The sequence below is a fragment of the Centroberyx affinis genome, unplaced genomic scaffold (assembly GCF_046629955.1).
Source record: "Centroberyx affinis isolate AG114_WGS23_722 - 3 ecotype Tasmania unplaced genomic scaffold, CSIRO-AGI_Caff_v1 ptg003607l_1, whole genome shotgun sequence".
NCBI classification, from domain to species: Eukaryota; Metazoa; Chordata; class Actinopteri; order Beryciformes; family Berycidae; genus Centroberyx; species Centroberyx affinis.
The window spans coordinates 65,050-128,276 of record NW_027281525.1 but is presented as its reverse complement, the minus strand read 5'-3'; the positions used below and the strand labels follow the sequence as shown (position 1 = coordinate 128,276).

The 63,227-nt window shown below is 43.3% G+C and overlaps 1 protein-coding gene across 1 annotated transcript; it reads right to left on the bottom strand.

Moving 5' to 3' along the window:
• Positions 1-2,492: 2,492 nt before the first annotated feature.
• Positions 2,493-42,796, bottom strand: kcnn1a (potassium intermediate/small conductance calcium-activated channel, subfamily N, member 1a; the record flags this gene model as incomplete). Its single annotated transcript, XM_071540320.1, has 10 exons — positions 41,498-42,796; positions 23,091-23,573; positions 20,169-20,264; positions 18,199-18,617; positions 16,352-16,360; positions 6,894-7,035; positions 5,725-5,835; positions 5,278-5,405; positions 4,712-4,720; positions 2,493-2,562 (listed from the first exon to the last, which is right to left on the bottom strand). Coding segments are annotated over exons 1-10 (2,766 nt in total), but the record flags the coding sequence as incomplete, so codon positions are not given.
• Positions 42,797-63,227: the final 20,431 nt, after the last annotated feature.

The following is a 63,227-nucleotide window of genomic DNA, read 5'->3' as shown; positions in this document are numbered from 1 at the left end:
TAATTAAATAACCCTCTACCATTTATGCATTTAGGCAATGAAAACATATGTCAAAGTGGATCCAAAATTGTTAGAAAATAATACTTAAGACAATGCGCAATCATTCAGAATTTTAAGGATATATATATGTGTGTAAAACTGTAAGGTGGAATTTCCTGGATCAGTCCACATACTATCTACAGCCTCTGACCTGTCATACTCTCATCCCACTTGCCACATTTGATGTCATATTATCTGATGACGCAGATATGTCATAACATCTAACATTAACTTAAAATATTGTCGTTAAAAATCTGACATGCATCACACAATTTTTTTAGGCCAATACTTTAAACCAGCTGAGATAATGGTATGGAAAAACCAAAACATGAATGATGTCATGTTAGAACAGTGATTAATTACAAACGGACTTTAGATTTAAATGACCAGGCGGACCACTTACTCAAACTAATTGGTCATTTTTCAACATTAACATCAAATAACAGCCATGTCATTATCTCAGGCTGTTCAAACTGGGTGGAGAAACTACAACTGGCCTCACAGACCTGCTCTACTCAATAGCATGACTCACTGATCAGACTCATTACAACTGAAATGATTAACTATATAGTATCTGATACTAACAATACACTGGATCTAGTACTGAGTCTTCAAGTGAGATTCAAGTGTCAGTTGTCTTGATACTTAGTGGAGTTATCTGCCTTATTCTGCCTAGACATTAACACTTGTTTAAAACTCCTCAAACAAGTGAAACTGCATCAGACATAGTTGAATTATCTCACTGCATTGGTAGAATTTTTCACCTGTTTCAAGAAAAATAAGGTTATAGGACTAAATAACTTGTTAAGATGGACATTTTTTACAGTATACGTTACCTCCACTATTACAACTTTTTCTAAAAAGGACGTTTCTTCATTCCTTCCCTTATGAAACAGATTTAACACTTACAAGGTTTTTACTGCCCCACAGCATAAAATGACATGAATATTTCTGTGGGGGTCGTTGGTCAATACCGATGACTCAGCGATTACTTCACCTGAGATTTCTGACTTTCAGAACTCACTTGTGTACTCTCTGCTTTGGAGCAAAAAATTCCCTGCCCATTGGTATTCAAGACTCTCCCAGTCCCCTCCACACACACCCACCTACTCGCATTTTCAACGATGGAGGACGGTGCTGTGAGTGAGTGACAAGATATTTCAGCTACAAAGGCTAAAAAGCCTCGCTCGCAAGCCAAAAAAAGCAAATGACAAAGCAGTATTGTTATTACAGTATTTACCTCTTCACTAGATGTTTCTGTTGGATCTCTGTTGTAATTAGCTATAGCTCACTCATCTCTACTGCGAAAATGTAAATTTCATCTGCAATGCAATTCCATACTGGTCGCTGATAGAGCTCAATAGAGGTCATAGCTTACGTAATGCTCCTTTAAGCTGTTTCCCAGAAATTTGTGCACTTCATGCACAATTTTGAAATCAATCACACTTTCCTTTTCTGTGTTTCAGACAGAAATCAAAGAGTTGCATCACTATAGACATAGGTAAGCAGCCTCAAGCTGAACTGCTGTAGGATGTACACAGAGGGATCTGACCAGCGAGCAGAGGAAGGGCAAGTAAACACACATTAAAGGTGCCGGCCTTAGAACCTTTTAAAATAGACAACGGGAGTGCAAATGCCATCCACATCAAATGAGGCTGCAGCCTCCACCTCCCTTTGAACCCCCTCTCTGCTCCGGTGGTCAGCTGGATTCTATGAAGCAGGACAGAGGCTGTTGAGGCGGTGGACAGGCCGCATTCAGCTTCTTGCAATCAGATACTGTTTATGGTGTATTTTCAGGGAGTTCTCCTAGGGCCCAAACTGAGAAGATTTAGTCTTGCCATGGGACACAGGCTCATTAAAATGTAGCCTGCTAGATTTAGGGATGGGACGATGTATAGAAATTCAATATATCGCAATACAGAAATGGGACAATTGGGGCAGAAAGATGAATCGGGATATTCGTAAATTTTATTCTGCTGTAGTAATCACAAGTGAGATGGCTTGCCCATCACAGTTTCACAAACTCTCCACTGAAAATATATTATTTGCATTTTCTAACAACAGTTTTAAATTGTTTACATTGTAGCAAGCCTATGCAATTGCAGGAAAGATTTGTGGCAGAAACATAATTCTGCACAGTCATACTTTGTTGTCATTGGATGTATTGAGTCATGAACCCCATATCGTGTATACGATAAGCATATTGTTCCATCCCTACTAGTTTTACCATGTAGGGAGCCACCAGAAACAGGCAATCCATCTTGGGTCTTGCCTGTAGTTTAAGATATACATGCTTATACCATGATCCACGTCAAATCCTGCAACATATCTTTTGGACTGCTAGTTATTTACATCTTGTCAGTCACGGCACTAATTTTGCTACTCGACTGACTAACCTGTGTGAAAGATTTAAGATCTCATACCCTAGCAGTTACATGAGAAGGGAGCCTCACCTTTGCCAGGTCCACCAAGGTGTTGGCCTGATCGTTGAGTTTCCTCTGCTCCATCTTCACACTGCGCAGTCTGGGTGGAGCACAGGGAGGTTGGAGAGGGAAGAAGAGGGGAGGAGGAAGAGGACAAAAGAAAGAGGGGAGGAGGAGAAGAAGAAGAAGAAGAAGGAGAAGAAGAAGAAGAAGAAGGGGAGGAGGGAAAAGAGGGGAGGAGGATGGTTTGGGACAGTGGAGCGCAGGGAGACAGGTTGTTCGGGGGTCATGGAGGGGCAGAAAGGGCCAATTGGGTAGAGAGAGGGAGGAGGAGGAAGAGCGACACATCTTTTATCAGGAGAGCTCTCTCACTGATGACATTGAAGAGAGAGAGGGCAGCCTGCATGCATAATAAATATATAGATACAAGCATTCCCAGTCTTGGTCAATGCAGTACCAACCAAAACATGCAAAATTACGGAAGCATACTACGCTCATTGTGAAAAAAACAAAAACAAAACAAAACCTCTGTGTTTATCATGTGTTATCATGGTCTTTTTCTCATTATAACAAGATCTTTTTCTCATAATACTGTGATGCTTTAAGTTATGATGAAAGCCTTGTCTTTTAATAAAGAAGCCATTTGCCATAATGAGAAGCAGCCCTGATACCGAGAGAGGATCTTGTTACAACACAAAAAGAATCTCCATTTCCTGAGAAAAAAAATCTCAATATAATGTGAAAAAATATCTTTTTTTTTTCCAGCAAGAATGCAATATGCTTCCATACAAGTAAAAACCCCAAATATATGTTTGAAATCAAAACATTCCCAACCCCTTCCCAGCCAAAATGGAGAGAAAAAGACATTAAAAAAAAGGAAAACGATGACATGCCCTCTGTCAGTGCTACACACAGCTCAGTGGTCGGACTTCAAATATACACACTGGTCATTCAGTAAGCGTGCAGTGACTGTGAGCAACTCGGTGCACTTGCGATGAAATGTGAGTCTCTGAGTGTGGTGTTTTGTGTGTGTGTGGGTGTGTGTGTGCGTGCGTGCGTGTGGATGCCACAGATATAAGATGACGCTCGTCTAATTGACACTGCTGAACATGCAGCAACATAGACATTTAAAATAACTTGTACAATGTGATATTGGACATGTATTGTGAATGCCTTCAACATTGTGCCTCCTTTTCTATGACCCAATACGTTATGGCACTGTTATCATTTATGTGCATAATGTGTCATTGTTAGTGGTGGCAACACACAGCTAATGTCTGGATGTGTGAGAGGAAGAATTTCCCTGTTCGGCAAATTATGAGACAGGATGACATTCAAGGGCATTTATTCATGTGCAAATCAGTATATCAGAGCGGAGTGAGACTGCTCGCTCACGGCTCTATCTCTGTGGGAAACCGTTTCAGCTCATATGTGTCTGTTTGCATGGCTTTGTTATGCCTTATGGCTGTTGAGGAAAAGGGGCTAAAAGCTCTAACAGTGACCCCTCATTAAAGCAGCACATAAAGGCTACTTTAATAATACCACTTAAAGAATCTTTCCTTAAAAAACCCTGAGCCACTTGTTGTGCTGCGTCTCATCGTGTCATGTCATCGATGCCATTTTTATCTCACATAAGAGACGATGGCCTTTCACACGAAAGAAGAAAAAGAAAGAAAAAACACGTAAAAGTAAACAAAATCAATATGGAAAACAACAGCAAACATTTCAACCTTTGTAGAACTACAGTACAGTACAGTACAGTGTGTGTGTTCATATCATCACAACATCATCAGGAGTATAGGATGAGTTCTGTTGATGCAGGTTAATATAGCCCCCAGAGCAGCTATATTAATCATGGGCAACATTATACAGTACATGGCAACTTCATAGATGATTATGAACCGCTGGCCAGGCCAACAAGCTCCAAGCTCATACTGTGCAAGATGCCTTTCTCTCACACGTTCTCTCCAGACAACCCACCACTTTCGACATTGGTGGCAAAATGTTGATGCTTATTTTTGTGTCATTCCATTCGGGGGGATGGGGGGGGAGGAGGGAGTAAAATGGAACACTGAAGTAAAGGAAAAACCAAAAACGATTCAGCATCCAGCATTTTTTTTTGTTGATAACAAACGCTTTTTTTTGTTTTTTTGTTTTCATGCATGTCAAACGCAGACATGGAGAGAGAAAAGGAGGAGGAGGATGTCGAGGAAACAGAAGGAGGAGGATACATAGAAGACTCAACTTACTTCTGAGCTCTGCAGTGATAGAGCAAAACAAAGACAGAACACAGTACAGAGTTTTAACCCACGACATTCACGAAACGAGTGAAACCATTACACTTCTCACTGTAAGCACAGGGTAAAGGGGGTCGGAGGGAGAGGGGGACAGGGAAGGGAATAGGAAGGACCATTACAGTACATTGTGGTGTGTGTGTGTGTGTGTGTGTGTGTGTGTATGTGTGTGTGTGTGTGTGTGTGTGTGTGTATGTGTGAGCATATAACAATCACAGGTAATGGTACACTAGGAGAGGACATTGTAACGAACACTAGAGGTGATGCTACCGAATATTCACAACTACAGCTACATTCCAGTAGTTTAATAGCAATACAACTATTAAAATACCACCTACATATTCTCTAACACGGATAACATTAAAGACAATAACATGAATCTTATAACAAGTACTTTTCCGTAACAGTTCTAGTTTCTGGGCATGCAGAGTGGCTCCCTTGATGGCTTGGCGGTGTATATTTCAGTCAAACTTTTCATTACAAAGCAGATTTCATAAAACAAGAGGCAATGCAGGACTTACTGGTGAATGGCTTGGAGAAACTTGCGCTGGTGTTTCCGCACCTTGGCATGATCTATCTTCTTGACCAACTTGGTGTGTTTGTAGATGAGCCATGTTTCCCTGAGTACATTGGCAGCTGTGTTCTTTACCTGTGAAACGAGGATGGGAATAATCGCACATTTAAGGAGAGCGCAACATGCACAGTGACTGTTCCAAGGGTCATGCCAGTTTGACATGCTACAATATGTAATTACAAACTCAGAAACCCGTCATTAACGTTATTCTCTGACAACAAGACTACAAAACATGATTCAGAACAAGTGGCGAGTTCACAATCTTGCCACTGTTTCATATGATTAGCATCAAAGTAGCACATTTGCTTTGACAGTATAATGAGAACACGCTGAAAACAACAGCGATATTCCGTTGCAATTACTCTGCAAAACAGAGCAACACACAGTGACTCACTCGTTTGCAGAGTTGTGTGTCCATCATGAAGTTGTGGACATGCTTCTCAGCCTTGGTCAGCTCCAGCTTCCTGGCCACCACTGCAACCACCAGCGCAGTGCAGCCAGCTCCCTGTTGCACAAACACACGGTCAGGCCCCAAACACCTCAGTCAAGACAGGGCCGTTTTGTTTATGCTGTATGTCTATGCTGGTACAAAATGACTAAACGTGTTGTGTCTGAGGGTGCAGACAGAGGTTTTCAAGGGGAAACGCATTGGGATTCTTTTGGTTTCCATCAGGAAAGTCAGAGCAGGTAAAAAAAACAACAACAAAGAAAGGACTGGGTGAAAAACTTAAAGCGAGAAGAGAGAAGTTTGCTGAAGTGGCTGTTTCATGCTGGAACTGGGAAAGACTGACAGCCATCAAATAATAACTGAGTTCACAGAAAACACTTTGTCACAAGTAAGTAGATGATTTACTTATTTGTCTCACAGATTGTAGCTAGGAGGAACCTAGCTACGTTACGTCAGCTAAATCTGCTTTAGCCATCCTATCAGTGTTAAGCTGAATGTCACTTAATCTGACCTAAATGGATGGCTACATATTAATAAGTTTAGTCAGCTATATACTATACAGTATATATTTATATAACTGACTTATATAGTTAGGTGTCATTCAGTTAACATGGTAGCTAATGCGAGTTGTAGCTAACATTGCTAACACCAATAGAAAGGTTCACCTAGGCTTCTAGTTTTTTTTGGGTTTTTCTGTTTTCTTGCCTGCTTTCCTGATGAAAACCAAAAGAATCCCAATCTATTTATCCTCAAAAACTCAAAAACCTCCAAACACAACATTTTCTTAGTGGTCAAAAGAAGTGCCTGATGCGTAGTTGTTTACACTAAGTGAATATCACATATATCTTCAATACATCTTTGATTTTCAATCAATAATAATTATATAACATATTTATCTTTCACTAAGCATTATAGTTGCTAATATAAGGTTACGTTGATGATTTACATATTTGAATTAACTGTTCAATGCATTTATCGGGTATTTCATAGTGGCTTCAAACATGACTCAGCCAATCAGAACTGGGGATCAGTTTTATAAATACTAACCAATCAGTGCCCTTGTCCAGTGAGAATGTTGTGAATAATATCTCTGCGTGACGGAGAAGGGAACCTACCATAATCCCTGTAAGCAGACACACGCCTTTCCCACAGTACGTGTGTGGTACCATGTCCCCATAGCCAATGGAGAGGAAGGTAATCGAGATGAGCCACATGGCTCCCAGGAAGTTACTGGTCACTTCCTGTTTGTCATGATACCTGAGGTAATGAAGATAAGAAGAAGCGGGAGACACCCAATCAGTGAAACTGGACACCGCGACTGGAATGTGAGCATGCCAGAGGATGGAGTGGTGCTGTGTGAACCAAACAGGGGTGGCAGGTGGAGGAGGTGTAGGTGGTGGGGAGAGAGGAGGAGGAACAAAACACGGTGCAGGGTGATTGACCTGTTTTGTCAAGCCTGTATCTAAAAAAGCACCCCGACCCATTCTGGGGAACAAAAATGGTAAGGTAAAAATATATACTCAATTTGCAAAGGAATGCTGTCATACATTCCTGTCTTTCTTTGCTTTGAAGTCAATTCTCTCTGAGGTAGTTTAATGGAGATACATGTTTAATGGGTGGGGAAATTAAAATGACATATTGGCAGGAAAAAATAAATTTAAATCGTTTCAGTTCTTTAAAAGAATCCGATGAAATCTCCGGGTAAAAAACACTGAACATGTGTGTCAGTTTCAGTGTCTGTCAATAAAAATCAACTTGGTAAGATGAATGATATGAAGGAGCGTTTAAAAATGGGTATGAAGCCAAATAATTTACTCTCGCTGTGAATTAGCATAGAAATTACAATTTTGACAATGGAATGACAAAGAGACAAGCCATGTTGCTGTAAGTGACTGGATAAAGAGCATAGTGCGGGTCAAACTTGATTTGAATATGACCACCCAACAAATATAATATATGCATCCAAAAATGCATGTACTGCGCCGTTCAGTAAAAATAACAATTGGCCTATCGGTCACATTTTGCTGCAAATCTTCCTCCATAGAGTTGATGCTGCCCAAAAAAGGTTTGGCAATGCAAATCATCACTTCAAACATGTTGTCTGCTGAAAATAGCTGACAGCCATGCTTGAATTGTCAGTCCAAAGGCCCACAACACATATACAAAGATATTTCTATAAAAAGCATTGTAAAAGTCTGCATTGATGATGACATTTCCATACCTTTTGCAGCATGACAAAGTCCATCACAGAGGCAAACCTGCCTGATCCACCCACCCTCATTCAACTTTACTTTCCTGATTATTCCCAATGGGCTGTCTAGGAGGAGATCAGATAAGACTTAATTTTGGAGTTAAAATCAAATATTCATTCAACACTATGGGACAACCTCTCACTAACATCCTTACTGAGAAGACAATGTAGATGGAGTCTAATTTCTAAAGGGGATTCTGGTTAGGCCAGAATATCATCATCATGAATAGCTAATGGCTTAAAACTATCCAGCAGTGACCCAGCATGTGGAATCAAAATGGCCGGAACAATCACCTCTAATTAGTGCACAAGTACAGTTTGGAGCACCTGGGGCCAGACTCTGAACTTCTTAAGTTTTTCTTTCCACAAAAAGACAAAGAGCTGAGTTGGTTTTGCAGAAATGCCCACTCCTCCTTCTCCTCCAAGACAGTTCACTGCTATCAAATGTCATAAATGAACTAATCATGCCTTCTGCAGTTTAAAACTCCCACTCTCAAGTTTCTACTCATGCTCAAAAGTCAGGGGGAAAAAATAACTCTTAGCACTTTTTTCCCTCAGAATGACAAAAAAGTGTGTGGTCTGTGGGATTCAAGCTTCTTAAATGACATGCAGAGAAGCAGTCGGTACAATACCATGCAGGAATAAAAAAGATGTCCGCATCCTGCATGCTGAAAAGCCAGTATATTGAGAGCAGGGGAACGATGGGAAAACCTGGGGTCCATCTAGAGATGAAAACCATCTCTGACAAATATTGCAGTATTACAAAGTGGAAGGGGAGCATACATCTTCTGGAATGGACTTTCATTTGTAAACAGAGGGGTAGGATTGGACGAGTAACAAAGGAAGAAGCTCATTGAATTTGACACCCCTGTCTCTTTTACCTGCATCCCAACACTTGATAGCTGCCAGGGGGCTAAACTTGATCAGCTGGCTAAATATTGTAATTACAAGTGACTAATATGTTAATTTCATTCAACTTGTCATCAAAGCGGGCAGAAAGTGAGTCATGCCTTCAAGACAGGCAGTGGTATGACGGAAATGTCTAGAAGTGCTGTACCTTTTAGTATGGTGAACAATGTGTTGCAGCGTAATACAGTGGCTTCCTCTCTGTACCAAATATAACCCATCAATGAGCGTGACAAAAAATGACATTATACAACGTCTTTTTTTAGCAACAGAGTAAATTTCTAGAGAAAGTCTCCCGCTACAATATCTTTTTTTCTAAAGGAGGGTATGGCAATATCTTTTTAGCGCAAATATTTCCATAATTCTGTCCTCTGAAAAGGAGAGGAGGACAGCAATACGGGAACAGAGACAGAGGCTGGGGAACTAATCAATAGCATTTTGAAGCTCTCAATATACTGTGTCAAGTTTTGGAATAGCATGGAGAAGAGCTGGCACCACTTTCAACCTATTCCGGGACGAGATGTATAATGTCTACAGAATACAGTTGTCTCCCACCCTTTTAAATTCCCCCTGACGGGATACTCTACATTGAAAGCGTTTTTCTGGGATCAATTACTCAAATATTTCAGAAATTACATTATTTATCCAATATTGTATGAAAGAATACTGTAATTTACCTCCAAATGAGATCTGAAACCTTGGACTTTAGCATGTGATTTAGTGGTGGGTGAGGGTTAGAGGAGGGAGTACAGCATGATTCACACGCTTAACAACACAGGTGTCAATTTCTAAAGTTCATACAGCTAACAGCTAACAAAAGTCTTACAATGATATTAATCAACACAAAACAGTACATACTATCATCAGCATCTGGCATTTCAACATAAATTCAGCTTAAATTCAAATTATCACCGATGTATCGACTAGTGACCTCTAAGGATCAGGTTCAAACCAGTGGCAGGACGCTATGACTTTGTGGGACTTTCTATTTACTTGCCCTCGTAAAGTCATCCCAGTGTTTTAACCCGGACCATCTCCTCTGGCATTTTTCATCTCCCTCTGCCATGGCAGGGGGATGAGCTCACACCAGAGACAGATGGCCAGTCCTGAGGACATACAGTGGCAATAGCTGACAATACATCCTCTGAACGACTAGAGGGAGGAACAAGAGTGAGGGGTCAAATCAAAAGAACCGCCCCCCCCAACCCAACACACACACACACACACTCACACGCACACACACACACACACACACACACACACACACACACACATGCATGCACTCCACCAGGAATATCTGAAGGGTTTATTCAAAAACACTATATTTCCATTTTGAAAACAAAAAAGGTTAGCTCACGTCCATCGCTCAGTATTTCAAAAAAAAATATAGATGAATGCAGCCTAAATAGCTGCTAATTTCAGCGGTTTTCCATAATAAGTTTTCCTTTCATGTCAACAATCATTTTGCAAGCGTAGGTGTCACTTTTTTGAAATGGTGGGGGCATCTCGCTGAATGAATCACTTTATTTGAAACCTGTCAAACCCACATGACAGAGATACAATACTTTAATATAAGGATTATAATGCATAATCTTTTTCCTAAGAAGAGAGAGTTGTTGGAGATATCACACAGGTGACTGTTACTACTGTGCTTAAAAAATGCACATCCAGCAGAAAGAAATAACTGTATTATGTATCTACTGATATAGACAAGACAACTAAAAGCATTAATTTGAACTTCTTCCGCACAAGCGATCACATCCTTGCTTCTACTTCCATCCTCATGCGCTGGCCAACCACTACAGCAAAGCAAATGAGTTTCTCTAAGTATTCACATGTAGGGTATCATATTAAAAAGACTCTGCTTAACATTCTGCAGCTATAGCCTGTGTACAATAACAGCATAACCAGCACTTTCCCTCTTTCGCCTGTATTTTGGTTTCACATCAACAAAAACAAATTAAAAAGATTTTTCGACGAGCGTAAGTCTTGTTGATATAAATGAATTTGAGCACTGACTGAGATTACTTGGGGACAAATATGTTGGGATGCTCCTTGGGGAGTGTGTTACTTGCAGTAAACATGAGCAGATAGGATTAAACTCAAACTGATGATGACCTAATTAAAAAACTGCAAACCTAATAGTGTTTTCGCAGCACAGCCAAAATGCAAAGCAAGCAAGCAGCAGCAGCAGCAGCACACTGCAAATGGACTCTAGCATGTTTCTGCATGTTGTGCTATGTTTGTAAGATGAAAAAAAAAAACATTGTAGTTGTTACACTGAAAAAACCACGATTGTCTGTTGAAACCATGAAAAGCAGTCCAACCAAACTAAGAGCTGATGTCTGAAGGGGGACTGGAGGCAGACCTCGTTATAAGTGTTTCGATACATTAAATGTAATTTCATTCAAGATTTCTGAAAACCAGCAAACTAGTTAAATCTGAATTTAAATGTTTTCGATGCAGTGCATGCAATACCAATTTAGGTCAAATCCACACCAGAATTGCAACATCTAAACTTTAGATTTTAATTTGTATTAAATTTGAATCAATTGGAATTAATTTAATATTATAACAATTTATGTTGCCTTCTTTCATGTATGTGTCACAGCATTATGTCAGGCAAAAGAGCTGATTCAGCTACAAAGATCTACAAAGTTGTTTGATTACTGAGTGGACAAACGCATTCCTACCTGGGAACATCTTTGTGAACTCCGCTTACATGAATTTGAGTCTAGCTCATCCTACTCTTTTACATCTGTCCTATGCAGACTTCCAGAGAGTCTGCCAGTAAAATTTCCCACAGTTTATTGCACTGCGGATATGATGATATAAAAGACATCGGGCGACATTGGCTCGTCCCATTAGCCCCTTTTATTAAGTCTCGCAGCCCTGCACCCTTGTGAACTCACGTTGAGCACTACGTCAGAGAAAAACATAGTCCATCATTGGAGTCGGGACAGTTGGGTTCAGTAAGTGGCTTGTGGTTAGAGAATCCACCTCTCCATACACTATGTAGACACATCGCAAAGAAAACTGTCTCCTGTTTGAAATATCAGACTTCTTAAATCTCCGATGAGTCTTTCAAAACACTCAAAGCCGTTCTCGATTTGTCTGTTTTACAAAACATTTACCAATACACAGGATGTGATATCGCAATTCCTTAAGCCATAATCCAGGGCAAACATTCATACAGAGAACCAATTAAGATGTCAAAGGAATGATGTACTAACACAGCAATGGCGACTATGGAAGACATCAGGCTCTGGCGTCATAAATCTACAGGACCATTAGACAGGCAGCACCATTCACCTAATGTAAATGTTAGAATGTGAATGTGAGTATGTCACTGGGTTTTTCAAGTGGGCTCCTCCCATCACAGATGTTTTATTAAATTAGACCCTAGACACCCCAATAGGCTCAACAGTGAGTTCTGACATCCGCTAGAGCCACTCTCAACTCTAAACAGAACTACAGACTACTACTACTGTACTTGCCAGCTACACTACCCTGCACTTATACTTAGGCTTATACCTGGTTCACAACATTAACTAATCATTTTTAAACACACCATTGCTCTCCACAACAATAGGCTAAAGGGACGGCTGAACCTTGTGGTTTGAAATGGCCTTCTCAGCACTTCAGAAACTGAATTGTATCAGCACAGAGTAAGCGTATTTATGTATCAAAGGCTAGCAAACCAAAATATCAAAATGCTAACAAACCAATATACCAGCAAGCCTGCTACTAACACACCAGTTTACCAACCTACTGACAATACACCAGCAAACCTTCCCTACCCTTTAACACTTACAGGTACCTATTTTAGCAACTTTTGCCCCAGTCAGAGTGCTTTCTCCTCAGCCACAGACACTCACTGGTTTCCTCAGATATATCCTTCACTGTCCGCTTTAAGCTCCGCCCATGAAGTAGTAGTAGTGTTAAAGTTGACTTTGCTACAAGCCCTCGGCATCCAACCTTCATGGGGTGCACACTAGCTTTCCAACCCTGCCACGCCACCTCCACTGCTGACTCAGCATTTTCCTTTAATATGCCTCATCCCCAAAATACACAATCTGCTGTGCCTCTGACCACAACAACCAAGTCTGGCCTTAAGGTAGTGCTCACTAGTGCCTGAAGGGTTGTCAGCTGTCTCTTCAATCTCTGCTCACGCTTAGCTGCCCTTCAAAATGCCTGCCCAAAACAAGTTTTAATACTTTCCTATCAGCTGGTGAATCTGTTTGTTCTCAATTGCTGCTGGTCTGAGACACTTGAGCATTTGGTTGTTTCACCAGCTGTTTCATCCTTAGGAGGGACTCATTTAACAACCTGATAAAATATGTCTAAGAGTAGTTATGGTTGAACATAAGGGACAGGCAGAGTCCATCTTTATCTGCCAACTGTGATTTTGGGCAGATGGATGCACATCTAACTCGGTTTGCCTCCATATCCCCCAAAAAATGCAGATACTGCAAATTTTAATCTGGAATCTGTAGACATCAGCTATATAAGAGTTTTGATTCTCTTCAATAGGTAGCACTTGAGTTGCCATGACTATTTGGGTTTCAGAATGCTTTCTTTTAACAGTGTACTCCACCATGGACCAAAAAAAAATGGAAAAAAGAATGGTGGCTGAACCTGAGTTGCAGAATGTGGTGCAAGTGTCAGGTGCATTTCTGCATCCAATGCAAAAACAAAAAAAAAAACTTTGGCAGGACGACATTTGAAAGAACGTAAAATGCTCATTCTTCCACCTGTCTTCGAGCAAAGACCGACATTTGTTCAGCTTATGATCCTCAATGCAGATCATATCTATGCATTATCACTTTCACATTCCCCTCTTATCAAAACATGCTTTGTGGGCACTGTATACTGCTTTACCCATAAGGCTGCAATCATCACTATGCACGGAAACACACATAGTTTAACAACACATGATGTTATCAGATCGAGTCATCAAACCATAGAGAATCCACTCCTCCTCCAGATTGTTATTTTACATCCATTTTAAGCAACCTGTATAGAATCCATGGTCTCCGTGTAAGGAATGAAAATGTAATTTTTAAGGGAATTTTGTGAAAGGTTTAAATGAATGACTCACGCAAAGCTGTATCAGTATTTCAGATAAGCATATTGAGCTGTCCTAATGTCACAATTATTTGTATTATTTCTTTGTTTCTACCTATAGACACTTCACTTGAGAGTGTGTAAGACACTATACAGCCAGTTCACTGTCAGTTGTAGCCTGGAAACTGCAAAGTTGTAAAAATCCACCTGAATATTTCATGTAAACCACACACTTGACGTTGGTGTGAGAAAGTTCAAGTTGCACCGGTGTGCGTATCTCTGATTAGGCGTACGGGCGGCCTGTCCTTGGCTGGCATTGTTTGTACCTGGTGGCTAAGCGATGACACTCTGGATGTCAGACGTTGGGAGTAGGTGTAGTTGACTAGTAACTCAAGCCTGATAATCCGGCGCGGCGCAGTGAGGGAAAGTCTGCTAAACTTTCCGAAAGCTTGTTTGTTACATGGCCTACAGGTCCTCACTGGAGGAACGAGGTGAGAAACAGCAGTCTCACATCGCCTCGAAAAAGAGTGTTTTGTTTCAGAGTAACAGATAGAGTCAGAGTCGGAGCAAGAGAGAATTAGATAACAGTTAAAGAGAGAAAGGAGCGAGGACCAGGGAGGCAGGCAAGGCACGCATGCAAGTGTGTAACTGAGTTCTGGCTGGATTAGGCCTGCTTGTTATGGATAAGGGGAGGCAAGGGGACAGGGAATAAGTAGTGGGGAGAGATGAGGAAGAACTGCAAAGCATGCCACGTTAGATGGGTACAGTCGTAGGAGATCTGCAAAGGATCAGTCAGGAGTAAGAGAGAGAGGGAGGGAGCCTTATGGTAGTGAGGGAGAAGCCAAAAGAGCTTAGTTAAGGAGCTTAGTTGAGGTAGGTTAGCTCTGAAGATGGGCTGTATCAAGAAAGGAGGGAAAGGGGACCAGTGACCAGTGTTAAATCCATCTACTGTAACCATTAGCATTCCTACCAACTCCACCCTCCCTCCACCCTTCCATCCCTCTCTGTCTCCCTGGTTGAGTGTCTTTCATTCCCCCCATCTAGGCATTTTCCAGATAGACTCCGTGCTCGTCCAATCTCACACCGTACTGCCCTTTGATTGGCTCAGGAACGTGGTCAATGTGACAGTGTAACAGCGCATATATATATATATATAACAGAAGATACACTTACAAAACTCACACACAGCACTTTGGGAAACAAGCGCCTCTTTTTTTTCCCCCTTTATTTTCCTTGGAGTGATGGGATTGAGAAGTAAACATGAAAACTCCCATGCTGTTTCGATGTTTACCAGAGGAGGGGACGAGGGGGATGAGAACATTCAATTCATGGATGTAAACTAAAACTGGAGACGCTGCATTCACCACAAAACAACCTCCTCCTGCAAGAGTGTCTCCATTTTAGAAACTGTGCAAGAATGGAAAGCAACACCCTCACTCACCTCCCTAGCATAGGAATGCGTAACACTGACTCATTATATATAGTTGGCAATAGAAATCTTGCTGTGCTGGAGTAGTAAAACACATCCCAAACCAAAATCAAATCTGACATTAACAATTGTGTAGCGCACAAAATGACTTGACATTTCTCCTCTCCTTTGCATACTCGGACATAGTTTTATCAGTATTAATACGTATTGCAGGACTGATACTGTCTTTATTTCTGGAGCAAAATGAATCATCTGGGGGGTCTGAAGCAACAAAAGTCTGTGGAAGACCATTACAACATTGTTCAATTAATTTTGTGAAGGGAGACACATAATGGGATGGTAATGTGTGTGAACACAAAGAACTAAAAAGCTTTTGCTCCTCGACAAATCTTTGGAGTAGCTGATAAAAAGACTCAGTACAATATGGATCTATAACAATTGCATAAGGGAGTAAAAAAAAAAATGAGAAAAGACAAATTGCCCTCTGGCACGCTCGTGAAGGTGACTTGAAGGAGCTGCTCCATTTTAGCACAAACTCCTTCCTCCTCCTCCTCCTCCTCCTCCAGCCCTTACCGACCTAACACAAAACAGTTAACAAAGAGACGCTTGCTTCAAAGTGCTGCTCAAACCGCAGGTCTCCGCTGTGCTCCTATAGCCGCTAAAAGCCTGGATGGATCTTGTGATGAAATCTTGTTTTCTTATCAGAAGGATGGTGCCACATTCATGCCGACTAAAGGGCCTACCTAATCCTCCTTTGCCATACTGAGTTTGGAAAGGATCATAGGTTAATTGTTTTAGGGGGGGCTGCCCCTTCTCCCGCTACCACCCACCCCCTCCCCAACCCCGCTCAGGGCAGCAGTGGCGCCAGCTCGGTGCAAAATGATAGGTTGGTTTTCCACGGCTAGAGAACGAGGACTCACATGGTATCCCTATGGAGCAGCGTAGTGGGGAAATAGAAAGTACAACAGAACATTATACAAACACACACACACACATACACATGCACGCGCACACACGTACACATGCGCCCACAGACACACGCACGTTTGTTTGCACGCACTCACAGTAACACACACACATATAGAGACACACACACACACACACACACACACACACATACACAAAGCCACTCACCTTAACACATACACATGTTATTCTGGAACTGAAACAAAAAGACTAACGGCATGCACTGCTAATGGACAGTGTTTGGCACGGAGTGTGTTGTTGTTGTGTGTGTGTATGAGTGTGTGTGTGTGTGTGTGTGTGTGTGTGTGTGGTGAGCAAACCCACAAAACAATCTATCTTGACCCTACTGGACATTCTGGGTTTCTCATCTAATCATCTACTCAAGTCTTCTATCCCCAAATTAACCATAGCATAGGATTAGGAATGTGCAATGTCAAGTATATTGTATTACTCTAGTATGATCCTATGGAATTCCCGTTGTATTTGTTAAGACACTAGCTCCATAGGCCATCACAAAATATAACAATGCTCTATACTTGAGCCAATCCGGACCGTTTCATGGTTAAATCTAATTCTGAGAGCAAGAGAAAGAGAAAGAGAGAGAGGGAGTAGCGGTGACAATAATATCCTAATAAGCATTATTCCATATCCAAACTGAACAGCGTGTTGTTTTGAACGTGTGCCAACAAAGTCTGGTGAACTTGGATGCCAGCTACACCCCACTGTCCTGCCTCTGTGTTCCAGTGGAGCTGGGGTCAAAGGTCAGCTGCTGCTTTCACTGCTGCTTTCCCTGCATGGTTCAAACCCACCGGCCAAGAGTTTGGGGGTGACGAGGCTCCGAGAAGATCCGGGGATTTGGCGTGCGAGGGGGGGGGGGGGTGGTTAGTGACAGGTGTTAACAGAGGGAGACAGAGGTAGGGGAAGGTAGAGGGGGGAGGGGCTTAGTAAAAGCAGGCAGAGTGAACTGTAGGAGAACAATCACACTAAGCGGTTGTGCTGAGCGGCTGGCTGGCTGACAGACCGATAGCAAAGCCCCATAACTTTTCCAGCGCGGCACGGATGCAGTATCGTAACGGGTCTTACAAGAACTGCTGTTGGATCTTCCACTCTCCACCCACCCTACTCAAGTCCCCCTTCCACTCCAACTAAACAAGATGACTTTAAAACATCAAAGCTGGCATTAACTTCTCATTTCCCTATGCAAATGCAAAACGAGAAAGGAAAAAAAAAAAAAAATGCTTTTCATTTTTCCCTGCCTCTTTCATTTTCAGTGAGAATCCCTGCTGCCCCCTTGAGATGAAGCCTGATGCGCAGTTTTGGGGAGAAAACGGGTTAGGGGATCCTGGGGGCTGCTCCGCATTACCAAAACAAACCATTCAGCAAACAAACAATTAGACACTCATGAATTATGGACAAGCCATCTAAAATAGCAATAAAAACAAGGAGTAGGGAGTCGTGGAGTGATTGCTGAGCTAATGAAACGCAAGTCGGGTTTTTTAACACTCAGGCAGTGGAGTGTGTGTGTGTGTGTGTGTGTGCGTGTGTGTGTGTGTGTGTGTGTGTGTGTGTATGCCTTTGTATGTATATTTGTCTGTGACCTAGGCTGGGGATGAGCGACGGAAAACAAGGTAACACTGAGAAGCGTGGGACAAATAGAGAAGAAAGAGTGAACGAACGAAGGTGTCTAGTATTCCACAACGGGTGATTGTGCATCAGCCATTTTGTTTTTCAGCTTAGCCCCCACGAACATCCACCTTTTTTTTTTTTTTTCTTTTTTTTTTTTTTTACCCCCTGTGTTTACCTCTCACAGACGCGCACGGTCCATGCAGCAATGATCCAGGAGGATATACTGAACACCAGCAGAACAGTTCCCGGACAGATGGTCATGAGGGTCTTCATGACGAAGCGCGTGTTGAAGTTGATCTTGTTGAGCGCGCCGATGCTGCGAGACGAAGCGTCCGTGAACAGCTTGCTGTGGAGTAGCATGACCCTGCCGATCAGGTAGAGCCTCAGGAACATGGGGATGGAGAGGATGATGTCCACGTCGGCATCCGCCACCGACGGCGTGTAGGTGAAGGCCAGCCGCGCCGTCCAGGTGAAGACGTACTGGCCCGGGATGGGATGGATGGCACACACCAGCAGCTCCAGCACGATGAAGAAGATCCGCTCGTACGTCATGGCTATCCTCCAGTCATCCGCACCATTGTCGACCATGAACAGCTGAAGGAGAACAGACACATACCAAGGTTTTTTTTTAGTTTCTTTCAGCATTCCTCTATAGATTATCATCCACATGTTTAGTTTAATGTTTGATATTTCGGCTAATTTTCCTCTTTAAACTCCATAAACCATTAAAGTTATTCATGTCTGTCTGTAAACTCTGTAACAGGAGAGCATGATCTAAGACTTGTGTGATGACTCAGACCAGTAATTACTTATTGTCATTTAGCTAACCATGTGACATGTACTCAGAGCAATTTTAAACCAAGCAGTCACAACAAAATGATAGAAATACACTGAGATGCAAAATAAAAGGCTAGAATTAAGCTTAGCGATATAATATCAGGAATCTGGTGATGTGTATAGGTTGCAGATTTATTTAAGTCAATGCACAGTGACGGTTTTGGACTATATATTGATAATGACTACTTGATTAAAACAACCTTAATCTGTCCAGATACGTTTGGGCAACAGGAAATTGAGGTTCTATATATATGAAGAGGATTAAAGCCCTTTAACTGTTCATCAAATAAGGCTAAAAATACCCTCACATTAAAACTGACAGTCTGCACTGATGTCACTGTCATTGTGTCATTTCACATTCAAAGTGATATATTTACTATATGTGTCCTATACATGTATAATATGCAATATTATGTATATGCAGTAAAAAGTGTAGAATTATTATTAGCACAAAATGATCTCAGTCTCTAAAGAAAGAGGATCTTAGACTTCAGTACAACAAACAACTTGTCAAAAGAGGGGGGTACAGCTTAATTAGAATATGTTCCAGACTAAGTTCCTTCTTATCAAACCGGTTCCAGCTGATTCTTCACATACACTCACAGACTGGTAGCATTTTTAGCAAGCTGACATTTTAACCTTGTGATGCATTTTGTCTGTGACCGATACTGAAACTCTAACTTCCTACTTACACATGTCTGCACACCACCCACGCTTCACATGCTCTATCATTTATGACATGAAAAACACAATACACACAATTTTATTCTATCCTAAAGTTATCTATTTCTACGTTATTTTATTGCCCACAATTAAAACAGTATTCCAGTTACCATTAATTAATTAACAGAAAAGAAAAACGTATTTATGCTCAATTGTTTTCATTTCATTGGTTAACATGCCTCTATAATCATCCCTGCTGACATGTTTTCCTAGCCTGGTATCCAGCCCCTATGAATCGCAGTTTTCAGCACTCTTTGAATTTGCATGGCGATTCATAAGGATATTTGAATCGCCATGCAAATTCGAAGAGTGCTGAAAACTGCGATTCATAGGGGCTGGATACCAGGCTAATGTTTTCCTGCATGCCTCTAAAAAACAGAACAATCCAAATGTGTTAATAGACACCATTTAATCTAATGCAACAAGATAATCAAACTTCATTACACTGCCTGCTTTACTGGAGCCCACGAAATGTCCTATTCCCCCAAATCAGAAATCCTCCTCCTCATCATCATCATCACCACACTGAGTCCAAAAAATGAAGGCATAATGAAATTGTGTTATTTTCCTCTGCAACAGACTCACCTGGATTTCCCGGGCATGGTACATTATTATAAGACCAAGCAATATAACAGTGGAAAGGCTGATAAGGCATTTCAGTGCAAATGAGTACGAAGATTCCTATGGTGAGAGACAAAAACACGGAAGAAATGATTAGAAATAGTCAAATTATTAAACAACACATTTTTCATGACAATATACCATCTATGAGAAAAGCATTAAAGACTGTTCACCTCTGTTCCTCGCACTCTTATTAGCTGCTATAATAGAGAACGTGCACTTTTCCATATTTGCAATGTCTATATTCAACCTCAACAGACAGCAATACAATACAGTTACATTATCACTATATGAGCATTGATTTCTGCATTATATTCTGCAGCTAAGCAACAAGGTGAAATGAGGTAGCTGAGAAAAAAAAAGAAAAGCTAAAGCTGAGCAGCTGCCTTTAACACCTTTTATATCTTCTAGATGGAAGGAAGCAAACATGACTAAAAAAACCCAACTAAAACTATCATTGTGAAACTTAATAACTCCACTGATTTGAAAATCCTCCTGTTGAAGAGACTGCTGTAGTAGTGTGAGGTTGAGAATGTTGGCTTGGGGGAGTAAAATAAATATCCACGCACAAACACATGCATACACTTAAGTACATGCACACAAACAGCACACACACACACACACACACACACACACACATTCACACACACCACTTATTATTAGCTTTAAACTCTAACTGAGAGCAGATAATGGGGGTTTTACACACAAACAGCACCGTCAGGTCACTGTTGCTAAACAATACAGCTGCAGGTGTAGGTGCAGCCTGAGATTATCTATGGACGCTGTTCCCCACCATCTAAACTACCAATTAATCAAACCCCAGCACTAACAGGGGGACTTTCCGTTTAATAGTAGGTGCAGAAAAGGCAAGGCTAGCATTAGCAGGAGGCCACCACAGTGAGCGGTGCCGGTGATAAATAGGCCAAGCGGACGCTGGCGCTGCAGTGGTGTGTGTGTGTATATAGGGGCCATAGATCTTGGAAATGAGAACCTGTACAACTCGAGTCCCCCCTCTCTGTTGGTAAAATGCCATTTGATAAATCAATTTAACAGCCATGGTGTAAAAACGCCGCTCTGCAGTAGGCTAATGATTGGAGGGTTGTTATGATAATCACGGCACCCGACAACAAATGACAAAAACAACAAGTGGAAACATCGCTCATAATCGTCACGGCGATGACAGTGAGAGCTGCCCAATATTACTCTGTCCTTTGGTGGTCCATGTTAGGGAATGTATTTTTAGCTATCAACTAGATTGCTTTGCCCCTCAGGTCCGCGGCACGTTCTCAAGACACTCTAATGTCTGAAATTGTTTTGAGAAGTCCCCAGTGAAATAACATTGAGTAAACCAATTAATCCACCTGCCAGAGGTTCAAGGATTTTTCAGTCCCAGCGCTCGCCGCCCGTTAACGTGTTTCCCTCCTCCAGGGCTCAGAACACCTTGGCTGAGCCTCCACCGTCGGGCGTGTGATGTGACATGTGAGATGGAAAATGGACCATCCGCGGCACACGCTACCCGTCTTAATGTGGGAGGGATGTTGTGCCACTCAGGCACGGGAGGTCATTTCCATTTCAGCTGAGGTCAGCTTGATGAATGGACTGAATGGACCTTCATAGACAAACCTATTGGCTTTCTTAAAACCCTATAAATCTTCCAATAGATTATCTCACATCACAAATTAACCATATCGTACTGACACACACACACACACACACACACACACCTACATGCAATCAAAAAAACATTCAGAAAATAGAAAAATGGGACAGAGCAAACCCTGAAAAAAAAAAATCCATCCCTCACGATTGTTAAGCATTGTTCAATCTTTACTCACATACAGACTGCGGAGTTAAACAGGCTGTATGTTTTGCTTTCCAGAGATGAAGCACTTTGCAAACACCCATGCTTTTGACCTATTACATACTGCTGTGCACCAGTAAACAGCCTAGTAAACACTGTGGTAGAACCTGCTCTGTGTGCGCTGACACTGAGTGAATTATATTCTCCCCAAAATACCCTGACATAACAGAATTGATTGGCTGACACAGGAGGCCAATGGCGGGTCACGGGGTGGCGACCAGGTCAGTGCGTCCCTGAAACCAAACCGCCCTGCTGATGTCCTCGCTCCCTAGTTCCCTTTGTTCCTAGTTTTGTGGCTCCGTCTCGACTCGGATCAGCGGTGAAAGATACCGTCAGACAGTTTGAAGCATCTGACTCTTCTTTCCCATCTTTTATTTCTATTGACCTTTCTCTTCATCTCTACTTGTCTTCATCTCCCTCTCTCTTTTTTCTCCTCCTCTATCTCTCTCCAAACCACTCCATATCTCTCTCTCCCCCCTCTCTCTCTCTCTCTCTCTCTCTCTCTCGCTTCATCCCCTCACCCCCTTATCCCTTTCTCCATCTCTCTCTCCTGCTGTGAGGTAGTGATTTTAGATGTTGGCTTCAAAGGGAATGACAGAGAGCCACAATGCCGCCAGTAGTGGCAGCGGTCCTTTGGTTAAACTCCAACCTGATGCTCAGACTGAGCAAGTGAAGCTTCTGAATGTTTAAGAATAATCTAACTCATAACGATGCCTGCAGGCCTACAATCGAGATTCACCAAATAGAATACTGTATAAGCCATACTTTCAAATTTTATGACAAACTATTTGTCATAGTACAGATCTCGCAAAATCGCTATGAATAAACACTCTTATGTATTTGAATTTGTGCATCATTCCGACCGCCATTTTCAAATAATTTATGTCAGTCTGCTCTAACAATCCCTCCAAATAAATCTGACAGCAACATCAGCCACACAAACCCACACAACTCAAAAATGAACAATAGCAATGACAACACACAATGCTCTCCCTCCCCACACACACACACACACACCGACACACACTACCCACCTTAGTGTAAACCCCCCATGACAGTTCCGTCTCCGTCACCATGACGACAATCCCAAACATCCCGAAGATGAGCGCGTAGTCGCTGAGCCGCTTCCGCTTCTCGAACAGCGCCCTCCGGTGGCCGAGCTTGTAGCCAATGTCCTTGTTCTTCTTCTGCGGCGCCCCGCCCCCGCCGCCCCCGCCGCCCTCCCTGACCAGGCTCTCGTTGGACGCCTTGCTGGGGTCCTCGCCGCCGTTGCCCTTGGACACCACCACCTCCAGGCCGGAGCTGTGCAGCGTCTGCAAGGGCTGCGTCTCCGAGTCGAGCTCCGCGAGGTTGCGGCGCGACGAGGACGCCAGGCTGCCCACTAGTGGTCTCACCACGCCGCCATTGTACTTGCAGGTGTTCATGGCTATCTGAGGGAGTCGGCCGCTGCTCTCGGAGAGGGAGGGCTTGGATCCAGCATGGCTCAGCTTCTTCTGCTCAGTAGTGGCCTGCGCACAGGAAGAGGGAGAGAGAAACACAATACTATCACACCAGAAAGGGTCCAAACTAGCAGTATGTCGAAAAGACAGACAGGTATAGGCTTTAAATAGAGCGCTGATGTGGGAGGTTATATCTCTGTGGCTCTTGAGAGAGCGAAGAGAGGGAGGGATCTTACAAAACAAATTCGGTTATAAAAGCAGGCAGATTTAGTTCTCACCAGGACATGTGTCCAAACAAAAATATCGGTATCCTAACATGGTGTTGCTTTCTGTTGCTCTGGTTTGAAAAGCAAGTACTCTAGGCCTTCTTCCTTAAGCACCATATACTGAGAGCTGGTGATAGGGAAGTGATTTGTTCATTTAGCAGGACTTAGATCTTGGCCCTACAAATGGAAAAGCATTACAGAAGAAGTGAGTTCAGAAAAGAATTCAATTAAAAGAGTCAAAAACACCCCTTGTGTTTTTCCTTTATCATACAGTTGGATGCATATCAGCTTTCCCTCAAGAAAGTGACATGAAGATTGGACGGCTCAAAAAACATATAAATAATGAATGGACCTAGATGTATAAATAAAACCATATAACCAATAGCGGACCCTACAAAGTGCAGAAAATTGAATCTTTGCGCTGCACAAATTTAGATATGAATGATTAATGCTCGGCATGACCCTGTTTCCTGTCAGAGAAACACTCTTCCCTGCAGAGACGAGCAGTGGGCCGTCCAAAAGAGACGAGGAGAGGAGAGGAGAGAGTGGACCTTCTTAAATCAGGCGTACCACAGAGACCAAATGTGAGATTCTGCCTATTTTTAAGAGGAAAAACAAGGGCAACCCTTCCTTTTGCAAAAGACTCAAAGGATACTGTATACTGTACATCTCCTGTCTGTGTGGGGTAAAGGGTAAACTTGGGGGCAAGGACCTTTCAACATGGCACTGAGCCAAAAATGTGTAAGCTGTGAGTTTGATGGCAAAACAAAATGATCCACGCAGTAAAAACGTGGTTACTGGTTCCTACTTAAGGCAAGTGTAAGTTGAAGAACACATGGCGTTGCATGCATATGTTAGCATACAAATATCATGGACTCAGCTTGGAGAAAAAAGTTAAACAGGGTGGAGAAGGCCATAAATTGGAGAATGGAAGATCCATTGTTCCAAGGCAATGTGGACCTGGATCCATTCAACGTTTGTGTGGGTGGTCAGGCTTTTTACTGTCCTCAAAATGGAAGATTCTGATCTAGTAAAGAGACAAAACCTGTGTTGCCATGTGTATGTGACTATTGCCATGTGTAAGAGAACAGGGGAACAGCTTTTGGTGCATCATATTATGCAGTCGATTTAACATGTCGACTTTTAATTCACCTGCAGAAAATATTGTTCCTTCTTTCCCTCTCCAACCTGCTGCCATGTTTTAAGCATGAGCCAAGCCACAGATCGCGCCTACGTGCATGCATGGCACGTATTAGTAAATCAGATGCAGATTTGGAGACAGCTATGTTTGCATGTATTTTAGTAATGGTTCTCAGCAGATTGGGGCCTGTGAGTTCCTCCCCTGGTTATGCAGAGAGAAAATGTACAATCCATGCAAAGGAAGAAGAACAGTCATCCCAGAAGCATCTATCTGCCTGTCTATCCCCTGCCCTTCAGAGACTCAGGCAGATTATCATAATGGGTTATGAAAACTTCACATGGAACAGTGCTTTTTCCGAAACAAGTTGGGGGTGTGTGATAGCACTGCTGGCCCTTTTTATTAGGCTTGACAAAGCATGCCTAATGCCTTTAAATGTGCTGGTGGGAATAAAGAAGGACGGCCCTAATGGAAATTTACTAAGTCCAGTCCTGTGATGCTATCGCCTTGCACATATTGTGGCTCCATGAGAACAGGACTAAAGGTTAAGGATTAGTGCAGCCCATAGTGTTTCTAATCCCCTTTACTGTATTAAATAGCTTTTTAATCGGTGCCATTAGGACCCCTCTACAGTTGTGAAGACTGTGCAGTGAACTTTAAGTTTGAATGACAGGAAATAGAAATAGATGCTGATATGGCAATAATAGTCACGATGGTGTTCTTTATATAGAGGACAAAAAAGAACAGGAAAAAACAAGAGAGCTGGCTAACTAGCTCCCTTGTTACAGCACTAGTTAGTGAAGAAACCAATTCCACTTTTGTCAAACATGCCTAGTCATGCTTTGTGGGAATTATCAGCATGGCTGGAACTACAGTTTGAGGCAACTGGATTGAAAATAGCACTTCCTTCATGTGCTAAATTTTGCAAATGCTGTGGAGACATTTTGTGTTTATCATGCAACCACCAGCTGAAATTTCTAAAGCTTGAAAATGTTTGCAAACTGTCTTAGTCCTTCCTCACATTGCATGTTAGAGTGGGGCTATTACAAAAGTAAATTCTACAAAAGCCAATAGCTTGTTCTCATAAATTATCTTTAATTTCCCCTAAAAACATTTCCATATTGTGGACAGAAACGCTGAAAAATGAGACGTAAAGTGTTGCACCGGTAATTTGCTTTCCGATGAGTAATTACATGACGATACATCAAAGTAATGCGGCCATGTTGTGACTGTCATGGGACCACAGAGGAGCCTGAGAGGTAAATGGAGAACATCCCATGAAAGCTGCTTCCAATAACGTAATTGAACAGGATTGATGGTGGAAACCAAGGGAGGAGGGCTGCTGTTACATCCTTGGCTTTAGTTACCTGTTTCTGGCGATCATTCTTCAGTGAACCATGAGGACTGACCCAAATATGTGCAGTAGCACCATCAGACCGTTTGTGTGAACACTGACTGTGTCGCATGCCTCATATGTTTCAATGTTTCCATACAATACCAGTCAAAAGTTTGGACACACACATTTTTCTTTATTTTTACTAATTTTCCATTTTAGAATAATAGTAAAGACATCAAAACTATGAAATAACACAAATGGAATCCAGTGACCAAAAAAGTGTTAAACAAATCAAAACTATCTTATATTTTAGATTATTTAAAGTAGCCGCCCTTTGCCTTGATGGAAAGGCAAAGGCTTTGGAAAGAAAATCATACATAGGCATCAATCAGTTTCACTGTTTATATTTGTCTAAAAAACACATTTCAAGCATTTAAGCATAAGCCTTTAGATCAAAATGGCTTGAAGATAATGAAAAACATAGTGCATTCAATTAGGTGTGTCCAAACTTTTGACTGGTAGTGGATCACTACCTATAGCTTTTTGTGCGGGTGGAAAATATACCTTTGGCTCATTGTGTGTGTGTGTGTGTGTGTGTGTGTGAGAGAGAGAGAGAGAGAGAGAGAGAGAATGTCTATGCATGCATATTGAAGAGGGAAAAATACTACACATCTCTCAACATACCAAGAGTTGTATAGGTGAAAATCTATGTAAAGAGTGTCGTTTTTCTCTGTAAAAGTTCCTCACAGACTTTGCAACAGGCCTCAGCTCACATTCCACAACCTCAAAGCACTCAATCAGTGCCATACGCTCTCCCACTTAGCCAGCGACACCAGGCCGCTCCGTCCCTTCTCCCGTTTCCCCATCACCCCGACTAAAAAGGTGCGGTGGAAGGGCCACCGCTGCCCTTGCCGTCCAGCGCCGCCCCCCCCACAGGAGACGCGGGGAGGCCGCCTGTCCCCGCCAGCCGACCGACGCTTCAATTTCATTCTGAATGGCACGCAGCATCCAGGCCCTATGAAATGGAGCCTCATAATCAAATTGAAAAGCCTCAGTGCAGAACAGTTTAAATGAAGCACTGCAACTCTCTGCCTATCTCCTCTCTCTCTCTCTCTCTCTCTCTCTCTCTGTCTCCCCCTGTCTCTCTCTTTCCAACCAGCTCAAATCTAATAGAAAATCCTCCTTCTTTAGTATTGTATGGGGCTGCTGCGCTGCAGTTTTGAAGGCATACATACCCCAAAAATGGAATTGTGCATTGTACAACCAAGTGTATGTAAGTCTGTGTGTGTGTGTTTGAGCGTGCGGGTGCCTGTCTGTCTAATTGTGTGTGTTTGTGTGGGTGGGTGGGTGGTTGTGTGTGTGTGTGTGTGTGTGTGTGTGTGTGTGGGTGTGCGTGCGTGTGTGTGTGTGTGGGTGTGTGGGTGGGTGGTTGTGTGTTAGTTGAACAAGCTGTGCCTCAGCCAAGCATTGGATTAGGTCTGATATTGACGCAGACAGTTTGCAGCTACCGAAGAGGCACGAGGAAAAATGTGTGTGCGTTTGTGTGTGTGTGTGTGTGCGCGCATGTGTGTGTGTGCGTGTACAATCTGCGAAAAGCTCACAGAGACTGAAGCGAATGGAAGATCACGAAGGAGGAAGGAGGGTACGACACAAGGTAGAGATCTAGGAATTGAGGGAACAAGAACGAGAGAGAGAGACCGGGATGACAGAGAGAGAGAGAGAGAGAGAGAAGAATGAAAGAGAGGGAAGACAGCCCCCTGTGGGTGTCTGTGCCAGCCCCTGTAGTGATTGAGAGCTGTAGGCTACAGACTCCAGTTTGTCCCTGCACACAAGACGCTGTCACATTTCTGTGACAGGCCAGCGGGCATCAGGCCTTCTCCACCCCGAACCCCGACCGCCATGTGGATCATTACTTAGTGCTGATAAAGACCCAGGAAAACCTGCGTGTGCAGCCCGGCGCTCATTTAACAACATTCTCCATCACAGCTCTATGGGTAGAACCAGATTCTTCATGTAGGATCTTCTCATAGGATCCGACATTTTAATAATTAGTGGCTTGTTTGATCATTTAGAAATAATATACGTAAAACAGAGTCAAACAAAACACAATAATACTTCTGGGTTTATTTCAGACTTTGTTGCGGCTGCATTCCAGGACTTGACATCTTTATCAGTGTCAGCAATTTTTTTTTGGCCAAGTTAATATATAAATTCTTTGTAGAGGTAGAAAGGGCAAGTCACTGTGTGCCAAGTCTTATCGTCCTGTACTTGATGTGTTTTTATTGGGATGCCTGCTGTTAAGAGACACTCAGGACTGCTTCTCCCTTTCCGCAGGATCGCAGATTTGAGTCGTTGCCGCCGTTGTAACTGTTTCAGTGACACAGGACAATCAGACAACACACAGACAAAGAGTTTTCACAAAATATTCTCACGCTGATTTCACATGCCTGGCACAGTCAGTAAGTGTATGGACAACTGCTTGAAGAGCAGTGAAGTAAACAAGTGATTTGTGTGTGGGGCTCGCCTGCACAAACAGTTTGGGTCAGAGCAATAAGATTGGAAGAGATGACAAGTATGTGCGGTAAAGTATTAAAAGCATATAGAGGCAAAAATCAACTGGATGACTTGACAATGAAGCGAGGTAAACCAACTCTAGACACAGTAGGCAGAATTGCTGATATGATTGGAACCAAATAATAGATCACATACAGTAAGAGGTTCATTTTGGAACCTTGCAGCTATTATATATGTAGCTACACAATCAAAGATGTCTCACTTCTGATATGCTTCCTACGCTGCCACCTTTCACCCCACTTAAGCACTCAGGAGTGACTTGTTTGTAGTGCTATACCAAGAGAGACGCCAGTACCAAGAGTAGGTATGGAGGGAGCTGGTTCTGAATTTACTGCTGGCCCTCCTAGAGGTCTTGTAGGCATAATTAAATTAAACATCCTTAACGGGAGCTGCCCATTTGATAAGCCTGACGCCACCACCACCCCTGCCATCCAAGCCATGTAAGCACTCATCCTAGTTTAATAGGGATGGTGAGTTGCGTCAGTCTCTGTGCATTGGTGGGGGGACTTCTATATTGGCTGTCACTGTGGGTGGCCTCATTGGGGGAACCCTCAGGGGAAGACCCAATACACTGCCTCAGCTCAGTTCATATAGGAAGAGAATAAAAGCTAACAATAAAATCTGCTACGCACAATAAACTGTGATAACACTTAAAGTCACTGCAGGGATGCTAAAATCTTTATTAAGGCTTGGACCAAATCTAAAGTACAGGACAGTAATATGAACTCACAGCAGAAAAACAATGAATGAGATGATTTTTTTATTCAATATTGCGGTATTTTAGCGATCACTTTCTCTCTCACTCCCAATAGGAATCATGTGGAAAATCCCGTGGACATAATTAGTTTAGTTTTTGTTTATTTGCACAGTGATGAAAAAAAAATTACACAGTAATAATATACAAGAAAAACAGAAAGAAGTATTGCTAATATGTGCAGATGAGATTAAAAAACTCAAGAGGCTTCTAAAAAAACACCTCCCTTCAAAACAAATAAATAATGCATGATGAACGCCGGGTTGTGGCTACGTACAACAGCTACCATTGTAGATATGCACACAGAGTATCAAAGGAAAACATGTCAGAATTAATTCTGTGTCAAAATCACTGTCTGAACGTTTCGCTCTCCACTAAACACGTAGTTACAAACAATGGTAGTTTGATAACAGAGACAATAATTGCCCTCTAGCAGAACCCCCCCCCCCTCTCTCTCTCTCCCCTCTCCTCCCTCTCTCTCTCTCCTCCTGGAGATTAAAGAAAAATGAATTATGCCAAAAAACAAGACAAAACCTCCATGGAAAAAGGGAGACAGGTATTTGCCTGTGGGAATGTGTCGTTGTTAGGGCTAATAACGCACAAGGTGTTCAACAGAGACACAATGCTATTATAAATAGGTTCCAACAAGGTTACTCCAAGTGTGTGTGTGTGTGTGTGTGTGTGTGTGTGTGTGTCTGCTGTAAACTAGGTCCTGGGGAGATTGGGGTTAGAGCTGATGGGGGGTTCCTTTCCCTGTGGGACTCCCACTGCCTCATTAGGAACATATTCTACTTCAATTTCCAGCAAATTAAAGGAGGGGGTATTTAGAAACTTGATTTGTAGATTGGGGCCATAAAGGATGGACTATTCTTGGTGAAATGATTAACAAATTGAATTCTCAAGTTGTTGATGTGTGCTGAAATAAATTGGACCAGATTAGACCAGATAAGAGCAGATCAGCGACCACCCACTACTCACACATACAGACCAACGCTCCAAGACACACTTGAAGATGTAGGTCATCTTTTTAAGAAGAATCCGATTTGTCATCAGCTGTGATTATCTTTAATTCATCCATAAAGCGCTTGCACCATTTTAGCTTTCAAGATAATGGAGGTAGAATTTGTAAATGTAGTGGTAGTGAAAGTGAGCAGAACTAATTATCATTACTGAGAAAAATTGCATGCAGGATATTCAAAACTATTTCCTAACCGCTTCACAAACGCTTCACTGTACTGTGCTAGTTTCCTTCAAATATATAAATATAATTTCTCAAGGAATTGTTTTTTATCCTGTTGACTTGCACTAACACTGCTAATACAGTGTAAACCAATGGCTGTAACCTGCTTCTAAAATCTAAATAACCAAAAGACTGGAGCAAATACTTTCTTGGCACTGAAAGACTCAGACTTCATAATAAACCAGACAGGATCCTTGAAAATCTTATCCATCCCTTTAACTTCACTTTCCTTGTCACTGGAATTTAAAAAAAGACTTAATATGCATCTCCATTGACTGGCCCAAATTCAGATATTCTCAATGTACAGTTTGTGGCAGTTGAGGTGTGAATGCCACTAACCTACTCCTTGAGGTTTGACATTGCAGATGAAGGTGGAGGAGCATTTCACTGTCGCACTAATCAGCTCTCTAAAGCATTCCACTTTATTTTAGCTAATCAGCAGTATTGCCCTATTCCCCTCCATAGACTCCCATTACGTTTGATTGCTTGATTGACGCCAGATTTGTACTGATAACCCCTACGTGAGGAGGTGGACCCGGTCCTTACACAAACACACACACACACACACACACAGATGTGCATCTTCCCACTAGCACACAAACAATAATGTATGTGCTCAGGGACACTGGCACACACACACACACACACACACACATACACTAGGCCACAAAAGCTTTAAAATATATCCTGTGCTGTTTAGACCCAAAAGACTAAACCATCTTCATTAGGTGACAGTTCCCCCGGTGGCTATTTGACATCCCAACAGGCCCACTATGGCCATATATACTTCACAGACATTATCACCCTTAAGTGCCCTATAACCCACACAACAATCACACAGTCTTTACCTCTTATGACACTGCATTCACTATAGTGCAATCCAACAACAATATCAATGAATAAATGTCCCCCCCCCCCCCCCCGCCAACTTCTATTTTCATTGTGCCGGGATTGTAAGTCATTTGAAAACGAGCCCTCAGTAAATTCAGGCTGAGGCAGTTTCTTTCTTTCCTTGAGGCAAAAACATCAATAGTGGAGAGAGAGGCCAGGACAACCTATAGCATAGGACAGATCGATAGCGCAACAAACTCAGTAAAGATTGACTGGAGAGCTGCCTGGATACGTCCTGCTTTAGATTTATGATAGGAGGAGGACACAAGCCAACAGCAGAAGCTAGAGGACAGGGAGGGAGAGAGGGGGGGAGAGAGGGAGAGTGACGGGGAATCTGTGCAATTCTCATTTTTTAGCATTTTAGGGTCAAGTGAATCCTCACCAATGTCTTACAGAGAATATATCAATTTCAAATAGCGATGAATTACACGAATGGGCTTTGCGTGCATTTGTTTGCGCTTTTTTGTAGAGAATAAACACCAATAAAAAAAAAAAACTCAAACTGTGTTCATCTGAAAACCATTCTGTCTTTATCCCCTATGTTTTTAGCTATCTTCCTTCTTCCCTATTCCTAAGAATAAAATAAGATGAAACCTTTCCTGTGAGAAAAAGAAAAGGGGAAAAAGGCGATATCCACAGAAGCAGATAGTATATGTTCGACATTCCAGTGGGAAAATTACTGAAACACAGACAAGATGAAATGAGAAAGATATCAGGTTTCATTGCTCCTCCACTCTAACAGAGAAGCCGTGCCGTATGTCACCCAGCTCCTGCATGCTCTGACTGGTGCAGCGGCCTTCCATAGACTCGAGCTAATTGAATATCCTTATCTGGCTCCAAACCCCCTTTTCTCTGGTAAATGAAACAGAAGCCAGTTGGAATAGCAGCACATTTGTATTCACCCACAAGCCCTCACCCACGGACGCTTGCAATGTCTCTAGACGTAATGTAACACACACACACACACACACACACCTACTGTACTTTACTGCAGCAGCACGCAATCTTGTTTTTAGGTTGGGAGATCAGTGAACCAGAACCAGACCCTGCTATTTTGCACTGCACTACAGTCAAGCGCTGTCCTCCATAGAGAAGCTGTCTTTCACACTAGTCTATTACGTCTCATATGATAAAAGTTCTGGGAATTGTGCTAACAGCCTCAAGCTACAGTTTGCCTCCATGATTTTTTTTTTTTGGTTATGAAATTAAGTGCTGCAGTTTTTTTATGCCCCCTGGGCCCTTTAGTGTAAATTGATTCTATTTAAAAAGGCTTTTTTTCCCCCAGTCTGACAGAGAAAAGAGGTGGCTGGGGAGCGGAGGGGAGCGATAGAAAATGGACTCTCGAGGAAAAGAGAAGGGAAGGCGAAAGGAAAGGAAAGGAAAGGAGGCGGCCGCTTTGTTCGTGAAAGGGTTAAAAAGAAAATGGCAGGGACAAAAGGGGGGGACTGCGTAGACCGCCAGTCCATTAAGGGGTTAACAATCGGAGGGAGGCCTATAATGGAGGCTGGAGCAGCTGTATAGGAACTACATCACACAGAGAGGCAAACACCATAGAAACCACTAACACAAACCACAGGGAAAGAGACAGAGAGAGGGAGTGAAAGAGAGATCTACATAAACTAAATATAATAATAATAATCATCATCATCATCATAATAATAATCATAATAATAATAATAATACAAGTAACAGCACACTTGAACCCAAGGCTTATCCATGGACTTCCCAATCAGTACTAGAAACACACACACACACAAACACATACATTCCCCCTCACTGTAAACACATGACTGTAGATGCATAATTGAGCATGGAGCCCAGATGCTATGAGTCAAACAGGGAAGCGTTCCTGGAGGCGAACACAATGCAATGATATTCACATGCTGGAGGATTCCTGCAGGAGAGGAGAGGCTCTTCCAAATGACTAGAAGCAGCAATAGAGTTAACTTGACCTTTACCGTCTTAAGGCAAGACTGTGGCATCAAGATGATAATGATATACTAAAGCCATCCTCCCACTCATTCACTCACTTGCTCTCTTGCTTGCTCTCTCTCTCTCTCTCTCTCTCTCACACACACACACATGCAAACATACAAATGTTCCGAATACACAAAAACAAACGCATGCATCCGCACACACACGCACACACACACATGCACACACAGATATACACACATACTCAATACCCAGAAAAAAATACTATGATATATATATATCATATGATATAACAGTTTTTTTCAGTATTGCAGAGAGGCAGCTTACTGTACATTGCCTGTTCAGCCTCAACAGATCACCATGGACAACACAGTCACACTGTTGCTGTATTTTCCATGATCGCTGTATTATATTCTCCAATTAGGTGATATGAGGTAACCAAAGGGGAAAAAAGGAAAACCGGCAAAGCTAAAGAAGAGCAGCTTCACAGCTTCAGCAGCTTGTCCTATTCTAATTTTAAAGCTTGTTGTTTATAGCAACCATAATGGCTGGGGATAGCGAAGCACACATATACACACATGCGCACAGTAATTTACATACGTATATTAGACATACATATAGTACACACACATGCACACAGTCATAGAAACTGGGCCCATCTTTTTTTTCCAGAGCAACATTTCTATGTGAATAAAGGTAACAAATAGAACTCATATTTCTCATAAATAGCTAAAGGCAGACTAGATCGTGAAAAAAAACCAACCTCTCCTTCCTAGCAGCTCAGCTGAGCCTTTTTGTTCTTCACTGAATATTTATCTGTGGCCAGAGGAGGCTGTGATTGAGCTTTATAGAGTAACGGTTGTGTATCATGTGCTGTAAATTAAGTGGTAAGGAAGCTCCAGGGATCAGCAGTCAAGCTCTAACCTAAAGGCATAAAGACCTGATGAGAACGAGGGCAAGATCCCCGCATCAAAAGAGAACGTATGAGCAGGGGAGAGAGCTCACAACGCATATACACATTGCAGAACACACACACACACACACACACACACACACACATATACACTCACAGAAACATACACTATGCATAAGTGCCACACACACACTGGCATGCAAAGCAAGCGCACACTCAGAGAAACGTCTCTATATGGAATTTCAAAATGGTGAGAGAAGCTTTCCAACTCACATTTTCAAGGGCAGGCTGCAAGCAAAGCATGAGTCTATTGTGTGAGGGAAAAGTAGTATGAAACCACACACACACCCACACACACACACACACACCTCTCTACTGCTGCTGCACTCTGCTCTGCTACAAGACAGTTTGACAAACATTTAGATTTAGCTTGCAATATATTACAATATACGTATATTATAAGATATGAGGAAAGACGCACAAAAGCATGCACACACACACACACATATGAAGCCATCACTGTACGTCTGACGCCTTCCAAGTTCCAGCATTGTAATGAATGACGAATATCTGCTTACAGCTGCATTACTCATACTCTCTCTACTCTTTTGTCTTGTGATAATGCCCTAACGCAGGAACAGCCTGAGATCAATAACCTAATTAGCCATAAAGCATATGCATTGCCGTGATACATTATATGCCTGACATCACTTGGCTAGCATCTCACAGGAATTACCATATAAATGAACTCCGGTCATTTATTAAGCAAAGAGCCGTGGTAGGAACTTGGCTTGCCGCGGAGTAAAAAAAAATAAAAAAAAAATTGCAAGTTACGACACACATTAGAAAAGGGAAACATCACAAGAGGTCGAACAGTCAAGCTACAAATTGCATTCACTGCTGGCAGAGCGAAAACATCTGCCATGCTGCGTCTCTACCCATGTAGCAGGCAGTAAGCAGCGAGGCTCACGGCTACTGAGGAAACCCCCAACACTCTTTGTATTTAACTGGACTGCAAGTAATTCAATACACCTCTCCTTGTAGAGACGCACTCAGACGAAACGCAGGGCGAGAGAGAGAGAGAGAGAGGGAGAGAGAGAGAGAGAGAAAGAGAAAGAGTGATGTGAACTATCAAGTGGAGCACCATTTGAACACCACCAGTAATATCAGTGTGTGTGTGTGTGTGTGTGTGTGTGTGCGTGTGAGTTCACATGTGTTCAAGCACATATGTGTATGTGTGTGTTGCATGTGTGAAAGGCAAGTGTGAAACGGATCGCAAATCTTAAAGATAATCTTGTTCTGTACATGATTCTTTGAAGAAACTCAATACCACAGAGGAAGAGAGAGCGAGAGAGAGAGAGAGAGAGAAGGTGAGAGAGAGAGAGAGAGAGAGAGAGAAAGGGAGAGAGGGGGTTAGAGAGAAAGAGAGAGAAAGAGAGAGAAAGAAAGAGACGGTGAGAGAGAGAGATGGAGAGAGAGAGAGACAGAGAGAGGGAAGGAGAGAGGGAGAGAGAGAGAGAGAGAGAGAGGCCTCGCACTGCTATACAATACCAGCCTGATCTCTCCATAGCAACAAACATGGTAACACAAATCTATTTCAGAGCAGGAGTGCAGCGTAGCACTTAAATGCAGTGGACAAAAAATAGGGAAAACAGCAATCAATTATTAAAAGACCTTCGTGTTCATACTTACTGTCTCCGTGTTGCAGGCCACAGCAGAAAATAAGAGGCTCACATAACTCTCTTCATACAATTGCCGATGTTATCAGAGATCTGGAGCCACTCCTTCCTCATAAACACAGGATGTGAACTAGGAGCTGCCCTGTTTAACGAATACGTGTGACATTTGTTCAGCGCCATGTGTTTGCTTTCAAGGTGTTGGCTGCCCTCACGGACGGAAAGGTACGGCAGTGGAAACACGGAGGCCTAATGAGCGAAAAACAAAAGGGGGCCCTGTAACCACGCTGGGGAGATGACCGATAAGAGAAAGTTTAAATCAACATAATGTTTCTCCTGGCAAAAGCCTGCCAGCAAATCATAACACTTCAAGCAGAGCCGTCTGCGTCAATTGTTCTGAGCTCCAGCGTTCATAATTACCTCAGCGTTATTACACAGCCAACACAAATACACAGCTGATAAGTTAAACTACTTTTTTTTAAAAGAGAGTGGGCAGTCCAATTACCTCAGCGTTTTTCTTTATTTAGACGGTAGGAAAGCTGAAAGGGGCACAGCAGATGAGGCACAAGAGCAAAGGTTCTGGCAGGATTCAGTTACAGCATCCTACAACATCCTGGCTCAAAGTGAAACTAGTTAATATAGGCTTCAACAGCAAACATGTTTACAGCGCTGAAAAGTTGCTTAACAAGTGAAATACTAAACAAGAAGCTTCAATGAAATGAAATCAGTGAAATTAATCAATGAAATCAGCAAACCAGGCAGAACTGGTCAAACTGGTCGAGGATTATCTTTCAAACAATAATACAAAACAAACATGAGAAGTGGTTTGCATTAGTGGTTTGCAAATCAATATTCTAAACTACTTTCAAATAGCAATTGTATTTTCATATCGGTCATTGCTTTACACACACAGCTGCCATTCCAGTGCACTAAATCCTCCAGACAATGTCACAGAGACAGTAAGTTGGTTGCAAGTGCCACAGTGATATATACTGTGTTGACCTTTCCCAGATCATATAGGGTGATTATATGCGTGTTGGACTACGGTTTGGCAGGAGCTGCACAAAAGGCTTTACTGTAATAGCTTTTCTCCTCTTTCTACCCATCCATTCTGCTGTGACACATACGACCCCGTACTCTGTAGAGAGGGGGGCCCGGCACCTGCCTCGCCTCACACACGGCTAGAGCTGCTTACAGGCCCTCTGATCCCAGCATAGATGGGTGCTTTGACAGGGGATGAGAGGGATGGCACCGGGGGAACATATTTACAGTTTTGTTTTCATTTTTATGCCACCCTCAGCCAATTTTAGGGGCATTTTGGTCCTTTTCGGGGGCAATTTTATTGAACTATGAAATAATACGCCGCATATTGGCAAATAAACACTCAATTTGGACCATTAAGATTTGTTAGACCATCACATACACAACCAGAGATGTTTTCGACTGCCTCAGACTGCCTACTCGGTTGTTTTCTGATCAAACACCGCTCCAGAATCACCCAGACAAAGGCTCCCGTGATTCACCTATGGTGGCCCACGGGGGACAGCGGTCACATTCACGCTTGCATATTTGACAGCTCAGCGAAAATAATGTGAACAGGGTGCAATGCAAAAAAGGGAACACCTAATTATTGGGGGCGTTTTTTGCCTCCCCATTTTTAATTTCACAAGCATTTTATGTACTTTCAAGGGCATTTTTTCCCTGAGCCCCGTTCTTTTCAGACCCTGGGCGGTACCGTCCCTCTCAAATTGTGAAAGAATAAGCAGACAGTTGTCGGGAAACAAGACTTCTGTATCTCCTCAAAAATCAGCCTTGTTAAATGTGAACAAATCCAGCACTGTTTACGCTGCTGTACTACAGTGTCCCAGCAGGGGATATCACCATAGCAGTAAGTGGCAGGAATTAGAGTACTTACACAGGGCATCACAATAGAAGCAGCAACGTGCCTTTCAAAGCACAATGTTAGTGAGGCAGGACACAATATCGTACTACCTACCATCAGTTCAGTGGGCTAGCTATTGGGTTTCGGGTGTGTTGTGGGATACTGTAATTGTATACACTTTATCAGTCTTGCTGTGTCACAAGTGTTTTGTTTAAGGGATTTCAAACGAGGGGTGGGGAGGGGCCAGCTCATTAGGGGCAAGTCAATAAGATGTAACCAGGATCCTACAAATAAACATGAATAGATAAGCATGTCTAGCCGTATCAAAATACTTGGCAGGGTCTGACCTGAGCGAGTGGAAAAGGTTTTGATCCTTAGACAGGGCCGATCATGTGAGCAGGTCTAAGATTTCTTTTTTACGGATTTGTTAGGTCATGACCCACATGGAGTATCTGAGTATCTGACAAATGTGTACAGGAGCTTACAGTCAGAATGAAATATTAACTGACTGCAAAGCGGTTATCAAACTAAACTCAAATTGCCATTTTAAGTTTGATCATTTTTAGTGTTCACCACGTTGCCTTGGAGATAAGGCTTTTCAAGCTATATAATGACTTCTTCATCTTGCTAGTTTTAGTAATGTGTTCATGACCTGCATCCTGTGCACTTACATCTCTGATTATTTCCAGTTTTCCAATTTATTTTACCGGTCAGAGCCAGGCAGGAAGAAATGGAAAGATTCCCAAAGTGATAAACAAAGTGAAAGTTCAAATAAAAGTTTGATCAGTTTTAAAGAAGAAAAGGGCATCCTCCTGTATTATGATCAGTAGGGATTTAGAAAGGTTCCAGAGATCTAGTTGACTTACAACTTGGTCCATAGTAAGGCCCAAACAAACTGGAAGCAATAAGTGACACATATCATTTGAGACTGCTAATTTGATCCTTCTAAGATAGACTGCAAGCAGAAGATTGGAAGCATCAGAGGCCCTGACAACTGTGCTTCTCATATGATGTTGTACTATTACCATCATATATTAGGAGACCAGTTAGCAGACTATATGGTGGTCATATTTTGCACATTCATCTGAGCAACTGTGATGCTATGCTGCTAGCTATATTAGCCACTTAGGATATATTACAAGACATGTTTGGATTCTTAATTTACCTCATTCATGTCATGGCTTCCTGTCACCTACTTCTCACAAAAAACCCTGACTAAAAACATGCATAATTGAAATAGGACAATGGTAACTATGGGTCCAGAAACATTAAGTAAATGTTCATTTCATTTCAGTCATTTGGTCATTTTGGTCTTCTGCTGATGCTCTAAAATCAAGCCAAGTTCAGAAGAGTCACTTCAAGGTGGTTTGATGCGCCACCTCATGCTTTTAGTGCCAGCTTGGCCACTGAAAACAACTGCCGCTTTTGAAAAAGCAGTCTGATGCTTTTATTTAGATGCTGCAGCCTCATCAATGCTTCCTATTCTTTTTTTCTGATATCAAGTTCATCTTGAAAAAACTTCACCTGCACCTGAAGTAAATGCTGGTCTAGAAAAAAAATCTCAAAATGGTGCCAACCACACAAATTATAGCAAAAAAACCCAAGAAATACTGCAAAACAAATGCCTATATTTCCATTGCTAAGTACAAAATTAGCCATGTTTCACCAACCAGACTGTTGGTGAGTGAGGATTGATGCAATTTTGAGCTGTTTTTTTTTTATTTTTTCTTTAATTCCACTGTGTTTGCGATAAAGTGACAAAGTCTGTAGGTGTTAGCAGCATGGTTCATCAGAAATGTCTCTCTGTTATAGTTTTATTTACCCTAGCATTGCATACTGCAGTGTTGATTGGGTTTCCAGATTTGCTACCAATCTGTTCAAGATCCATATTACATATACAGAAGTGATTTGTTTGATTAGCAGCTTTGAGCAGCCAGACAGAACATTCAATTTTTCATCAACTAAATATTCTGTCTCCAACAAAATATATAACAAACTTGTACTTTTAAATACATCCATCCGCACTCGTCCCTAAAAGTTTACTTTGGACTGAATTCATAGCTTCATATTCATAACATCAGACACCAACACAGCACAAACCACTCACAGTCAGTTCTCCATAACATATAAAGGATCTCGAATGGGGAATAGTTACATTCCCATTCCCAATGAATCTACAGCTTTTAACAATTTCAAATATAGATTTTAGGCCTGTCTGTTGAACCAAGCTGCTCCACGTTTTCCCTAGTATCATTAATTTTCTCCCTCCTTCCCTCTCTCTTTCTCTTTTTGAACACATACATGCTAACACACACTCCCACACTTTCACTTCCCCTATGACTTCATTTTCTGTAGAGCTATTTTAACTCATTTTATTTCACTGACTTGACATGATATATGCATCTTGTTATACTCTTTTCATCCATGTTGTCATATACTGTCATCAAATTCAGTCGTGTCCTTGCTTGTCATTTGTTTGGTGAGATGTTTTAATAAGGCCCTTGGGCCCATTTGTTTCTCTTCTTCTGTGTTTCTACCCTTGTGCTTCATCGCTGTGCTGTTAGCACTTGGTTTCTATGTTACATCATTGTGCAGCTAAACTAAACAAGCACCTGCAAAACAGCATGCATATTGAATACTGTGCACTATGACATGATACTGACTGCGGTTGAGAGCAAGGCAACTTTTAAAGCAGAACATGCAGATTACAGAGTGAGTTTTGAGGTGAGCTCCCGAGGAACTGGCCTTACTGAGAGGCAAAGATTTAGCACAGACCATTTTGTCAAAGGCCTAACGGTATCTGGAAGCCAGAAGCATCCAAATTCCCTCGCTGAGAGACCCTCTGCTAGGAGGAAACAACAGACACTTTGTCTGTTCTCCAGCTGCCAGGGAGCATCATTTGAATATTTTCAGCCTGCTACGCAAAACAAACGGGGGCTTCAGCAGCTCAACACTGCAACATGGAACAGGTGTGTGTGTGTGCGTGTGTTTGTGCGTGCGAGTGCGCGTATGCGTGCGTGTGAAACCAAACGAAACAAAGATAAGTGAGAAAGCTCGCGCATTAGGTTACATGTGTCATACTTTACATTGGTGCTGTTGGAAAAGCTATCGAACGTAGAATGACAGTCTACCTGTGCAAAGACACATCTACCCTATCGATCCGAATACCCCCTCCCCTAAACACACACACACACATACACAAACACACACACAGCACCCACACCAGACACGCGCGCGCACACAGCATACACATACGCGCCTGTGTTCTATCAAAATCATATAACAGGCGTGGTCATTGAGTGAAAACGTTAAGGACAATTTGATTTTGTTATCAGAGGCTAATTAGCTTCGATATCGCATAGCCTACGCAAATGAAAAAAAATTCTACCTTATGGTGATCGATGCGTATCCTCTCCTCTCCTTTATGCGGGCTCTCTGGCCACAGGTGATAGCTCGAGCCGTAGTTGGGGCTGTTTTTGCTGCTGTTGCTGCCAGTCGCAGACGAGTTCCCCGCGTATGCCCGTTGTGTTACCGGGGGGGTTACACGGGAGTCGCGGCTGTGTGGCTGCGCCTGATCGCCTTGCACGGTGATCCTCCCAGACTTATTGCGGTCTTGTTCACAGTGCTGCGGACGCTGGGGACAGAGCCCCAGTGCGCCTTGCTGCTGCCGCTGCCGCTGCTGCTCTTGCTGCTGCAGCAGTGGAGCCTGGTGAGTCCTACATAGCTCTCCTGAGCCGCTGGCGCAGTAGTTGATAGGCAAGCTGCTCCCCACCAGTAGCTGTTGCTGCGCTCGTAATTGTGGGAGCTGTTGCTGCTGTTGCTGTTGCTGCTGCTGTTGTTGCTGCTGCTGTTGCTGCAGGTCCTGAGTCCGAGACTCGAATGCTCTCCTGTTAGCCTCAATTGACTCACATACATCTAAAGAGCGCCCTTTCTGCGAGTTTGCACGGATTCCTTCAGGGGAGGGGTCCCTCTGTTGGAGTCTTAAATGACTGTGCTGTTGATGCTGCTGCTGCTGCTGCTGTTGCTGCAACAACTGCCTGTGGTCTCGGTGCCCTCCTGCTCCTCCTCCTCCCCTGCAGCGTTCCACGATGCTCGCCTGTTGGTGATTATTGGCACTCCTTCGGAAACGATCCCCCCTTTTAGATTCCTGGGAAAACAGCAGAGAGGAGGAGGACGACGTTGGTGGCGGTGGTATCGGCGGCGGAAAAGATGGGGAGGGCTGCGGTGGGAGAGGATCGACAGGATGGCGCTGGTTTTGAGAAAGGCTTGCCTCTTGCTCGGAAAAACTGCAGTGGCAGCTTGGAAAAACAGGCTGCTTCTCCGACTGCGGCGGCGGCTGCTGCTGCTGAGAGCCGGCCGCGGCCCAAGGATCCTGCTGCAGGTGCGCCGGCTGCCCGGTACTGGGTTCACCGCCCCGGTGTGAAGGTCGCTGGGCGGTGTCGTAGCTCGCCAGAGGTAGTGGGTCACCGCTGCGAACAGGTCTCCGAGAGGGCTGGCTCAGACACGGCAGCTCCTGGAGGCTCTGGCGGTGAGCGGCGGTGGTCGAAGAGCGGTCTCGGTGGTGAGAAGAGGGCGGGGGCGGCAGGCTGAAAACAGGAGCGACTGGGGCTCGGCTCTGCTCGCTGCTTCCTTGCTTTTCGTCGGGGGTTTGGTGCTGATGGACAGCTCCCGAGTACCGATGCCGCATCCCCTTGATCGCCGCGTCTTGCTGTGGTTGCTCCTTTGCCGTGCAGAGCTCCGACACCCGTTCATTGCGATCAGTCCCAGCAGAATAGGACCGACTTGTATCATTGGTAGGTTTGACCAAGACCTGCCTTAAAACGTCACCGTACAGCCAAAACACCGCCTTCGACTGAATATCGGTCCATTGCCTGCTATGCGCACAGGTTGCAGCGGATCGATCACTCCTTAACGGTGTTAGGTTACAAGAATGAGATTAACAAGATATCGGAAGGTGTTTAAGTCCTGTATATGGTCGATCATCTAAATCCACTGTGGATCCACTAGATCGACTTTGTCACTGTTGCCATAACCACCATGCATAATCAGAAATCACTTTTACTGCTAAAGCTCATCGGCCCCACAATACCTCCCCCAAATACATCCATAGGCCTGTCAAATAATACGCTTTGACCACATATAACCCGAACGTCACTATAGTTTATGATCAACTCTAATTCATTTCCCTCCTAGTTTGATGTGATGTCTATAAAGCATTAGCAAACACTATGGCTGTTGTGAAAATATGAAAAGAACATTGTACTAAACAGACTTTGGACATATTTCCAAAGCCTATTCCCACTTGTTGGCCCATAGAAATGCAAAAAATGAACAGGGTTGTAGCGATTACCTCATGCCATAAAGCCTGAGCCTCGCAGCCCGGTATTTAATAATTTAGTAGAATATGCCTGGTTTTGTATTACCAGGCAGAAAAATTTTGCATGGGTGCTGCATGCAGAGCCTGCAGTCAGCTCGCAACGCGCAGCCACGCTCACTGCTACTGCATGCTCTTAGTAACATGGTAGGGCTTTATTGTCACCACAGCTAGGAAACCGGCTGCTAGGAGTGAGTTAGAGAGAGAGAGAGAGAGAGAGAGAGAGAGAGGGAGAGAGAGAGAGAGAGGGAGAGAGAGCGCAGACGGCGCTGTCCGCGGTACTGAAAGAGTTAGGAAGCGCGTCACCAAAATAGATGTTCCTCTGTTGTGGTGTCAACTAGCCAGGGGATGGACAACACTAAAGGAAGGAGGAGCAGGAGAAGACGGTCACAAATTCCTCCTAGCTGTAAGTGGTTTATTGATGGAGAGCCTAGGTTGGTAGAGAACTAGCATTTTACAGCCCTGCAGCATTTTCACGTGTTTATTGCCCTTTACAAGCGGGTTATTGTTTGAAAATATGAGCAAAAACAACACGGACACACAATTTTAGCGCAAGAGAGAGCAGTTGAGACTGAGCCAGAGAGACTCGGGGGGCTGAGAGAGGAAGGGAGGATAGAGAGGGAGCCAACTTTTACATCATACATTAGCCGTTCTTAATAAGTAATAATACTTTCCTAAAGCTGGCTCAGCCATTTGGAGTTTTGATGGGTCTAAGACTGCAGCGGAGGCACACTTTGCCTAACCACTGGAAGAAAACTGGGTACACTCTGTTTTATAGCTCCGTGAACGACTGCAGGAATTTGGAGTAACTCCGGCCAGAGCTGCATTAGAAACCTGATCATTTTCATTAAGTAATTGGTCGCTGTGACCTGTGTGAGTTCCTTGGCAAGATGGAGTTTCATTTGCTGGTTTGGGAAGCAATGTTACTGCTTCCACATGAATAATTAAATCAAACTTTACAACTCCTATACACACACAAACACTCTCATTCACCCACGCCCACACTCACATCTACACACACACACACACACACATATATGGCCTCTATGAATTCCATTCTTAATGTTTCTGTAGTGTCAGTTATTCTTGAGAAAAAAATAGTAAAATGCTGACAATTAATGTGGTTAATAAAATAATGTATATTTATTCTAAAAATTCAGCACTCTGCAGTTAGGTTACATTAAGGAACATCCATAGAGTTAGAATGGATAGAAAGGACTCACACACACACACACCCGCATGCATACACACATACAAACACAACACTACAACACTCCACTCATTCCCGTCGTCTCTCTCTAGCAAAAACTGCCACCAGAATTTAGTGCCTCTTGGATTTATCCCACATGCCCGGCCCTCTTGGCGGGACCGCCTGTGTTAAAAAGCATATTGTGTGTCAGTCCCTGGTGACATACTGTATTGGCTCCTGGAAGGAGAACAACGGAAGCTCGGTGACACTAAAATGGTAGAGGAGGAAGCATGGAGGAGGCCAATGGCTCCACGTAACATAGGAAGTAGATAAGAAGCCTGTAATTACAGAGAAAGAGAAACACAACCAGGGCAAAGAGATGTGTGAGTGTGAGAGTGGGTGTGTGTGTGTGAGAGAGAGAGAGAGAGAGAGAGAGAGAGAAATTGATAGAGTGTGTGTGTGATAGAGAGAAACAGGAGAGAGAGACAGACAGAAAGAGAGAGAGAGATATATCTAAAAAGAGCAGGTGCACCAACACAGAATAGATCAAAAGAGTTCAATTGAAAAGAAGAGGGGAAAGACAGAAAATATGTTGCACTGTGAAGTAAACTAAAAATAATTATGCATAGGGAGAAAGATTAATAAACTACTACAGAATCAAATATCTCAAAGCAGAATCAACCCCGCTGCAAGAGAAAGCAACATCCACATGTGTTATTCTTATAATCTCTATTCCTACTTCAGTTCAATAAATATCTGGAACATCTGGAACATGAATACCTCTTTATGATACGTTGCCACCTCAGTGTGTTTTATGGAATGTGTTCAACTTGATGAATTTTAATCTGAGTTCAAATCTGAATCTGAACTCTTTAGACCACAACAAAGATTATCATGTTTCATGTTGCTTCAGTATTTTCATTTTTCAGCATGCATGCACGTTTTACAACAAATGAGCTTTGTTTCATTGTAGTACAAACAGTTATGTAAATATGTCCTTCTTATAATAATCCTGGTTACTGTCACTGTATCCACAAAGTCTGTCTCCCATTTACTGTTAACAGGATTTTTCTCTGATGACAATCTAGAGAGGTGATGGTTTTGTGGTTTGTTATTTTGGAAATAACTTTCTGCTGAATTGTTCAACATCATAGAAGTAACGTAAGTGAATTTAGTTCCAGGTTAGAGGTTCCTGTGATAAAGGGGAGGATGGTAAGGGAATTGAAAGGCTGAGCCATTATTTTTCCTGAATCAAACAGGTTTCAATAATAAAAGTTACTGGTTTCAATCTAACAAGACATTACCTTATCTGTTTATAACCGGTAGTGTGTGTTTGTGCGTGTGTGTATTCATTTGTTTCTATGCACATTCTACGTTTCCACAACATGTTGCCCCTGTATCATGGGCTTGAGAATACAATTTAGTGAGAAAGAGCACCACTTTAAAAAAAAAAATGTGTATTCACATTTTTTGTGTCTTTCAAAAAAGTGTACATTGACTGATGGCCTCTACATGAATCTCCCAAAAGGAGATATGCCCTCTCTCTCTCTCTCTCTCTGTCCCTCTCTCACTCCTTCTCATATTAAGTGCTTTTCTCTTTGTGTCAAACAGTGCAACCAACAGCTGTTGTGGAGACAAGAGCACACAAGAGCGAGAGACAGAGAGAGAGACAGATAAAGAGAGAGGGAGAGAGACAGATAAAGAGAGAGAGAGAGAGATGAAGAGTGACAAGGAAAGAGAAGGGAAAGCTGTAGAGTGCTATGAGGACTTTGCTGCTGCTTTTAAAGAGACACGGCAGACAGACAGAGAGGCTTTCACACACACTTCTTCTCCTCGGCCCTGCGTGGTGTGGAGCAAAGTGAGAGCCTCTAAGCTTCACTTCGCTTTGCGTTTGCCTTGTGATAACCATGGAGTGGATGGCAGCCATCTTGGATTAGCCTGTCAGTTCGCGACATGCCACGGCTGTGGCTGGTACAAGTGCCGCCTCACTCATGTGTGACTAACTGGAGTGAAGCCTCAAGGGTAGAGAGTCTGGGGCCGCCGGAGTGACAGCAGGCCTCGATACAATGTTATGACTTGTGAATAATGTGACACATATTCAACCGGACTGATGCAGCTGGCCTGCGTAAACACTGATACGCTCCACACATGATAAACAACCGGCGATCCCGGAGATAAGGAAGGAGTCGTGACTCAATCCGGGCTCCGGCGTCGCGGGGCTCGGTGCAGCCGTGAGATGATACAGAGGGCAGGCTTGAGACGGCGCGTCGGCCAGATACAGCCTGCCAGCTACAGCAGCGGCAGCAGCAGGGCCCAGCGCCCAACGGTGGAATTTATCTCTGACAGCTAAGATCATTAGTTAGATTTGCTCCGGCTACTCAAATGACTAAGCAGCTTTGCCATCATTCAGGGAGAGGCAGGTACACGGAGAGCCATTGTTAAATATCAGCTGACACGTTAGCATCCCGAGCTCCAATAAATGAGTGGAAAAGATCTGCGCGAGGCGGACAACTTTGATGAAGTGTTTTCTATTACCGCCACAAGCAAAGCCAAGGTGCAGGGAATGATAAAGTGGCCGGCGCAGGCAGCGGCTGTAACGCACAGCCAGGCCAGGTAACATCCGAGATGAGATGAGATCCCATTGAGGAAATCAGGGGACACTCAAGAAGCATCCTGGATAATCCTGTGGAGAATCTGTGTGACACGCGGCCATAAGCGTAGAAGAGCGGAGGGGTGGAGTGTCATCCATCTCAGAGGATGGACAAGAGGGCAATTAGACACACACACACACCACCGTCTTTACTTCCTTACTCTGCTTTTTAATTATGAGATTATGACTGACAATTAGAGGAGAATCCAATTGTCAGTGGCAATTATTTCCACAAGAATGAAAAATGATTTGGCAAGATACAGATTGCAATACAGAATAGATATACATATATATACAGAAATATGGAATCTTCATGTAAAGGAATTGAAAATGAATTGCTGCAAAGTTATCAATAATTTTGTAACGTCTACAGGGTTTAAAAGAGATATATCTAAGTCCATTTGAAACATTACCCCACTAGCTTTAAACACAGAACATGATCCTTTCCTGCCTTTAATTAAGGTATGGCAGTGCTAATGTTTGGTTTGTGCAGGCAATATGGCACTGAAAGAAGTGTGAAAAGTGTCATATGAGACAGCAAATTGTTATTCTTCTCTTCTGACCGAGGCAGCGCTGCACACCGGGTGGCTGGCGGCTGTGCATGAGTGGCTTTAGGCACACTACAACAAACATCTCCCTCGTTTTCTCCGGCGCAGCCCATAGCAGAAGAATTGGACCATCAACCTCTGTTCACACAGCACAATGATGTCATCAGATAAAATGGGGCAGTCGATGATAAGGGGAAGTGAACGGGACAAAGACAAATATAGACAGAGAGAGAGAAAGAACAGGAAGAACGGGGCGAGGTCCATTCATAATGCAGTCTGGTGCTGGAGTGTGTGTGTGTGTGTGTGTAAGGTACGAGTGTGTGCGTGCGTCTAGGTGTGAGGATGCTTAGGGCTGGTTGAGTACGTGCGTGTGCGCTTCAATGTGTGTCTGTCAACGTGTGTGTGTGTGTGTGTGCGAGCATACGTGCATACCTGTGTGGGCGGATGGGACCAGTGTGTGCGACAGGAGAAGCTCAATTTATCCGGGTGCAAAATATGGTGATGAGAGGTAAAGAGAGGAGAAAGCTCATCACTGATGCAAAGGTTCAAAGACTCGGCACCCGTCTCATCATCAGAGCCGCCACAAACACAAAGGAGATGACCAACTGACCCCCCATATTCACCACCAGCAGGCAGACGGGCTGCCACTCTCCCCTATAAAAAGCATCTTCTGTGATATATCCTTCATATACCCTTCTGACAAGATGACACATTTCCACGTCTTCCCTGCTTAAATTGGCTACCTTACTCCATCTGGACAAGGACAGAAAAATGTATATAACACCTATGAGCAACCTTGCATAATCAGACTAGTCTAATGCAGGGGGAGATCCCTTTGTATCACACACACCTCACACCCACAGCACTAACACAGAAATGCTCCTTTTTTTCTGCTTCTTCAAGGTCTAGGACTATGTCAGATAAGAAAATTCAGTCCTGGAAAAAAAAGTCATGCACCAGTGCTGTTAGGTGTGAAAATGCAAATGAAGTGGGCTATAAAGGTTATTAGCTACAGATATTAGACCCTGCAATTGCAATTTCATCATGCAATCTTTTCACACCCCTTTTGCCCCGTGATGCTGATAGAGAATGAATTAAAAGGAAAGGAAAGGAAAGGAAAGGAAAGGAAAGGAAAGGAAAGGACATACCTTTTATCTGATGGAGGTTGGACAGCCTCTCTCCTTGCGGAAGACACATCAACGATGATTGCAAATGACAGCAACAAAATCAATAGTCTCTTACCCAGAATAGGGGCTCTCCCAGTCATTCAGTCTCCTGTCGCTTGTACCATGAAGCAACGGGGAAAACACCCACTGAATTATAGTTGCAAGCACATTCTGAGCTTATTGGCTGGTCCCCCTTCTCTCCTTATGTATTTTTTTCCTCTCCTCCACGTGTTTGTGCGTTGATAAACGCAGGCTTCAGCCGTATAAACACGTTTTGGTTTTTGTGTTGTTTTTCTTTTTTGCCTGAGCGGGGTGAGCCCTTGAGTCGGCAGTGAAGTCTCATTCCCGCCTCAGTGACATGAAATTAATTATGGGAGGGGCGTTTAATATGATTTACAGGGGATCGATACCATTTCGACTTTTATCAATTCAAGCCGATGAAATAAAATTAGACAAGGTGTGGGTCTCCCGGAGAGAAAAAACGCTGATGGGAGCTGTGACAAATCAAGAAAAGCACAGGAGGGGGGGGGTTTATGACCTTGTGTGTGCTGACGTTACCCGTTACCCCCCCTCCCCTCCCCTTCTTCTAAATTGATGCGGGGATTCCTGATGCTATTTTTAGACGCTTGGTCGTGGAGAGCCGTGCGTGGGCGGAGGAGAGGAGGAGAGGAGGAGAAGAGGATGGAGGGAGGAGAGGAGAGGAGAGGAGGAGAGAGGAGAGAGATGAGGGGAGGAGAGGAGGAAGAGGAAGGGAGGAGGAGAAAGAGGAGCGAGAAAGGGGGGTTCCCATGCGGACTTCAACTGCAGCAGCATCAACACAAAGCTCCCCGCTGTGAAGGCTTTGAATCGTGACCAGACAGCCGGGGAAAACAGAAAAGGGGGCGCCGTGTCATTTTCTCCACACAGGACGGTATTCCTCTCTTTGATTTGGTATTCGGCTATTTTACACTGCTATTTCACAGCCTAGTCGTCTTTGTAGATAACATTTACACAATAGATCTGTGAAAACGTTTAGAGAATTACGTATAGAGTCTCACTGTATTGTAGAAAATGACGGGGGCAGAAGGACGCTGATCAGGGAGCATTCTGTAATAATAAACCTATAATTGTAGCATTTAGGTTTAAAATCTATGGCATTTTCACGGCCATTATTACTGACGTAGGCCGTAGCCCTTTCTGTGTCATTAACGGTTTTTAGCCAATCACAATCAAATGTCATCATCGTGTTTAACCTAATAAGATTAAAATCACTATAGGTTAACATAATATTCATAAACCTAGGGATGTATTGTGTCTGTGGTATTCAATAGTGAGATTAGTGACTTTAGCACAGTTTGCGGTAGGCTATTTATAATCCCCAGTGGTATCACTGTAATATTTCTATAATAATCCTATACTATTTGTATGGTATCATGCTTAGATTTATTCTAGGATTAGTAAAGGTCTTTTTCATTGGACATTTCTTCCTCTTGCTATTTTAGCTGAACAATTGTCCCTTTATAGCCTGTAGGCCTACACCAATGGGCAGGTCTGCTTTGGGAGAGAGAGACGGACAACCAGAAAGGCCAACCAATGCACACAGTTAATAGACATAGATAATAGACAGTATACTAGGCCTACTGAAAGATTTATCTGCAACATGTAGCCTACTGAGATTCAACGAATTGAGCTTATACAATTATCCACAGGGACTGGAATTATGAGAAAAGGAGAGGACGCCAGGCATATGGGGAGAGGTTTTATTATTCATCACCAGCGGACTATTTTTAGCTCCCGCTGCCGTGTTGGCGTCGAGGGTTTCCGGGCACATTCATAGCAGGTTTCCCCGTCACCCGCAGGTCAGCACGGTGGGGGGAGACCCGGGCATACCATAAAGCAGAAAAACGCAGGAAATGAGAATGAGGAGCAGGCGTCAGAGGAGTCCTCCAACTGGCGGCATTATTCAGCCAGGCGCTTAATCAGAGGTGTGTAATTACCGGGAGAGGCACAAGCAAGCAAACAGCCGCAGAGGGGACGCGGTCCATGTGACAAAACACAAATTGTAAAGCACGTCTGATTGACTGAGTCACGTTTGAAGCCGTTGTAAAAAAACAAACAAACAAAAAAACATACCGGACAAACGCACACCTGTGACCGCGTAACAGTTAATTTAACGAGCCTATTAATGCGCCAAGACGATCATACCTGTAGGTTATGTGTCGCTTAGCAACCTCTCTCTTTAGCTGTACTGTTCAAGAACTATATTGTTTGGCGGGAGAATAGCGTTTAATTAGTAGCCTACTGATTCAAAAATAATAATTTCTGTAACATTTGCGTTCAGTTGCTTTGCGATTTCATTACGCTCTGCTTTGCTTCCTGACTATAATAATACCTCTTAGCAGTTGTAAAATCACCGTGAATCACAGCCTCTCGTGGCGTATTGCTTAATCATGGCAGGTTTGGCAGGCCATAAAGAGTAAACAGCAGGTAGAATGCACAAATGGTTCAGGACTTGTACTGTGTTCGCGTTTGTATTATTTTAGGTGCATGTGGCATTTGAAATGTAGCCACCATAACTCAATTAGTGTAAGCTGTAGAAAAAAAACCACCATGCGGCTGCAAATACAGCTCATGATACAATGAATAGCCTTCATAAGCAGGTCAGGAAAAAAATATTCTCAAAATGTTACTGAAACAGTATTTACATAATTGTTTAAGCCCCTGAAGTTTAATGCTTTGAACCTTGCAGGGACTGGCAATGTCAAGTCAAGCTGGTGGTGATTGATCTCTTCAATGCACTGTCAGCACAAGTGTGAATAAATGTTGATAGATATGGATTGACCAGGGTATAGGCAAGCTATCTTGGATTTAAGGGGCACCTTGCTACATTCTTTATTCAAAATGAATATCCCACAGTTCTAGGGATGAGGAACATCCAGGAACAAGGAAATATCAAGTTCTCACCTAATAGAATTTGGACCAATATGGGTGTGAAAAACACAGCTAAAAAGATCTTGAATATAAACGTAATGGCATTGTTTTTCCTTCCAAGTAGGGAAGTAAAGAGACAGAGCAAGAAAGAGAGAGGGGAATAAAGCCAGAGACAGAAAGTGGGGGGGGGGAAGAAAAAATTGAGAACAATGGAGGAGTCCAATGAGGTAAGGGATAAAAACAGGGGGTTGTCTGATAGGGAGGGAGAGGGGGAGAGAGAGAGAGACAGATAGCATCAGAAATGATGGGGAGAGGAGCGATAGAAAGGGGTAGTGGATGGGGGTAAATTCAGATGTTCTGGACGATAATGCTGCCTTATGTCCTAATGAAAAAACCCAGATCCTATCTGACCGCTGGAAAATGTTTAACCCCTCTCTCTCCTTCTCTCTCTCTCTCTCTATCTCCCTCTCCCTCTCTCTCTCTCTCTCTCTCTCTCCCTCTCCCTCTATCTGTCTTTCTCTCTCTGCTGGGGAGTAGGGCCAGGTTCTCCTCTTGAGGGGCCCTAGCTGACTAATCACAGTTGGGGATTAGCTTTAGCTTCTCTCTACCAGAGTGTCCTCAAGGTGTGGAGAGCCTGCATGCCATGTCTGTCTCCCCGCCTGTCGCTCTGTCTGCCCTCTGTCTATCTGTCTGCCTCCCCTGCACACATATCTGGATCTCTTCCAGCCCGCCTGCCTGCGTGTCTGTCTGCCTGCCTGCCTGTCTGTCTCTCTGTGTGTCAACTTGCCTGTCTCCCCGTCTGACTCGGCGGCTGGCTGGCCAGCTGTTTGTCCAGTCTGTGTATTTGTATTCCATGTGTATCTTTCTGCCGGTCCAGCTTTTCTCTGTCTTCCTCCCGGACAGCCTCCCTTTCTTATATGTGGGACTGCGTATCGACACTGTATTCCTCTCTCTGTTTGACTACCTCCATTTTGCTGGGCGTCTTCTGCTGCCTGTCTGCTTCACTGCCTCTTTGCCTCTCTTCTGCTCGTCTGAGAAAGAAAGTGTAGAAAGAAGCCTCAGCCACACCCTAAAGCAACAGCAAATGAACACAACTGCCTTATTTGTACTGCAAGTTTTACGCATACAAGTTCAGAGTTGGATTGATTTTAGGTTACTGTGTCTAATTTATAAGGGCCCATCACCCGAGAATTCTGGTGAACTTCTCATATGGCTGTCATAGGATGCAGATAAATGTCAGAGGTGACATCATCATTATCGTCATGAGCCGAGGTACAACAACTGTCAGCTTTCAACGGTATTGTTTTAGTCTTCAAGGGATGGTTTGACATTTTAAATTTTAGTCTGTTGTAGTTTGTCACCAAGCATTTAAGGTTACAGAGCTTTTTTTTTAAAATCTTTTTAGCATGCACATCTCCATCTCAATTGCCCTGGAGATCCACTGTCACCACCAGCATCTCATCTTTTTTCTCGATTCTCAACTTGTTTTTAGGTGACTGAAGTGCAGAAGCTTCTTCCACACAAAGAAAAAAAAAACAGAATAAAATTAAAATTGTGATGGTCCCTCTAATGCTTGACTCAATATCTGTGTTATTATGTAAAGTTGTCCTATCATTACAGTTTCATCACATCTACAGATTTCTGTATTCTGGGCCTGGCTCTGTATATCTGTAATGTGACACACCATAAGGGGCCAGACAGACAGATGTGCTTGCTATCCATCAGCCCACAACATCTTCCAAGTGTTGCCCACAGTCTATTTCCCCGCGGTGCTGCCACTCTTTAAAATGTGTCGCTTTATTGTTCTGATTTCGCTCTCTGTCTCTGGGGAGCGGAATATGATTTCACAGGACATTAAGTGGATGGGATCTAAGGGAATAGTGTGAAGAGTAGGGGATGGTGAGTGGCGGTGCTGGTGGTGTTGATGGTGGTAGTGGTGGGGGGGATCTGGCCTAATTAATCCCCCCCTCCCCCTCTCCTTCCATCTCCCTCCTTCCCCAATCCACCCCCCTATGCTCGCTGGTACGTTGGTGACTTTCACCATCGAGTGTGAAGGGCAAAAGGAGTATTCCTCAAATCATAATCCGCCTGACTTTGGGAGAAAAAGGATTAGTCTAGCACTAGCCTGAGCAGCCATGCAAAGGCTCTCACGCACGCTTCAGCATCCTGTGTCTGTTTAACCGTATTTTCTTTCCAAAGACTCAGAGAGAGAGAGAGAGAGAGAGAGAGAAAGTACACAGAAACATTAAGGCATCAGAGCGGTAAAGGTTATTCCTCGTTGGTCTTGGTGGGCTGGAATTACATCAGCGCTGGCTGGTGATGAAGCCACAAGGTCCTACAAATCAAAGCACTACATCCAACCACTTGCACCTTAAATACTGGATAACGCAATCTGGTATAATCTCATCGGTTTATGATCATGTTCCCTTTGTTGGCTCGTCGGGGGGGGGGGGGGGGGGTACATATATCTCATATAGAAGGCGTGACCTCATGTTTTCTTAATGGCTCTGACCCAAGTTTCATTGCACGGGTGAGTGGCGGCGGGTGAGCCTAGCCAACTGTACACAAAGCGTTTGCTCTTTTTCTCCCCAGCCTTTTACCCCGACAGCAGCACATGAGAACAATTATCTCCCGGCCGGCCCACTGTCAGTCAGCAGCTCACCTTCCACCACAGTGAGACTGAGAGAGAGGGACGCTACAGCAGAGGTCACAGAGGGTCGGAGAGCACAGGTACACACACATGCTATAAACACACCATTCAATTGACCAATAACTTGAAGCTGCAATAAGCAAAATTTTCGGACCACTAGAGGGCGACAGAAACCGCAACACATTTGTAAATAAAGCACAGCAAAGCCACTGCATTACGAAGGTCTACCAAGGACAAACCTAGCAAAGCACTGTGCATAAATGCTAACAGCTAAGCTAACTGTACCTACAGAGAAGTGTCGCTGGTTACCAGTCTTGCTTTGCTACAACTTTCACCCGCTGAAGGTTACATGTCCCACAATGACAAGTGAAGAGGTAGGTAGCGAGTTTAATAGTTTAACAAGTTTACTCGCTCACTTCATCGATTCCGCCATTTTCAGAGTTTTTTTCAGGAATGGGGGCGGGGGGTAGTGCCACTTTTAAACAGCGGAGCAGCCAAGCTAGTTATAAAAAAATGAAAAGCTACTGAATGGAGCAGGAGGAGCTTCGTTCCGGAGTGGAATTTGACAACAAGCTTTAGAAAAGAGGTGAAAACAGCAACACAGCTGGCTGCTGTGTGGATATTGGTTTATGTCATTATGTCTCAATGAAATCTCCACATAGCACACATTAGTTTCAGGACTGGTTATGGTCTGATAACGCTTATTGCAGGTTTAAGGTAAGGTAAGGGAGAGATGGAGGGGAGTGTGTGGTTGGAGGGGGGAGTCCTACGGCTAACACATGCCCCCTCCTGCATATCGGGCACGGGGCTCGGGCAAAGCACAGTCTGATTGATGGCGGTGCCAAGACAACATCTCGTCAGGGGCCCCGCTGCACAAGGGTGCCTAGCAGAGCGATGATGGACGAGGCTGTAGACGCTACATAAAAATCGAACCCCGCATATATAACACATTCCCAGCTCCCTTTTCTTAACCCGTAATGTATGTGATAGAAATTTGTTTCGCAATCCATTCCCGCGGACAGTGATGGATGCCGAAGAGAAAGAGAGGCAAAGGGAAGGAAGAGAGAGAGAGAGGGGGAGAGAGACGGATGGAGGACTGGGAGGGAGGGGGATTCAGTTGTGTGTGTGTGTGTGAGACACACTGTGGGAATGTGAGTGAAAAAGTCCTCTGTCGATTGTCTCGCTGACGTCTATCCGTTTCTGGCACTCACACACACGGACACACACACACACACACAAATACACACAGACACTAGGAAAACAGTGTGGTGTTATGGAGTGCCAGTTTGCAGTTGTTCTGTTCGATCATTCTGCCTCTGTGTCTCTCTGAAACTTTATATAAAGACTATAAAGGCATTATCCTATACCTGGATACAGTGTGTGTCAATTATATTCATTTACTACATGCTGTATGTTTGAAGTATTTACATTACTCTTTTGTGATAAATTAAAAAATAAGTGTAGCAGTGTCCTGGTGGTTCACTGACCTTAGGTTCACACTATGTTCTAATATGAAATTGTATATTGAAGTTCAACTCATGGTCTTTGTCACATGTCATCCTCTCTCTTTTTATCTCTCTTTATCCTTATTTTTACTATCATGCCTCTGGAACCACATGTCAAAGATTCGAAGATTGAATCCTGCGTCTCCCTCTCTGCTTTACGACTGTCTGAATAAAAAATATACACTACCAGTCAAAAGTTTGAACACACGTAGTTTTCTTTATATTTACTATTTTTTCACATTTTAGAATAATAGTAAAGACATCAAAACTATGAAATAACACAAATGGAATTATGCAGTGACCAAAAAAACTATCTCATATTTTAGACTCTTTAAAGTAGTCTATTTTTGGCTTGATGGAAAGGCAAAGGCTTTGTAAAGAAATTCATACATAGGCATCAACTTCACTATTTATATTTGTCTAAGAAACGAATTTCAAGCATTTAAGCATAAGCCTTTAGATCAAAATGGTTTTAAGAGAATGAAAAGCATAGTCCATTCAATCAGGTGTGTCTAAACTTTTGACTTGTGGTGTAGTTATTGTACACATGTGCTGTTACATGCCACATCATCACACGTCACACTCTCCCACGCACATGCTTTGCCACACTTGAACACGAACAACAAAACTGTGCATGTGCTCCCCCCCACGTGTCTCCCGGCTCTACTTGTGGATGTGGACCCGCACACCTGTGCGCACGCACAACAACACCGACCACCTCAGCGCATTGTCAGCCTATTAAATTGATTTGTCGTCACGAATCTCCCAGTAGCTAATGAATATTAGATGGGAGCAGATAATACCTCGACCAAGGAGGCCTCCCCCCACTAAGGCGAGTGGGGCTGCACACTCAGCGGTGAAGCGCTGCCCGCTGAGACTAAACCCAGGCATTTAAAAAAAAAAAAAAATCCCTTGCAGTTGTGAGCATGATACTGTATAACTGTGGGTGGATGTCATGTGACTGCGAGAGTGAGAGAAAGTGTGTGTGTGTGTGTGTACGTATGTGTGCATGTGTACGAGAGAGAGAAAGAGAGAGGGAGGTATTCATCTCCATCTATCTCCATAAACCTCCCATTGGATTTTACAGCGGTTGCCTCTTCATCATGAACTGCGATGGATTGTATTCCAAAGCCCTGGCTGTAAAAGAGGGATTTCAGGGCTTAAATTTTTTACTTCTGTGTGAGAACGAGAGGGAGGGGAGAAATAGCTGTGCGTCAGAGATTTTATGTGTACGTGCATGTGTGTGCCTCTGTGTGTGTGTGTGTGTGTGTGTGAGCACGCATGCATTTGTGCATGCAAGGAGGAATACTGTAATATGGAGTTGCTCAGCATACGTTTGACATGGAACAGCTTAGAAGCTTGTTTCTCCGGTTTGCCCGGCCCCTAAGAGAAGTGTTAAAGATGGAGGTCCTTTTGACAATGTTCCCATTACGTCAAGTCAGTCCTTTTTTTAGAGCAGTGACTAAAGCCCTTGCTGGTGATTTGAATAAGTAGAGTGGTAAATTTGAAGGAAAAAAATAGATTGAAACAGAATGCACCTACAGCACATTATTTCTTTAACACTGAGTATTTTAGCTCTGATTTGTTTACATCAGAATTTGCTTTAATTCACTAAGTACAACATATAATGCAGATAAATACACATACAATGCAGACAAGACATACTGCAAGACAGAAGAAAAAACAAACACACAAATATACATTCAAAGACAAAGAATTGTATGTGGGTAAAAGCCTTGGCATTGTACATAAGAAGGTTTCCTACTGTGAGAGCCAAGACTATAATCTGTGACATCATCAAGTCATTTTTTTTCAGGCTGCTCCGTGCACAGCCGGAGGAAGACCCTTGTGGTTGAAACGCGTGGCGTGTTTGTTCTGAGCCTGAGTAGTTTTTCCTGTGCTTTCTGCCTCGCGGGAGATGTAGCACACTTGGTAAAACTGCTATGTTTCAGTGTGTACTTACACTCAAAGTAAAACATGTTTTGCATCAGATTCAAAGATGCTCCTCTCTACTTTGTTGATTACTGGCCTGCCTTCTGTCGTCCACTTTTTTTGTTCCCAAGCTGCTGACATTAATGGGAAACTGTGGACAATGTAACAATACACGGGTGCTTTTCCAGGAATATGGGTACATTTTTGAGTCAAAACTGTTGGTAGCAACATGAAATAAAGCACATTGTAGTGTAAAATCCCAAGCAAACACTCCCATACACAAACAGTGGAGTAGCTCCAGGGAGTTCCAGTTGACGTCTTGGTACTTTTGGCCTGTTCAAGGTAACTGGGGTAAAACTTGTGATTTCATTTCCCTTCACAGACATAAATCCTGCATCTTAAGTGTTCACCCTAGACACAAAGATTTATGTGTTTTAATAATGCATCATCTCTAAAGGAAAAGAAGGATTGATGAGTTCACACATGTGTAACGTAGCCTTTAAAGGAAGGGGTTTGCCACAGGTCCAGGGATGACAGTCATTTTCCTATAAACTAAATTCATATTCAAATCCATATGTGATATACTAGATCTCCCCTATTCAAAGACATTGGCCTCAATTGTAAATGGAAAAGATTGGCACAACCTAATTAGCATATCGAAGGATCTACCCAACAGATGGCCTTGGATTATATTCAAGGCTTGGCTCAAGTTGGTGCTATGGAAATGTCTGACACAGGAACTGCCTCTCTCTGTGCTCATGACTACTAGAGACATGTTATGATCATGAATAAACATGTATATGATTTGCAATAAGAGTTGTGTTTTGTTTGGACTGATTCCGGTAAAAGCAAGTGGTTTCAAAGGCTTGTAATTCATCAGTAAATCTTTAATAGTTAAAAGGATAGAGTACGAATAAATGGCTGAAATAATTTTCTCTGTAGTGTCTCAGTGTAAGTTGTGACTGAGTCTTGGCCAAAAATTCTATATGATATGTTACAATCTAGGCTTTTTGAACTACTTTTTGCCCATGTAATGAATCACTGATATCCTACCCTAATGTCTGCTATGGCTGAGCAACCAGCCAGGTACATTACAAGTCTAAATCCTGTAAAGCCTTAAAGCTGGTGACAGGGCCGCGAATGGGTCACTGTTACAGTAGCTGCTGGAAAATGCATTAGCTGATAAGTTGGACTACCTTGACTGTCTGTGTAATAGTACTAATACAGTATAGGCTGACAAACTAGTCACCCATCATCTCCAAGGGTTACATCAACATGGAGACAGAACCTGAGAGCAAAATGATCAAGTCACAATGTAAACAACAGCATTGGCAAGGAAGGGTGGAAGACATAACACCCAGCTTCAATATCATACTAGTCAGTCCACATTTTCAATTTTAAATAATCTCCCATTCAATTTATTTCAGTAAAAGAGTACAAAATGTACAAAAGTTGAAGTAAATGTTCAACATGGCATCCTCATATTTCTGTGTTAATAAGTATTCATTTAGTATCATAGTTAGCTTGATTAAAATGCTAAACCTCTTCCTTCAGTGTATCTGGAAGCTACATGTCTTAGAAGCATATAGTGAATTGAAGAGCAGGATATTTGCTTTTAAGGGTAGTGAAGTGGAAGTTACCCATCATCTCTAAGTGTTATTCTAAAGGGTAATATCTTTAATGCATAAAACCTTTATATATATCTATAAAAGGTTCATTCTCTTTAGAGCAGCTCCAGATTTAGAATTCTGATGACATCCTAGGTTCATGTCTTAACTCTCCAACGTCTTGCTTTGAGGTAGAGATGGTTTGTTTCACGATGATGGACTTAATACCATGTGAATAGCTGCTCGCACCTTTGGATTCTGAATGTTAGCGGTATTGTATTCTCCCATATCATGGAGAGAGAAGGCGAGAGCAAACCTGAGAAACCCAGAACTCGACCCAGTGTTTTTACTTGCTGAATAAATGAAAAAGACATGTAACTGAAAGAAAGAAGGGAGTCTGATACTTCAGTGGTGTGTGGCCGGGAAACTCATTAACATGCACATTAACATGGCGTTGGTCAGGCCCCAAACATAGTCCTGACTAAAGCTGGAAGAGAAATACACTGGCTGATGGAGCTCCCGCATTGTGTATTGATGAGTGTGACTGGATAGGATGACAGCGTAAAGTGAAACCAGAGACCCTTCGCAGTATGAGGCGGTGAGGGAGGGGGGGTGGGGGGGTGGGGGGGGGGTGGTGGTGGCTGTGGTGTGATTTAGCATTTTAACATTATCACTTAACAAGACAGCCCTGGCACTCAGCCCCAGTGTGGGCCCGAGGGGGAGAGAGAGAGAGAGAGAGAAAGAGAGGAGAGAGAGGTCCACTCTATCTCTACCCTCTGGCTCCGTGGTCAACCTCCCCTCTCCTCAATTGCAGATGGAGAAGAAAGGAAGAGCGGAAGAGGTGCAGAGAAACAGAGGGAGAAAAAACAGAGAGAGAGGGAGGGAGGGAGGGAGGGAGCACTTCCACTAGAAACTTAATTATGCATGGCAGGGCAGCTGGAGCAAAAGAGAGAAAGAGAGATGGATGGAGAGGGAAAGAGGAGAGCACCCACCCACGCAGGTGGAGAGGAGGGGGTGCAGGAAGGGCAAAGGAGATAAGGAGCGTAAGAGGTGGAGGAGGGGAAGGGGGGGTGGGGGGGTCCGGTGGTAGTGCTCAAGGGGGATTGTGGGTGGTGGAAGTTACGAATACACAAGAGAGCCGGCGGTGTCGACCTCGCTATAGGTGATTCTGCATTAGCACAGTTATTCTGGTCTGTTAAAGGAATAAACACAAGGAATAAGTGAAACTGAGAGAAAACGAGCGTTGGTCATTATTCTGTGTTCTGCAGTGACGCTGGCAGACTTTTTTAAATTCATACAGCGCAATCTATCAAGACCCGGAAAAAAAAAATACTAAAGGAAAAAAAAATCAAACTCATCAAAGTGTGCTCAGCATTACATTTGAAAATGTAAAAGCAGATTTGGAAGCTACGCTGATTCAGAGCTCATCACACACATATAGCCTAGACTTAAAATGGAAGCAGATGGGAAACCAGCAATAATCATGGTGGTCTATATCAGTCTTCCAATTCTGAGCTATTCTTTTACCATGACTGCCCCCCCTCACCCAGCTTGGTTGAACATGATGTCCCCCCCCCCCACCCTTTCCTCCTTTTACACCTGCCAGTTTCAGGTGAACCCTCTTTAATGGCACATTTACCACAGAGGGGGCCAAAACCATTACGCCTGTGTATTCCTTAATGGGGCCACTTACTGGAAGTGGCGGGGAGGCAGCGTTTCAATTTCTTAAAAAGCTGCCTTACTGTACTAAGATACTGTACCTGCTGTGGTGCTTCTACTCCCCTGGGGTTAGGTGTCCCACTGTCACACACACACACACACACACACACACACACACACACACACACACTCACAAACAGGCATCTGCGCTTACACACACACAAATCAATGCACAACTGTGCTACACAATGCACAGAATCGCACAAAAACACACACAGACACACTCACACATGCATGCATGCACACACAGACACACACACATACACACAATCACATACACATGCACACACAGGTATACTAGCAATGCCATGCACTCTCATTCTGTCTTCATCACACACATTGATGGGGCAGAGAACTGGAAGTTACACAAGCAGCTTAGCTCTGATTAGGTGAAGTGTATTGAATGGACTGCTCATGTTTTAACAGCAGCCTCCCCCTGAGATGAACCTGGCTGATAACAGTGACAGGAATATCGAAGGAGGCAAGCTGAACAAGAATACTGTGTGCGTGTGTGTGTGTGTGTGTGTGTGTGTCTGTCTGTCTGTCTGTCTGTCTGTCTGTCTGTCTGTCTGTCTGTCTTTACCATGACTGCAAAAAAGTGGAGGTAAATGTGGCATGAACAAGAAGTGTCAAATTTAGTGTGTCTGTGTATATGTACGTGCATTCATGCCTGTGTGTGTGTGTGTTTCCATGTATTTGTCAGTGTGTGTATCTGACGTTACTGTGAGGCATTAGCATTTCTTTGGTTCATTGTGCAGTATGCCGTTTGATAATATATATTTGTTCTGTGTTGCATATAGTGAATAAATGTGTTAATCATGCAATACAATATGACAACAAAGGGCAAAATGATATCTCCACTAAAGATTTTTTTATTCTGTAACATTGGTGTAAGTGAGATTGCAGCATCCCATCTTAGTGTAATTGTCTTGCAGGTCTTGACAGCTCCGTCTTTAGATGGTACATCATTGAAACAGTGTGCAACACCAGCTAAGTAGCACCACTCAGGAGTATTTTGTCAACATTGCATCAGCCACAAACAGTCCAGTCACACACGAGTGTATGGAGGGATGAGATGGAGGGGTGGAGGGATGGAGGGAGTGACGGACAGAGGGAAAGAGGTGCAATGGAGCAATTGGGAGCAGCTGTGAAAGAGCAGCTGGGGTAATCGTTTCTGGGGCCCTGCCTACTCTCTCTCTCTCTCTCTCTCTCTCTCTCTCTCTCTCTCTCTCTCTCTCTCTCTCTCTCTCTCTTCTCTCTTTCTCTCTCTCTTGCTCTGTCTCTCTCTATCTCTTTCCGTGTGCCTCTCTCTCTCTCTCTGTCTCGCCTTTTCTCCTCTCGTCTCACCCTTTTCTTATTCGCTCACTCATTCACAAACACACACACACACACACATGCATTTTCCATCTCTGTCTATTCCCTCTCTTTTCATTCCACTGGAGTCTAATTTTCTGCTGTGTGTGTGTGTGGCCGGTCACACTGTCTGCTACAAGTGGAGGGGGGTATTTCACTGTCTGTATTCCAGAGCAGACACACACACACATGCACATGTACAAACACGCGACACGCATGCACACACACACACACACACACAGGGCAACAGCTGAGTCTCTATGCCCACTCCAATCAGCCTCAACTTGCAAACGCTTCGCAAGACACCCGCCACGACTTCCGGCGTCGGAGCGGGAGCCGGGCTGAGGCCGCCGCCGTAATTGCATCACGTTAGACTTGCGCTGCCAAGTGAAGTGGCATCACGTCGCAGTTATTGCAGCGCGCGCAGGGTGAGAACATCGCTGGAGCGCAGGCAGCGCGGCAGGCAGCGCTGAGGAAATGAAGCACTCTGCTGATGTGTGTGAAGGACAGCCATA